Genomic DNA, 65801 nt, shown 5'->3' on the forward strand with positions numbered 1-65801 from the left:
ATCCGATTTTCACGAGGTTTGGCTTTTTGTTCATGGTTTGGGATCTAGATCAATTGTGCATAAAAATCTGGCAACTTTTTTTTTGGTCGAAATTCATGTGAAAATGGTACCTTCAAATATCTTATTTAGACATAGGTCGAAATTTCCCACCCCATAACTCAGTCAAATCTCATCCGATTTTCACGAGGTTTGGCTGTTTGTTCATGGTTTGGCATCTAGATCAATTGTGCATCAAAATCTGGCACCTTTTTTTTTGTTCGAAATTCATGTAAAAATGGTACACTCAAATATCCTATATAGACATGGGTCAGAATTTCCCAACCCCGTAACTTGGTCAAATATCATCCGATTTTCACGAGGCTTGGCTTTTTGTTCATGGCTTGGCATCTAGATCATTTGTGCATCAAAATCTGGCAACTTTTTTTTTGGTCGAAATTCATGTGAAAATGGTATTCTCAAATATCCTATATAGAAACAGGTCGAAATTTCCCACTCCCATAACCCGGTCAAAACTCAACCAATTTCCATATAGTTAGGATTTTTGTTCATGGTTTGGCATCTAGATCAATTGTGCATCAAAATCTGGCACCTTTTTTTTTTTCGAAATTCATGTAAAAATGGTACACTCAAATATCCTATATAGACATGGGTCAGAATTTCCCAACCCCGTAACTTGGTTAAATATCATCCGATTTTCACGAGGCTTGGCTTTTTGTTCATGGCTTGGCATCTAGATCATTTGTGCATCAAAATCTGGCAACTTTTTTTTTGGTCGAAATTCATGTGAAAATGGTACCTTCAAATATCTTATTTAGACATAGGTCGAAATTTCCCACCCCATAACTCAGTCAAATCTCATCCGATTTTCACGAGGTTTGGCTGTTTGTTCATGGTTTGGCATCTAGATCAATTGTGCATCAAAATCTGGCACCTTTTTTTTTGTTCGAAATTCATGTAAAAATGGTACACTCAAATATCCTATATAGACATGGGTCAGAATTTCCCAACCCCGTAACTTGGTCAAATATCATCCGATTTTCACGAGGCTTGGCTTTTTGTTCATGGCTTGGCATCTAGATAAATTTGGCATCCAAATCTGGCAACATTATTCTTGGTCAAAATTCATGTAAAAATGGTACCCTCAAATATCCTATATAGGCATAGGTCATATAGATACAATATATAAAATTATTATTATTTGTTATTATGATCCACGATTCAGACCAACGGCTGACTTCATAGTTGCAAAAAAATAAAACCTTAAGGAAAGCCCTGAACCCAAACACGGACTATTATCCCAGGATTTGCCAACATGCTATACATGCATAACCATATGAAGTATTTGTCATATGTGCATTTACTTTTAACGCTAATTGGTCTCTGGCAAAGCGTCGCGTTGACAACGAGACCTGCAGCTGACCAAGTGCCTGTTGGTCTCTGGCTTACGGCTGCCTTGGCGTATACGCAATATTTGCTTTGTGTTCCAACACTTTTCACTGTTTGTTTGCCTGTATCGTGCTCTGTGGGCCGGTTTGGGAGTCCATAAAATCCGGCTTAAGCCTCATGCTACCTGTGATATGTATGAAATTGTTGCTGCCACACACACACACACGCACGCACACCATGCAACATGGTGTACAAAAAAAAGTAGGTCGCACGCATTGGGCGAGGCTAAGAGAAAACTGGATAGCTTCAGCTGGTGCTTGTGGCTTTGCCGACGGCTTGTGCCGCTGGTAAACACTCAAATCCAATTAAATTTAATACGACTTACTTGGCTCCGTTGTGTGTGTGTGTGTGTGAGAGTTGTATGTGTGTGTGAGTCGTGTGTGTGTGTGTATGCAATTCGTTTGTCATTTGCTTTGCGCGCTTTCTGATTCTCTGATTCCCTGGTTTTTATTTTGTTTGTTTTAATTTTTCAGCATTGGTTTTTTTTCATTCTTTCTTTTTTTAATGTTATTACTGCTGCAGTGGCAGCCGCTTTCGTTTGGTTTACCTCGGGCTTGGCTTAATTAAAGCTTAATTTCTCAAATAACATTTGCCGCAACAAATGAGCTCAAACAAGCTAATTGAGTTTTGTGTGTGTGTGTATAACGGCACAAGTGTGTGCTAAAATCTCTTTGCCAGTGTTTGCTGTTCAATAAATCCGAATGGGAACGCTCTGCAATTAAAATGTATCTGTATCTTACGACTCTCAGCGCGAGGCATTTAATATATGCGACAATTTCCTTGCTATTGTGTGCGTCATGTGTCTCACACTATTTGCAGGCACTGTTATTTGTACGTGCAATGCAGAATTGTGTCATATGCAAAGCAAAACAAGTCTCTAGATGTCTCATTTATTGCTTACCCAGAACGAGTCTAGTCCTTTCGAACTATGGCGTTTAATTTCATTTGGAAAACTGGCGCAGACAACGGCAGGCAGTGCTGCCAACTCAGCTGTTTTATAGCTAAATGTAGCTGTTTTCAGGGGTTGTCAAAGGGGCACTGTTGGAATTTTAAACCGATTTGGCTAATTTTTGGCAACTAGCAAGGCTTTTTAATTATTTACAATATTTAATGAGATTCAGCTACTTTTTTTGAAGCAGCAGATGGAAACACTTAGTTCGAGTTGCAGCTAAGTTTATTACTCATTACATAGGGGTATTCCCTATGACAAAATCCTTAACCACAGTGGAGATATTGCTTAAGGCTAACGGGTTAATAGTTCGTAGCTTAAAATAAAATAAATTGTTAAATAATTACAACTATTATTATTGCTAGCAGTATAAGATTCGTGGACTAGAATTCTGATATATTCGCTGTATACTGCAAAACGATTACAAATTGTTTAAGTCAAAAGCTAACAAATAAGAAAACACTTTTGTGCTTAAATATATGCGAAACATAATGCTTTCAGCTGCCAATTAAGAAAATTGGCCACAGGCAGCGCTTGTTTTAATTAGCCAATTGTTGGCCTTAACACCTAACTACAAATACATCCGTACATGTAATAGATTGTAAATATTTGACACCAGGTTGGCGCCCAACCCACGCCCCACCGCAGAGTGTGCGCTATTGTTGTGGCCTTAATCCAACAACAATAGCAACAACAACAACAACAACAACAATTGCAACAACAAATACTCGACTCAATTTACAACTTTGGCTGGCGGTGAATCGTCAAGTTCAAGCCAGGGAAAACAGTTTGCCCGTCGTATACCCCTTTGGGCCGGCGGCGGGCTGTGCTGCGGAGTTGTTCAATTACTTTTTGCACGATTTGATTTTACATTTAACGATTTTTCGCACTTAATTAGAAGCGAGTGTCGATGTCAGTAGCAGCTCCGGCTGCTCTGCTGCTCTGCTGCCATGATTTGATTAAATGTGAAGATGAATTTTAATTAAAATCTTTGCGCAACAGCAACTTCCAAGTAACCACCCCACTTCATCCACTTCAGGGCCCACGGCTGTGGGTACAATTTTGACACTCGACTCGCTGGCCAAAGGGGTTCGGGTCTTAATAGAGCAATAAAGCCGCAAGTTCATGGCAAGGATAGCAGGTCCTTTGCGGGCTTAGTCATTGTGTCATGGCATTCGGCATTTAATTTATGCAAAATGAAAATTAAAGAGCGCCCGGCCGAAAAACTTTTCCGTAATGTTTGGCGCATATTTATGCAAATGACTGTCTAAATGAATTTTCGAAACTACTTACGAGTAATTTGCCAGCAGCCTCGGCTATCAATTTCAATTAAAGCCAAGAACTTTAAGCCATGTCGACAACTCACAGCACAGCCCCATCAAATACTTAGCAAATAATTTTGCATAATTTAACAGCAAATTGCAAACAATGCCGCTTTATCTTTTGTCAATGCAAATACAAAATACAGAGAGCGCCACAACTTTTACCAAAGTTTTCGAAAAACAAAAACAAAAAACCCAAAAAGCAAATGCCAAAATAAAAACATGGCCACACTCCAAAGTGTGCACACACACACACACACACACGCACACACACATTTGCTGGCAGTCACGTGCAGTACAAGATGCTTCAGTGGAGCGTATGACTGACTATAAGTTATCCTATAAAAAGAATATAATAAACTAATATGTATTACATAATTTTTATTTATTTATCTTATATTCGAATTTTTAATAGTTTTTCTGATATTCTAATATTTTGAATTGATTAAGTGTAGTTTAGCTAGTTAATAGCTAAAACTCCATTGAGTAACCAAATAATTAATCAAATTAATCGATTCATCGACTCCGCTCTAACTGTTTACCGTTACCCATACCAAATTTCCGCTTGCAGCTAGAGCTTAACATAGGGCTTTTCATCGACAACAAATCGTAGCCTATCATAACCAGACTATATTATAATAATATATATAACTATATTATAAATATTAATCGATTTATAGACACCTCTCTATCCTTTTTCCAAATCTAAAGCACTCTTTTCGATGACATAAAATGTATCGAACAACAAATTAATCGACTTATCGACTCCTCTCTATCAAAATACCGTTCAGCTTTAAAAATACATACAAAAAAATTTCACAGTTAAGTTTTAAGCTTTTAGCTTCTGCTGTCTCATATTTAACACACAGCTAACACACACTGCGCCTATTTTCGTTGCGGGGTATCAAAACTTTTCCGCACTGTGGCTTACCGGGGGCATGAAGGGGGATTGACTGTCGCGTCCAATGGGCCATTCAAAATTACGAGCCAACAGTTTCCGCAGTGTTTTTTGTCATTTCCATGCGCTCATTGTCAGTTTTAAGTAAGCAACTTTTTCTCTATTCTCGTTGTTGTTCCTGTTTGTCCTGTTGTTGGTCTCGTTGTTCTCGTTGTTGTTATTGCTTTTGCAGCAGCCGGCAAAAGTTGTTGACCAGAACTGCCTACAAATGCAGACAAATGTGGAAAAACGCATGAAATGCAATAAATTTTCAAATATATTTTGTGTGCGCGGCAGAAAAGCGGAAATTCTTTTTTATTATTTTACCCTTTGAAAGGATGTATGGAGTAGCTTTGTCGGTGTATTTGTCACATACCGACTATATTAATCAAGTTTCAAGCTCGATATATTTAAGGCTTTTATTTTTTCAATTCTTCTTTAACACGCTCTTCCGTAAACGTTCTTAGTCTTTTGTGAGACAATCATTTGTAGTTCTGCCTTATGTCCGAGTATTTAGTCTTATATTTATAGCTTCATAATCTTTTGAGATCCTCTGATTTATCAATTCTTCTTTATCCCGCTCTTTCGTAAACGTTTTTACTTAGTGGGAAAATCAAAAGAAGTTCTCCCTTCTAAGTCCGACTATATTTAATTTAAGGATGCATTTTAAAGAGTATAAAAGTTTCAATAGTCTTCCTAAGACCTGCATATAGTGTTGCTTCTTTAACGTAGACTAGTTTTCATTGTTTTGACTGGCAGAGTTTTTGTTTGGCGCAGTGCACAGCAAGTCAAAGCGATAAACTGATAAAGCTTCATTCTGCAAGCGATCAAAACCAAAAATGACCGCAGTCAAAGACAATATATAAATCAATTGTATATTACGCAAGGCGAGTGACAAATTTACGACATAAATTGGAAGCGAACAATAAAAAATAGATGTCGCAAACAAGACGCGTGACTTGCATCCTGCTACTCAATAAATAAAAACAATATAATCTAGCTAGATTATTAACTTAGATACTTGTACAGATAAAACAAATGCATTTATATCTTGAGAGAAAATACAAATTTTACTGCATAGCTAAAATTTGGGCATTTCCCAAGGCAGTCAAAGGAAAGTTCTTATCTTATCCCATAGACAACAGACGCTTAGCTGCATGAGTTATAGACAACGCCATATACCCATTAAAGGTTAACAACCAGGGTATGTTAGACTTTAAAGATAACTCCAATGGTGAACTACATAAATAATATTGGCCCTTATATTTGAACCCTTCCCTGCTGAATATAGAGCGAGTAGAGGGTATCTCATGGCCGGGCAATTGAACTAGATTGAGCTGATTCATGCAAGCTGCGTTTTATTTGTTAGTTAACAATGAACATTATATAGATTTCATTTAAAATTTTGTAAATAGTTGACTGTCATCTATCGTGTGTATTGTAAATTTTGAGAGATTTTCCAATGAATTTAGTCAAGCGCTTGACATACACAAGCCGAGCCATCACACTGATAAGACTGATAAGATTTTTCTGATCACCTTATTTTTGTATCAATCGCTGGCATTGCGCATACGTCAAGTGGTGCGCACACCGGCTACTATATAAAGAATACAGCTGAGGCCCAGCAATTTATTAGGCGCTTTGAGCCGGAACGGAACAGAGCCAAATACAACAACAATAACAAAATGTTTCTAAAAACTTGCCTGCTGCTGCTGCTCTGCGGCGTCGTCGCTCTGTCCGCCCATGACTACGAGGGGTGAGTGGGGATGGTAATTGTGGGTTGTCCATTGTGCGTCAGCTTATGTCCAGTTAATTTGCAATTTGCAGCTACAAGATTTATGACATCAAGGCGGGCAACAGTTTCAAGAAGGAGCTGCTGCTGCATATCGCCAAAAACACGGAGTATGACTTCTTCAATATGCCACGCGCCTTGGATGCTGCCACACGCGTCATGGTGCAGCCCAAGGATCAGGCGGGCTTTGAGCTGCTGCTGAACGGTTTCGCATTGGAGTACACGGTGGTGGAGGAGAACTTGGGCAGCACGCTGCAAAAGGCGCAGCTGGAGAACCAGAGCCAGCGCCTCGTGGCCCAGCGTAACGCGGTGCGCAGCATCAGCTTCACGGCGTTCCATCGTCATGCGGAGATCAATGCCTATCTGGATGAGCTGGCCAAGGCCTATCCCAGCCGTGTAACTGTGCAGGTTGCTGGCAAATCCTATGAGGACCGCGACTTGAAGACCATCACCATCTCCAACGGCGATGGCAAGAGCGGCAAGAATGTGATCTTCCTGGATGCGGGCATACATGCACGCGAGTGGATTGCGCCAGCGGGCGCACTCTATGTCATCTATCAGCTGGTGGAGAACTTTGCGTCCAATGCCGATCTGTTGAAGGACTACGATTGGGTCATTTTGCCCGTGGTCAATCCCGATGGCTATGAGCACACGCACACCAGCTCGCGCATGTGGCGCAAGACGCGCAAGCCGGCGGGCAGCTCCTGCTATGGCACCGATGCCAATCGCAACTTTGACTTCCACTGGGGTGAGGTGGGCGCCTCCACCTACTCCTGCGCCGATACCTTCAGGGGCACGACGGCCTTCTCCGAGCCCGAAACCCAAATCGTTCGCGACTTGATGCTCAGCTTTTCGGGCCGTGGCAAGTTCTATCTGACGCTGCACTCGTACGGCAACTACCTGCTCTATCCATGGGGCTGGACGTCGTGAGTAAACCAAGCAGTTGACTCAAATACCTGCTAATTGTTCCATTGATTGATTTTAGCGATTTGCCCAGTGACTGGCGTGCCCACGATGAGGTGGCCCAAGCGGGTGCCGCTGCCATCAAAGAATCCACCGGTACCAAATACACCGTCGGCAGCTCCACGAATGTGCTCTATGCCGCCGCCGGTGGCAGCGATGATTACGCATTTGGCGTGGGCAAATTCCCCGTCTCCATTACCATGGAACTGCCCGCTGGCGGCAGTGGCTTCGATCCCACCACTGCACAAATTCTGCCATATGTCAGCGAGACCTGGACTGGCATTCGTGCCATGGCCCAAAAGGTCATTGAAAAATATTAAAGCAAAAATAAAACAACGATATTTTATACAACAAATTAAATGTGTGTGTGTGTGTGTGTGTGTGTGTGTGTCTGGCGTTCCACTTCCGTTGCCGACGATAAGTGCCACCCATGGAGCGTAGCAGCATTCAGAGCGCAGCCCCAACAATGACACACTTGGCCAATTTGGCTCAAAGACCTGCTGTGTTGCATGCCAACACTTCAAGTTATCGCCGCCAATTAACTGGGCTCATAGACTCCACTCCCACAGTAGCTAAGTATTGCTCTAAGCACCTTGAAAACCGACTTTTCTATATAGTTGTAATCGCACAATTTATTTTGTTGAATCGTTTTCATTTGGGTTTTTTCAGCTACCTGGTTTTTGTCGGGAGTGACCGACTAGTAGTTGCCCTGTACCCAGTATCTAGCTAGCTTTTCAAACCTCTTGAAATTCCAGTTTCAATAATATAATGCAAGCCGTAAAGAAGAAATCCAGTGGAAAAAGGGAAAATTAATCTGTTTTCTTAGTTCTGTAAATCTAGAAATCGGTTAATTTAGCGACTAATTTTCCATATATTTTTACAATTGCCCACAAGTCTCTCTTGCTTCTCTCTCTTCTTCTCTCTCTTGTTTGAACCAGTGACTTTCCTTTTAACAGCTCTAACCACAAAGTCAGTTAGATAAAAAACTATAAAGAAATGTTTTTACAGTAAAAGCCCTAAAAACTTGATTAGATAAGTTGAATTCCAATCAAACAATAAACTCAAAAGTGGTTCAAGAACTTGGCATATTATTTGTGGACAAGAATTCAAATACTTCAATACTTGTTAGGTATTCCTTAGGTTTTCCAATTTATTATACATTAAAATATATGTATTTAATTGAGTGGATACTTTTCAATCACCTTACGGGCCATGGCCTCGATGCCCACCCAGGTTTCCTTAACAAGCCTATCAATATCTGAAGCAGGTGGATCAAAATAGTTGAGACCACCAGCTGGCAGCTCCATTGTAAATGATATGGGAAAGCCCGCATTGAATGCATAATCATCGCTAGCGCCGGCGGCTGCATACAACACGGTGGTGGAGCAGCCGACCTCGTAAACCGTGCCGGTTGCCTTCTCTATGGCATCACCACCAGCGCGTCCAACCTCATCCAGATCCTCCCAAGTGTCTGGCAGTTCGCTGCAATATTCAACATTTTAGTAAAGGCTAAAGTCAAAGGAGCTGTGGCCACCCACTCGATATAGCCCCAAGGGTAGAGGATATAGTTTCCGTAGGAGTGCACTGTCAGATACATTTTGCCACGATCCGCCAGACTGTGTATGAGATCACGCACCACAATTGCCTCCGGCTCAGAGAACGCCCTTGATCCCGCATAAGTCTCAGCGCAGGGATCCGAAGAAGCGCCAGTTTCATTCCAGTGAAAACCAAAATTCCGATTGGGATCGGTGCCGATGCACCCGGCGCTGCTCGGCTGCCGCGTTTTGCGCCACAAGCGCGTATCCGCCGACAGCTGTGTGTACTCATAGCCATCCGCATTGACCACGGGCAGAATGACCCAGTCGTAGTCCAGCAGCAGCTGGGCATGCGCCTCATAGTTGTTCACCAGCTCACCAATGGCATAGACGACGGCAGCTGGCGAGATCCATTCACGTGCATGGAAGCCACCATCCATGAGTATCACATTCTTATTGGCCCGCCCATCTCCATTGGTTATCCGTATGGTCTTCAGCCAGCGGCCCTCATAGCTTTTGCCCACCGTCTTGATGAACACACGACTCGGATGCTCCTGGGCGAGCTGCTCAATATATTGATTAATCTCTCCCTGGGTATAGTAGCGCTCGGTGCCCAGGCGTCCCTGGTAGGGATACCAATTGCGCAGCATGCGATTCGCTTCGAATTGGCGGCGCAGCGTTAGGCCCACATCATGATTAACAATCTTATAGCTCAGCGTGTGCCCGTTCAGCAATTCAATAAACTCCGGCTGCGCCTCAGGATGCACCATAATGTGGGCAGCTGCGCCATTGGCGGAGTACAGATCATAGTATGACTCATTCTTAACCAGCTCAGACAAGACCAAATCGACGGCAGCGCTGCGACTCTTTGTGGCCAGCTCATAGATCTTAAAGCTGTTGTTTGGTTAGTTAAGCACTCGAAACACCTTCCCCCTCCCAGCCAACCACCCACTCACCCATCATAGACGCCACCCTCAACGTGGCTGAGCGTTAGGCCGAGCCAACACACAGCGAACCACAATATTTTCATCTTTACACGTTGCCGACTCGAACAAAACTGGCTGTCTATCAAAATGATCAAGCTCACGAATTCTAATCAGAGCACGTTATCAGTTAAGAATTGCGTAAAAGTTTTAAAACCCACTCAAAGTAATCAATAAATTGGTTGTAAAAATTCGTCATAAAAATCGGCGATATGCGTTGATAGGTCATTTTGCAACTAGTCTAAACTCGAATTTGTCTGCATATATAAATGTTTTTCTTGATTGACTGACTGACTGACTGACTGACTGACTGGTTGACTGATTGGGGATCAATGCACAGCCAACCCGTAAGAGCTCAGAAGCTGAAATTTTACTGTGGTTACCTTAAACGAAGTTTTAGTAAACGCTAAGACAGGGTTTTGGGATATTCCATTCGCAAGTATGGAAAAACAATTAAAAACGATTGCATGAAAAATTTTCGTTTATCGCCCGATCGCCTTTACACTCATTTTCAATTATTTTTGTTCAAATTCATTTCAGAGGTGTTTCACACTCAAATATTTGGTGTAAATTTGCGAGCTTTAGATGGGATAGGGATGTTTTGACGAATGTCTATAAAGGATATTTGAGGGTCCCATTATAACTTGAATTTTGACTGTGTGGATGAGAAATTATGACCTCTGTCTATATACGATATTTCAGGGTACCAATTTTACATGAATTTTGTCCAAAAAAAATGTTTTCCAGATTTAAATGCCAAATATCTTGAGGCCAAACCAAAAGCAAAACGCCAAACCACCTGAAAATCTGATGAGAATTGAACGAGCTATGGAGGGAGGAAAATTTTCACCTACATAGGTCGAAATATCCCACTCTCATAACTCGGTCAAATCTCAACCGATTTTCATAAGGCTAGGCTTTTTCTTCATGGTTTGGCCTTTAGATCAATTTATCATCTAAATCTGAAAACATTATTCTCGGTCAAAATTCGTGTAAAAATGGTACCCTCAAATATTAGAGATAGGTCAAAATTTCCCACACCCATAACTCGGTCAAATCTCATCCGATTTTAACAGATAGTATAAAGTATAAAGAATAAGATATAAGATGTAAGGTATGAGGAATAAGATATTACAGTTTATGCCCATGAATGATTTGTCTTAAGAAATATTCTTATTTATATATAAATTATATGTGTATTATGTACTTACCCCAGTCCTCCTTTTGTGGCATGTGTATACTGTACTTACCCCACATCCCATCCATACGAATATTTTGTATATTTCCTTATTTCCATAGAAGGAAGCAGTATTGATCGAACTTATATATTGACGATAAATGCAGATATAATATTTGTATCCGTATCCAGTTCTGATTATACCTGTTATTGTTATTGTTATTTATATATATAAATGATCATATTTGCAATTTATATAAATAAAGATAGTAGATGTATGTTATATGGTATAATATCCCATGCCCAGGTCGAATTTGACAAATGATCATCTTTGTAATTAACACATACGTAGATGGTAGATGCAAGGTATAATAGCCCGCGCCCAGGTCTGATTTGATATATTCTTATTTATCGTTAATAATCATGTAATAATTCAGGTGTATTAAGGTTTAGTAGGCTATGCCCAGGTGTAAACATATATTCTTGTTTCTATATATAATATATATTTATATAAATGATATATGGATTATGAACTTACCCCGCTCCTATCCTCCTTTTTTGATATGTATTTTATTTACTTACCCAACATCCCATCCAAAAATATAGTTAGTAAATTCCCATATTTCCATAGGAGGAAGCAGTATTCTTCGAATTTATATATTGATGATAAATGCAGATATAATATTTGTGTCCGTATTCAGGTCTGCATACGTGCATACGTGCATACATGCATACATACATACATGCACACATGCATACATGCAAACATGCATACATTAATACATACTTACATGCACACATACATGCATACATGCATACATACATGCATACATGCATATGTATATAAAGAACACAGCTGAGGCCCAGCAATTTATTGGGCGCTTTGAGCCGGAACAGAACAGAGCCAAGTACATCAACAACAAAAATGTTTCTAAAAACTTGCCTGCTGCTGCTGCTCTGCGGCGTCATCGCTCTGTCCGCCCATGACTACGAGGGGTGAGTGGGGATGGTAATTGTGGGTTGCCCATTGTGCGTCAGCTTATGTCCAGTTAATTTGCAATTTGCAGCTACAAGATTTATGACATCAAGGCGGGCAACAGTTTCAAGAAGGAGCTGCTGCTGCATATCGCCAAAAATACGGAGTATGACTTCTTCAATATGCCACGCGCCTTGGATGCTGCCACACGCGTCATGGTGCAGCCCAAGGATCAGGCGGGCTTTGAGCTGCTGCTGAACGGTTTCGCATTGGAGTACACGGTGGTGGAGGAGAACTTGGGCAGCACGTTGCAAAAGGCGCAGCTGGAGAACCAGAGCCAGCGCCTCGTGGCCCAGCGTAACGCGGTGCGAAGCATCAGCTTCACGGCGTTCCATCGTCACGCGGAGATCAATGCCTATCTGGATGAGCTGGCCAAGGCCTATCCCAGCCGTGTAACTGTGCAGGTTGCTGGCAAATCCTATGAGGACCGCGACTTGAAGACCATCACCATCTCCAACGGCGATGGCAAGAGCGGCAAGAATGTGATCTTCCTGGATGCGGGCATACATGCACGCGAGTGGATTGCGCCAGCGGGCGCACTCTATGTCATCTATCAGCTGGTGGAGAACTTTGCGTCCAATGCCGATCTGTTGAAGGACTACGATTGGGTCATTTTGCCCGTGGTCAATCCCGATGGCTATGAGCACACGCACACCAGCTCGCGCATGTGGCGCAAGACGCGCAAGCCGACGGGCAGCTCCTGCTATGGCACCGATGCCAATCGCAACTTTGACTTCCACTGGGGTGAGGTGGGCGCCTCCACCGACTCCTGCGATGATATCTTCAGGGGCACGATAGCTTTCTCCGAGCCCGAAACGCAAATCCTGCGCGACTTGATGCTCGGCTTTTTGGGCCGTGGCATGTTCTATCTGACGCTGCACTCGTACGGCAAATACCTGCTCTATCCATGGGGCTGGACGTCGTGAGTAAACCCAGCAGTTGACTCAAACGCCTGCTATGCCTGCTAATTGTTCCATTGATTGATTTTAGCGATTTGCCCAGTGACTGGCGTGCCCACGATGAGGTGGCCCAAGCGGGTGCCGCTGCCATTAAGGAATCAACCGGCACCAAATACACTGTCGGCAGCTTCACGAATGTGCTCTATGCCGCCGCCGGTAGCAGCGATGATTACGCATTCGGTGTGGGCAGGTTCCCCGTCTCCATTACCATGGAACTGCCCGCTGGCGGCAGTGGCTTCGATCCCACCACTGCCCAAATTCTGCCATATGTCAGCGAGACCTGGACTGGCATTCGTGCCATGGCCCAAAAGGTCATTGAAAAATATTAAAGCAAAAATAAACAACAATATTTTATACACGAAACAACATGTGTGTGTGCATGTGTGTGAGTGTCTAGCGTCCCACTTCCGTTGCCCACGATAAGTGCCACCCATGGAGTATTCCTAGGGTTTTCCAATTTATTAAACATTAATTATGTAGGGCTTTAGTTGAGTGGATACTTTTCAATCCCCTTACGGGCCATGGCCTCGATGCCCACCCAGGTTTCCTTAACAAGCCTATCAATATCTGACGCAGGTGGATCAAAATAGTTGGCCCCACCGGCTGGCAGCTCCATAGTTAATGATATGGGAAATCTCGCATTGAATGCATAATCATCGCTAGCCATGCCCAGGTCGAATTTGACAAATGATCATCTTTGTAATTAACACATATGTAGATGGTAGGTGCAAAGTATAATAGCCCGTTTCCAGGTCTAATTTCATATATTCTTATTTATCGTTAATAATCATGTAATAATTCAGATGTACTAATGTTTAGTAGGCTATGCCCAGGTGTAATTTGGCTTTACATATATTCTTGTTTCTATATATAATAAATATTTATATAAATGATATATGGATTATGAACTTACCCCGCATCCTATCCTGCTTTTTTGATATGTATTTTATGTACTTACCCAACACTCCATCCACAAAAATAGTTAGTAAATTCCCATATTTTATATATTGATGATAGATGCAGATAGGCAGATAATATTTGTATCCATATCCAGGTCTGCATACGTGCATACATGCATACATGCATACATACATGCATAAATACATACATAAATGCTTACATGCATACATGCACACATGCATACATGCACACACGCATACATGCATATATGCACGCATGCATACAAGCGCACATGCATACATGCACACATGCATACAAACATGCATACATGATTACATGCACTAAATGCATACATACATGCATACATACATGCATACATACATACATACATGCATACATACATGCATACTTGCATACATACATGCATACATACATGCATACTTGCATACATACATGCATACATGCATACATACATGCATACATACATGCATGCATGCAACAAAAAAACAACAACAAAAAACACAAAAAAAAAAACAAAAAAACACAAAAAAAAAAAAAAAAAAATAATAACAAAAAAAACACCACCAAAAAAAACAACAAAAAAAAAGCACAAAAAAAAAGCACAAAAAATAAGCACTACACTACTAGCAAAGCATGAAAAACTGCAGAGCCTACTTGAATTCTTGAGAATCGAGGAGTAGAGCACTTGGTAGATAATCGTTTTATTTAAATTTGCCGCACAGCGACAAATAAGCTTGGTCTGCGCTTGGTATTAGAAAACCAACAAGCATACATACATACATACATAAATGCATACATACATGCATACATACACTAACACACTCACGCTCACACACACACACACACACACACACACACACATTCATACACACACACACACACATTCATACACACACACACACATATATAATACTTATATGCCTCAATAAAAAAGACTTGTTTAACATATAATTTATGAGTAATGCCATACCCTGCGTGGTATTGCGTATCCACGGACCAACAAATTGACCAACAACGTATTTGACCAACAATTTTTTTTAAAATTAAAAATAAGGTGGATCTGTGGATCACATTTGCCGGTATTGAATTTTAGCATCAGTAGGTAAACGCATTTTTATAAGAAATTACCAATGTGCATTATGACAACTTAAGTCAAACACTCGACTTGAGCTCTCTGTTTTATTTAATACTTTTCGATAACCTTTTCGGCCATTGCACGAATACCTATCCAGGTTTCAGTTACAAACTCATCGATCTTGCTGGCCGGTGGATCAAAGCCTGTTACGCCACCTCCACTCAATTCCATGGTGATCGATATATTGAAGCCGGCGTAAAAGGCATAGTCGTCGCTGGCCCCAGCGGCTATGTACAACACGTTGGTGGAGCTACCCACCTCGTATACCGTACCGGTTGCCTTCTCTATGGCATCTCCACCAGCACGTGCCACGTCATCGAGATCCTGCCAAGTTTCGGGCAAATCGCTGCAATGTAAATCAGCTAGATCAAGTGTATATAATAAAAGAAGGATATTTAGCTACGAACCTGGTCCAACCCCACGGGTAGAGCAAGTAATTGCCATAGGAATGGATGGTCAGGTACATAATGCCGCGATCCGCCAGCGAATGCATCAGATCGCGCACCACAATTGTCTCTGGCTCGGAGAAAGCGGTGGGACCAGCAAAGGTATCCGCGCAGGGATTCGATGAGGCCCCCTCCTCATTCCAATGGAAATCAAAATTGCGATTAGGATCGGCGCCATAACAGGTCTGGCCCAGATACTGATAGGGTTGACGAGTCTTGCGAAATATGCGAGCATAGGTGCCTGTCTGCGTGTGCTCATAGCCGTCCGCGTTAACCACTGGCAAAATGATCCAGTCGTAGTCCTGCAGCAGATCGGCATTCTTTTCGAACTGTTCCACCAATTGTTCAATGACATACAGCACAGCTGCCGGCGAGATCCATTCGCGCGCATGGAAACCGCCGTCCATGAAGATGACCTTCTTGTTGGCACGACCATCCCCATTGGTGATGGTAATGGTCTTCAGTTCGCGCTTCTCATATGACCAGCCGACAGTCTTGACGAGCACACGCGACGGGTAGCGAGCGGCCAGGTCATTAATATAGTTGGTGATCTCCTCATGTGAATAGTAGCGCTCCGTGCTGAGGCGACCCTTGCCCGAAATAGGGGCGAGGCGTCGTTGCAGCTGCCGCTGGGCAAACTCCGCTGCAATGGTTGAGCCCAGGTTGTCATTGAGCAGGCGATGACTCAATTGCTCTTCCGACAGCAACGCCTCGAAGCTGTCCAGCTGCTCAGGACTCACAATGACGCGTGAAGATTTACCCAACAAACGAGGTAAACTTAGGAAGTCGTAGCCCTGGAGGCTAAGCCTGTGCAGCAGCTCTCCCTGTGCAGCTGTGACAGGTGTCAGCTCATAGATGCGATAACTGCAAGCAACAGTTGCTCAGGACTTATTAGGTAAAGATCCTTCATTGACTCACCCCTCATAGTCTTGTTTGGCGGCCACCAGAGCCAAGCCCAACAGCAGTGTCAGCAAGCCCAAACGCGACATGTTTAAACGCAATCGCACTATAGTCACGCGTGCCTGAAATCCCGCACTTATATACCCCAATCATATCTAATCTGAACTCGTAATCGATCTATAAATTAGAAGCGTATCTACTGTAAAAACCGAAATCAAAGCTGTTGGACATTAAACTATCTTTATTTACGACTAGGTCTGGTAACGTCTTATCACCTCCATGGCCATGGCACGCACACCCACCCAGCTTTCGGTGACAATGCCTTCGATGTGCGAGACCCACGGATCGAAGCCAAGAAATCCGCCAGCTGGCAGTTCCATGGTTATGGCCACCGTTGCATTCGCAACGCCCACAGCATAATCTGTGGAATCACCAGAGGTAGGGTACATTAAATGATATCCGCTGCCGTAGCTATAAATGCCATTGGTAGCCTGTACGATCGCCATGGCGCCCGCATCCGCCACTTCCATCATATCAAAGTAATTTGAGGGGAAGGCACTGCGAAAGGCAAGGTAAAACAGATTTGTAATAGGGTATACTTGGACTAAGAACTTTCAAAATTAGCCTTGACTATTATTCTAACCTTGACATATATTTAAGGTAGAACATATATATCATTATTCCTCAGGCCAACTGAACCACAAGAATCCTGGCTCGATTCTCAGACTTTTACTTGGATGTAGGGCTGTCTTGGCCGCAGGATTTGTTAGCTAGTGGCATTTAGAAAAGTAAGCTTAACTTTAACCTAAACTCAAAATAAAAAAAAACATCATGGGAATACAACATTATATCTCGATGGTCTAGTTCGTGGTTCGAACCAGCGACTTCCTTTTATTTAATAGGTTGCTAATTTCAACTTGACTTTACTTTAATTCACTTAATACCACTTATTTACTGATTTAATTTGACTTATTGGAATTGTTTCGTTAAGGCATAAATCTTGGGCTTACCTTGTGTGACCCCATGGCAGCAAGAGGTAGTTACCATACGAGTGGAGCGAGAGGTAAAAGTCCAAGCGATCGCTGTAGTGCAGCAGCACATCGCGTACCACCTGCGATTCGGGCTGATCAAACGCGTGCGCGCCGCGATAAATCTCCTCAGCGGGATCAGCCGAGGAACCTCCATCGTGTCCCCACTCGTAGCCAAAATTGCGATTCAGATCGGTGCCAATGTTCTCCGGATCCCAGGTGGGTTTGCGCGTCTTGCGCCAGTAGCGCGAGTCTGTGTGAGTAAATTCATAGCCATCCGCATTGACAACTGGCATAATAACCCAGTCATAGTCCTGGAGCAGATCGGCATGCTCCACATGATTGTCCAACAGCTGCTGAACGATGTACAAGGCGAACGAGGGCGCAATCCACTCGCGTGCATGCATTGCGGCATCGATGAAGATCACCGGCTTATTCGGTCTTCCATCCCCATTGTTGATGGTCAGCAGCTTCAGAGCACGTCCCTCGTAGCTCCTCCCAAACTGCTTGAGCAGCGCACGCTGCGGATATCGCTGGGGCAAGCTCTCCAGATACTCATTGATCTCTGCATGCGTATAAAATCCACCCAAAACATCGATGAATGGCAACGTGGAGCGCGACTTGCTGCGCTCATTCTCGGCACGCTGTTCCCGCAGCAGCAAGGACAAATCATTCCACAGCAGCTGATGTTCTATCTGATGTGTCTTCAGCTGTTCCAGCAAACTGTTCACCTGGCTGGGCGCCACCAAGACACGCAGTCCGCTCTCATTGTAACTGCGCCGTGTGCCCAGAATGTCCCAATGGGGCTGCTCCCGGGCCAGCTGACGCAGCAGCTGCTGCTGATTGGCATCGTGTGGCTTCAGCTCAAACACCTTATAATCCTTGTAGTCCTGCCAGGCCAACAGGCCAGCGAGCTGCAGCAACAGCAGCACCAGCACCAATCTCAACGATGTCATTTGCGTCAAGTTCCGACCAAGACTTTGCCAAAAAATTTCGATACCTTTGCCATGGCAAGCGACTTATCACTTAATTGGAACTGCTGCCGACTTTTAGACTTGGGTTACGATACCAATAAGTCCATTTATCGTATGCACTAGACGCTTCTGTTTATGGCATAGGGTAAACACCATAAAATATCACCAATAAGTTCAGGGAGTAAGAACTACACGAAAGTGAACTAGTTCTCTGAATACATATGTAGATCTTCAGTGGGAAATACAATTTTTGATTCCGGTTTAACTTCGCTCTCTGCTGTCCGATCTTCATAAAACTTTGTGGAATTAAAATCGACATTTAAATTAATGCATAAACAAAATTTAGCTCTTAAAAACGTAAGTGAAAAATTGGAGAAGGCATTCAGAGAGGAAACTTGTCTTACACAAACAAATTTGATGTCTCTAGCTCTTCAGCACAGGCTTAAAATCGATATTTATCGATACCACTTAAGCGAAGCGTGCTATCGATAATTTGAAATAAATTTAGGCTGCGTGGACACGCAAAAGCCTATACCTCAAAATTGTATGTCTCTTAAAGTGTTTATGTTACAGATTTATCTGCTTTTACCTGCTACGCACATATTGCCCATTTAGACTGTGTACAGGGTATTGATAATTTTAGGTTACCGATAACGAACATCAAGCCGTGTATTTGTTATCTTTTATCTCACTTTCTCACTTTAATGCCTAACAACAATGACACTAATTAGTTAAATTAACAATTATAAATTCAATTGCTTAAATGCTAAGGACGGCAAAATACTTAATAGAGACTAACGTGCCGAATGAACTCGACGAAGCCGGCAAATGTCTCCTTGCAGACGTGTATGATATCGTACGAGGGCACATGGAATTCATCGCCGGGTAGCTCAACCGTGTAGGACAAGGGTATGCCCAGGCTGCCATAGGCAAAGTCATCCAGACTGCCAGAAGCCTCGTACAGTATGGAGGCGGAGGTGCCGATGGTGTACCGGGTGCCGCGATATTTGCCGATTTGGCTGGCGGCCCGCGATGCCACGGAGCGCAATGTGCCCACTGTGGGTGGCACTGTGTTTCTGCGAAATGGATGCGAAATGGGTGTTAAAATGTTTACAGTGCCAGCCAAAAATATTCGCATTTTAATTGCTTTTAGCAATTAATTGAAAAGTAAATTGAATTTCTTTTTGCCCCAAAGAGCCGAGAGCTCAGCTCCCGGCCGTACACACCTCGCATAGCCGTAGGGATAAAAAATGAATTTGCCGAATGAGTGCACATCCAGGCTGAGCTTCACACGCTGACGATTGAATTCCAGATAGCGAACCACCGCCGATGTTTCCGGCTCCGAATTTGGCGCCGTCCCCGAATAGACCTCCGAGCAGAGCTGTATGCGTTGATGGGGTTGAAATCGTGTTATACATTATATTTGGAGGTCAAAGTCAAAGTTACAAATGCCGCAACAGGTCGCTTACATTCTGGCTGGCGCCCTGATAGTTCCAGTGATTGGCAAAGTTACGATTGATGTCCACCCCGCTGCAGGAATGACCAGCAAACCGATGACGATTCTTGCGCCAGAAGCGATCCTAAGAGCCAGATAAATTAGAAACCAATTAAACACAATTCAACAATAGTAATTCCAAGATATCAGCAGGCAATCTATCAAGTTTCCATGGAATTAGATTAGTTATCGGATATTCCTTATCGCAATTAGAAAAATTTAACTCAAGAACTACTTCTAGCTCTATTTTCGTTTTTATTGCGAAAAAATCAAGTATTTAGTTATTGCAGCGAGTAACCCCGGACTTAAAAGTACGCTCATATTAGCTAAACTTGACCTAATCCAAATCTTATTTCGAGTTTAAACTTTTAAGTGCGAAAAAAAGTTTAACAAGTTTTTTGTTATAAAGTTAAGACCGTCTGTACTTAAATGATAATAAATAATTTTACCCTTGTAATAAAACTAATATAGTCTTAAGCTTACCCCAAATAAATATAATTCCAGCTTCAACTTAAAACAAGTTTATATAAATTCGGGCCTTGATATGAGTTTAATTTATTCTTAAATCAAGAACTTCCATACCCAAACAAGCAAGTGTGCTCTAGTAGTGAGTAACCGACTAGGAGATACCCTGAATTTAGTGCCGAGCTACAAACATTTTAGCTCTCTTTTATCACACATACACAATATATAAGGTTCCAAAATAGATATATTCCCAATCTGTATGTACTATATGAGAAAATATTCATCAAGTTTTGGGTATAAAGCACGTATAATCATCGAACTAGCTTAAAAAACCATGTTTCAAAATCGATATTATGAAAATTAAAGGAAATATTGAAAGAAACGATTAACTTGTTCTGTGGTATATGGGAATATATATTTCAAATCTCTAAGTTTTGTAGATTTCGAGATCGTTCACACAGACTAACAGACAGACGAACATGGGTAGATCGTCTGAGCTGCGCTTCCTGAACAAGATAATTTAAGTATAATGTATGATGTTGGAAATACTTCTTTCTGCCTGTTATACAATATACAATAATCTATCACTTACCGTTGTGTGCGTGTACTCATAGCCATCGGGATTAACGAGCGGCACAAGGAACACCTCGACATCGTTCAGTACCCGCTGGAAGGCGCGCAGATTGCTGAGCAGCTCGTAGGCCAAGTAGAGCACCGTCTGCGTTGTGATCCACTCCCTGCCATGGGCAGCTGCCTGAATGTAGGCGACACGGCGCGGACGAACACGCTGGTTCAGCGATATGGACAGGCCGGCAATGTGGCGACCCTCGTTGGAGCGACCCAGCGATTCGTAGCGACAGTACTGTGGATAACGCGCCGCCAATCCGCTCATGAAGTTGAGTATCTCATGATAGCGCGGATAATGCGAGAAGAAGCCGCGTGCCTGACGACGTTGCCGATTACGTGGACGCTCCGACTCGCAATCGCCCGGCTGGCATTCATCCAAATCCTCGGCATCCGCATATGTGCTATTTGCTTCCAGCGATGCCATCAGATCCATCAGCGGCTGAGTCTGATATTCAACGCCCAGCTGGGACAGGCGCGACTCGAACTGTGGCTTACGCTGCGGACCCACCGTCAGCACGGACATATTCCGGGTGAGCAGCCAGAAGTCCACATCGGTATCGTTCGTCTGCAGATCGACCATATAGCGAAAGGCGCTCTCATCGCCATGCTGCACCGTGTACTTGGTATAGCTGCAGGAAATTGTGTTCATAATATTCAAATAGAAAAATTAATAATAATAATATAAATAATAATAATCATATAGCAGTCATTGTTAGAAGACTAAGTCCTGATTGAGCTATTCATTAAGGTTATTTAGTAGAAAGGATCCTGGTTCTAATCCTAATTATATTAACAAGTAAGCCATATATTTTCTTGACTAACTTACAGGATGGCCTTAATCTCTGCTGACATAAAGGGTCTGAAAAACATTAAATTCAAAAAAGGAAATACGCTCTAGTGCCTGACTAGGAGATACTCTGCGTTCAGGGAAACCTAAGTACCAAACATCAAGTCTCTAACTCATATAATTCCCGAGATTTCTGCGAATAAACATATAGATGTGACTGCGGAACAAGAATATATAATTTAGAAGGTCGGAGAAGCCGACTTCAACCTCTAACATACATTTGCAACAAAACAGTATACCCTCTTTTAACCAGATGTACAGGGTATAGAGACTTCCTAACGTCACAGCTCTCATCATGACTTTGCTAAATGTTAAGTTTAACATAACTGTTTCCAAATGATCTCATAAGTTCTATAATAAAAGTTCTTGCTAAGATTATTAAACTTCTATTCAGGTATCACATTTGCAGCCAATTTAGACGCTCTCACAAACGAGTTTATGTAGAATATTTAATTTGTTCTTTTTGAAAATAATTAAGTTTAGGCTACATAAAAAACTCTTGAAATGTTTGCACGTTTTGAATCTTAGCCCATCAATGGGTAATCCCGATTACGTGCAACTAATTGTTGGAATAATAGATATCCAATTAAAAATTCGAAAAAACCCAATAAGATTGCTTCACACACACACACACACACACACACCCAAAGAGCTGTCTTGATCTAATTGGACAAGAAAATTAATTTGTGGCGCCCAAAAATGAGTTGTTGATTCACAAATTTATGCAGAATGCTCGTTCTAGTTGTCGTCGCCTGGCCAATTGGCGTTTTGCCACCTCGCCTGAATTTGTGGCCAATTTATCATTTCAGAAAATTCCACAACGCCAACAGACAAGATGAAGCAACAAGCTGGCTCACAAATATTGAAAATCTATGCATATTCATCATGTGCAGAAGGGGGTGGGGGGGGGGGGGGGGGGAGGGAGAGAGTGTAGCCAAGTAGCCAAACAGAAGACAAAGCTCCGGCTAATCACGTGTGGCAGTCGGCATACAATGAATAATATATAATTAAATTAAACGCCCGCCAACAATGTTTATCTCGCACAGAAACAGAAGGCAAAGAGCGGACACAAATGTTCAAAATGAAAAACAAAAGTGTTCAAGTTGGGGGTGACTGACGAGCAAATACCCCGTAAACAGTGTCGAGTATGTCGTCATAAGCAAAGGGAAGTTTCTCTTTATGTATAAAGTCTTCATTCTTTTTTACGCTTAGTCCGAGTCTCCGAGGTATACTTAACCTTAACAAAACCTGGTTTCAAAATCGATATTAATCGATATTAAGAGAAGTTATCGAAAGAAAATAGACTCATTCAACGTATAATATAGGAGAATACATATTTTAAATGATCTTATAATGTCCATGATATGTTTAAAAGCTCAGCTTTCAAAATCGAGATTTATAAATATTATGGATATAGGCGAAAATATTGAATAAAATACTCAACAGCATATATTTTAAATTGCAGATGTCAAGCTCTTATAATCTTCGAGATTTGCCCTAGTAAATAATAAGAGGGAATATTAAAACAAAAAAACAAATGAAGAAATTCGTTATAGCATATATTTGAAGTTTCAGATCTCTCGATCTTATGATACATTTTAAAATCGATATTTATCGATATTATGGAAATGGGAATAACAATAGATAATTCGTTCAGCGTATGATATACAAGAATATTCATAAATCGAATTACTAATGCCTCTTAGAGTCTTATAATCTTCGAGATATGCCTAAAAACCTTTTTTTTTAAATTGAAATTTTTAAATAATTGAAGAAATGGAAGAATGGAGATATCAAAGACCAAATATAAACAAATATATATGCCAAATTTTAAATGTCTGACAGATATAGAAGAATTCGTAGAGAGACGAGCAGGCATCTGATTGATCCCAATAACGAATATATGTATACACTTTATGGGTTTGACATGCACTTGCCTCAAAACCAATATACCCTGTTTTACCCATTTGCAATGGTTACAGGGTATATAAAATTAAGCACCCGCAGGCGGCCGCATAGGCCAACTAATTTTTCATTTTTACATAAAGAAACTGTTTACATGTGATTAGTTTGATTTTCATTTTAATTAAACGTGCTGTTGTTGTTGCTGTAATTTTCCTTAAATTATGGGCAAATGAAGCGCTATTGTTGGATGCAACCTTGTCAAAATCATATCTTTGCATATTAAGCATCCATTTTCAAGCATTCCAATTTTAAATGTTTTGTGTCGAAACAACAACAACAAAACTGAACACACAACAACGGAAGGAAGCAAACATTTTGCGTGCTAATTAAAAATCGAGTTGTGGTTTTGCGCTCGTTTTCAATATCATTTTGTATTTTTATTTTCATCACTTGAAGCGATCGCAGCCCCAGCACAGTTGCTCGCATCCATCACACATACGCCGCGTGCGCCCCCCTAAAAAAATAAATTGAATCTGCGGAGCAGCTGAGATATCTTTGGGCAAACATTTGCACTGCGATCGCTTGGCATTTGCATACGTCTTGCTGTGTCATCGGCGGATCGTCAATGGAGCTGCCTTCTGCCATGGGCGTGTGTTTTGTGTTTTTTTTTGGGTTTGTTTTTTATGCACGCCTGACTTGAGCAACATTCAGTCTAAGTGCTAATGTTAATGACAGCGTCTAATCACTGGCATTGACAGTCGCTTCTAATAACACGTTAATACATACACGTGTGTGTGTTTGTGTGTGTGTGTGTAGATATCTAGCCAAAAATTTGCCAGCCACTGAGACCTCTCTGAGACTCTTAAGACCTTTAGTCGCACATATATGAGAAACTTTACGCCTTGTAACAAAATGTATATATATCTTAAGATAAACCTTAAAATTTTTGAAAATTCCATTCAATGCGTTACACATTTCAGGGTAAAAATAACATATCCTCTGCAAATCGAACTTCTTAAAAAAAACTAACTTTTTAGGCTTACACACAAGCAATAGCCGGGGATTTGAACCCGCATTCTTCCTATTCAGCTCGGCTTATCTACCGAGTACTGCTAGAAAATTCTTACTTTCACATTCAACATCACATTTGCTTCGTTAAAAATGTCGTTAAACAATTCTTAATTGAAGATATCATTCCTTTCAGTTACAAGCCTACACTCAATATTCAAAGTTAAATGTTCCTTCATTGAAAAGTTAACGTTATTTAAAGCACAAAACTGAACTGAAATCACAGGTGAAAACATGTTTGGCAAACTAAAGGACTGGGGTTTCAAATTGTATCGTAATGCGCTGATCGTATCTATTTTGGCCATACCCTATCTAACATTCAAGTGCCAAATAGACAAGCTGTCCACATTTGATATTGGTCTTATGTACACCAGTGTTGCAATCGGTATAATCAGCTGTGTGGAATATGAGATGCAACGGCATTAGAGGGAGGGTCATCTTTGGAGCAGTTGGTAAGTGCGAATTACAAACAGACGAGGTTTTAAGCAGCTCTTCAAATCGGCTATAAACTGAAACGGTTCGTTTCGGGAATGACAATTTGAGTTTTATTGTGAACCGGAACGCGAACCGAACGGGAACCGGTTCAAAAATAAACGCAAATCCTGAATCAAACGGTTTTTAAAAAGGTTTTTGGTTTTTTTTGCAATATTTTAAAATCTTACCTAATTTCTTAAATAAAATAATGTCCACATATATTAATATGTATATATATAAAATTAAATTAATTCGTTTAAAATTGAAAAAAAAATGTGACCAGCTGAGTTTGGAAAAAAAAAGATAATTGAGCCGAACCAAAAGGCAAGGCATTGGTTCAGTTTTTTTTTTTTTGTATTTTAAGAGATGAGCACTTGGCTAATTATGAGGTAAAATCCTGAACTAATGGTAAAAAGAGCACCAACAAAATATTATTTTTAATATTTTAAAATTTTGAATAGGTTTGTAAAGTTACAAAATTGTGCATATATTAATATATAAAATTAAAATTATTGCTTTTAAAAAAAATAACCTGGTTAATGTATCTGAAAAGGTTCACAATCCGAACCCTAAGGCAAGGTTCAGGTTTTTCCTCTCTTTTTTTTTGGGATTTCAAGAGACGAGCACATGGCTAGTTAAAAGCTAAAATCCCAAACCAGTTTACCAACTAGCCGGCAATCGTTAAATATAAATTTTAATATCAAAAAAAAAAAAAAAGCCAAAAAGATAATAAATGACTGCTATAAGAGGGCCGACTGACAGATGTGCTTAAAATATTTATTTCAAAAAAAATTTAATATATATATATATATAATATGAAAATATATTTATAACTATTGTGTTAATTACCCTTCGTAGCCGGCCAGATTGCTGGAGCTGGTGCTGGAGCACGCCAAGCCGAGGAGACAGAGCAGCAAACTGCACACGATTTTATAGCACATTTTGCGCGCTTAACAATTGGCCACAGCTGCTCGTATTTGTTGTTGTTGATAAATTTGTTGTTTAGTATTTGATTGTTGTTGTTGTTGTTTTTTTGTAACAAATTATGTATTAAAATATGCAGCTGAGCGGTGAATGAAGCATGAATGCACTTGGTTGTTGTTTTTTTCCTTCAACACAATTATAATAAATATGTTTTATCTTTTTTAGTTGTCGGTTGCACTTGGAAAAACTGATGTAATAAAACCACAAGCCTAAGTTAACTTAAGCTGAGCGCCGCCCGATTCGTGTGTGTCTCATCTTCGTTTCGGCCAAAGACTGTCGAACGGCCTGAAGCGCGGCTCAGCAAGAAGACGTTGTTGCCACAGCCAACAAAAACCCGAAAAAAAAAACAAAATTTTGTTTCGTATCGGTTTTTTGTGAGAAAAGTGAGTGTCAAGGTCAGCCGTGTCCAGTTCAATCCAATGATATGTGGCCAGCTTCGCTGTGGACCAACGAACAAATACAAGACGATCTTTTTTTGGGCGATTGTAAACGCGTCACGAGACAAAATGCGGAAAGCGTTTTTTTCCAAAATGTTCGCGGCACGCGTCGAAGATTTTATCGAAATTTTATTTCGATTAGAATTCGCTTAGTTCTTGCCAATTAACTTTTGCATAATTTATGCCAGTTACCAAAAGTTAATGGGTTTTGTTTTTTATAAATATATTTTTCAAATGAAATTTAATGAATTTTTTATTTTCTTTAAGAGAATTGATGGAATTAGTTTTTTTATTTTTCGAAACTTGTTTTAAACAATTTGATCACTTTGTTATCCGCACACACACACACATAATTCCGTTTCAGTTGTTGTTGTTTTTGTTTTTTTTTTTTTTGGGTCTATTTCGGTTTTTGATCTTTAAGGGGTTTTGCATCCGCGTGTTGCGGGTCTTGAAGTGATTCTGAAGCCGTTACTTGTTTTTTACTGGTTTTTATAGAGGAACTTGAACTATGCGACTGTCCGTATGTCTGCGTGTGTGTGTGTGTATTTGTGTTATGCTTTGGGCCAACTTTGCGCTTTGTCTTCCTAATGTCACGGCCTGACATGGAGATACATAGCCATCGGCCAAATATCAGACTCCTGTTCTAATCACATCGAATTGAAAGTTTAACAAGATGCCACTGCTCAATTCTATTGGGCTAAATACGAGACTTGAACTATTTGGTTTTAATATGCCGTGCAAGGTCAATTAGTTAAGTTGGCCGGAAGCGATGCCCGCAAATACTTGTGGTCCATTACAGTTACCAAAAGAAGAAGCGCTTCGAAAGGCAAACTGATGAGCCCATTAAAAGTCCGTCGATTAAACGAGCCAAAAAAGCTGCGCGGTTCGAGTTCATTAAAACATAAAGTGGCTGATTGGTAGTCGGATTGGTCGGATAGATCTGTAAATAACCCAACGTCATGGCTAAACAGAAGCCATTCACAAATCATCGAGCGCAGCTCTTCGGATGATACCATTCTCTATGTCGCTCGTGATTTTTTTTATATTTATTTATTTTTTTTTAATATTTTCGTTTTGCTTTTGTGCGTAATTATGACACTTGTTTGTTGCTTTGGGCACTTCCGCTTCACCAACGATATTTTCATTGATCCGATCTCGCCATCATCAAAGATCAATAGCTATAACCGTAGCAGAACTTTACGTTTCCGGTGCACTAAAAGTACGTGTATTCGATCGCATTTGCATTTTTAATTTAACCATATGTTAAATTTAAAAGCTCGATCGCCTGCCTGGCTGGTTTTAAATTGACAACTAGTTTTTTGGGTTCTAAATCATTTTAGTCTGCTTAATGGGTTCTAGCTCAAAACTCAGGGCATTCAACTTTTTCAACTTGACCGCGTTGTCTGAATAGGCCAAAAAAACAAATCGCCCGACATGCACAATTATTACCTAACAATCACATTATCTTACAATACATACAGATCTATATCGCATATCATTCAAGGCATGCGCTAAACGGGTTTTTTTCTATACCCATTAAAATTTGATCAAATTAAATGTGCCACAACCGAATCCGTTTTAAAATAACTTTTCATAACTATAAACCTAACCAATATACATTAAATTTCTAGTTTAGGAGAATGTAAGGGTTAAATTTCAGCTTGAAGAACTGAAAGTTAATGAAGAGCATTTGCTCTGGATTTTAAAATTACAGCGTATCTGCTTGTCTAAGACCCTTGACAACTAGACTCCAGTTTGTTTTTATTTTGTATTTCTTTTGTTTTGGTCTTTGTCAACGCCCCAAAAATCATATAAAAGAGCCCTCCGGGGCATGAGACCAAGCTATACTCTGTGACCTTAACCATGAAAATAATCTTCAAACACTCGCACCAATGTTCGCCAGCTTCAATCTGTGAACAGACTGAGCTATCTGTGTTATGTTTACAACGATACGCGAGATATTTATACTATTGAGCTAGCTCATTCAATAAAGCCATGTCCGATATAATCTATCCGATTAACTTTCTGCATAAATTTTTAGATTTTCGGAGACCATTAAAACTAGGAATAGCAAAAATGTTGCAAGTAAAGTGCAATCGCCGGCTAATTAAATACCTTTTTTTCTCGAGAAGTGTTCTGAAAAGTATTTAAAGACAGCCTTTCTATGCGATTTTCATGTGCTGTTATAATAGTGTGGGCTTGGTCGCGCCCTATCACGCTATCCCCCTCTCTCTCTCTCACTCTCTTCGCATCTTTCACGCCCTATCTCACCACACTCTCTTTCTCTCTTTCTAACACGCTCACTCACTAGCTTTCCTCCCACACTCAGCTAACGCCTTTCTACTAGATTCTCATGAATCCAAGTTAGGCTTACATATGTTTGCTGCTTCTCTTTGACAAATTTTTCTGCATACTCCAGTTGCACCTCTCGGCCATTAAAAGGCACAGCATGCAAATCGATTATGGTCAAGAGCGGGCACTAATTGCGTCCAGTGTTCCCCAAGCATTGAGTCAGTTTCGCAGAATCCCTTGGAGGCACAACGTCGAGAATCGCAAGAAACAATGGTGAGTGTTATAAAACTAGAGAAGAGAACAAACCCAAAGCCCTGTTAACAATCTCGTGGACAGTTCTTGATGACGTCGCTGCAATTTCTGCTGCTGCTCTTATCGGCCAGTTTGCAAATGGAGGCATTCAGATATTACGACTATGACGACAACGAAGAAGTTAACTTTCGGTCCAATGCTCATGGTTACGGTCGTGCTGTCACAACAAGAACAGCATGTGAAAGTCATGGAGAGATTGCACGCTGGATCAACGAGCAGGTGGTGCGAAATGCGAAACTTACGAGCTTCAATCAGCACCTGGGCAAGCTATTGAATGCCTTGAATACGAAGCGTCCGGAGCAGATTGGAGACGAGCACTGCTGTTTCTATGAAAAGGACACCATGGAGAAGATATTGAAGGATATGACGAGCCTCTCGGCCAGCAGTGGCATTGGCGTGGGCAAGCCGCTGGAGTCGAGCGGCGACATAGGCAAGGATCTGGACAGCATCCTGGACAGAATGAAAATGCTGATCGGCAAGGACACGAAAACCTGTTGCGATCAGTTAACGGACAATCTTAAAGCCATGGAAGCCGATTTGGTTAAGCAATTGGATGAGCTTAGCCGCAAATTGAACGAACAGAACGAGGACAACACGAAGCAACGAGATGAGCTCAAGGACAAGCAAGCTGATCTGGAGAAGAAGCTAAAAGACATAGCGCAGCGCATCGAGCAACTGGAGCAGAACCAGAAGGACAACAAGGCGGAGGCGGAAAAGTGTTGCAAGGAGCTGAACTCCCGAGTCGATGACCTAAACCAACAGCTGGAGAAAGCACAAGCCGAGACCCAAAAGAAGGCCAACGAGCTGAAGAAAGAGCTCAAAGACTTGCAGGATAAACAAAAAGAGCAGCAGGATCAAATAAATAACATCAAAATGGAATCAGAGAAGCGCATTGGGAATATTAAATTGGTTAAGGAAAAATGCGATAAGACCAGTGAAATAAACAAAGTGGAAAGCAAATTACTTCAGGGCAACAGCACAGAAAACAATCCGCTGTTGAAAATAATCCGTTTGGAGAATGTGGTAAATGAACACAAGGAACATCTGGTGAAATTCGTAAAGGTGGCAACAAGCATTTCCCATTGCCGGCGATTCAATGACGAACTAAAACAAATGGAAGCCAAAGTTCAAGAGTTGGAACAACAAAAGACACCAGAAAAACAACCAGTAATGAATAATTGCCCGGGACTGGACGAATTGAAGGCGGAAGTTAAAAGGGCCAAGGCCTGCTGCAAGAACATGGACAAGCTGTCCCAAGATCTGGAGCAGCTGCAGCAAGATGTGGACAAAATGGGCGCCAATTACAGTGATCATATTGCCAAACTGGAAGCGGCTCTAAAGGATTTGCAGCAGCGCCTCAACGAGGCATTGGACAAGTTGAGCTCGGCTAGTTCCACGACTGTCAAGCCCACGACAGATGGTATTGATGCCCAAGCCGTTGATGCGCTCATAAAACAGCTGCAAGCCAAACTGGCGGCGACAAATGATTTGCTTTCGGTAATCCAAAAGAATCTCGATGATAACGATAACAAGCTGAACCAAATCAAGGACGATTTAATCAAAAAATACGACGAGTTGGACAAGCGGAATGCGGAACGGCAAAAGGAAGCGCAAGAGTTCAAAAATCAGGCCGAGCAACGTTTAAACGATCTGGAGAAATTGCTGCTCCGATTGAATAATAATAATAATCACAATGCTCCCGCCAAGCTAGATGGCAAAATTGTGCAGCGCCTGGAAGAGCTGGAAAAGCATCAAAAGAAACTGCGCAAGGATACGGACAAGATTTTGGAGCTGGAGCAACGAATTGCGGAGCTGGAGGCGCGGCTTAAGGACGCACTCGAGAACCTTCACGAAAACGATTCCGAACTAAACAAGTGTTTGAGCTCGTGCAAGGGTCTGGACAAACTAGACGATCTTATCGATCGCATCGAGGATTTGGAGAAGATTGCTGGCATTCCCCCAAAAGCCAGAAGCCCCACAAACCCGACAAGCCCGACAACACGTTGGACGACAACAAGGAGACCTCACGGTTCGAAAGGAAGCGTTGACAGTGCAATGCCCATATACGAGCCATTAAAATAATAATAATAATATGAAATTAATATTCCTTTCATAATTCTTTCATGAAAAACTCATTAATTCATGCGCCTTTCTATGCGATTTTCATGGGCTTAAATGATATGTTTTAAGCATATGTGAAACACCTTTGTTTATTCTTGGGATTATAATTTTGAATGATCGGAAAAAATATAGCTGGTGCATATAAAAATTTTCTGTCTATCAAATTATTTTAACTGCTCACATATAGGCAAAATCTTATCATATATCATATATGAAAAATGAGAAAGTAAAAAGATATATGTATAACCCAAACTTAAAATATGCTGCACACATATCTGCGAAACTGTAGAAAGTTAAGGTATTTCATCTTTTTTCTTACTTTAGTCTAGTTTACCATCTTTGCTTTAACAACTTTGTTTGAATGCCCCTTATTTTGGACGCGACTGTTCATGTTAACCGAGACTGTGGCAGTAGGTTAAATAAGACAGCATAAATTTGTAACTACCTGTCAAACTGACGACATAACTTTATACGCCATCCAACTATGCCAAAATGCATAAATATGCAGGCATAATAATTTCTATTTTCCCTGTACGAGTTCATGTCGTTCCATGTTGGGGCAGGTTTGGAGCAAGCCAAACTGACAATTTTCGTTTATGTTATTTTCGCATAATTGCTGGAATTTTGTTAATTTGCAGCCAGTTTTATTTCGTCATCAAATGCCCGAAAAAGCTGCCAGGCCCAAAAGGGACGAAACGACAACAGGGAACATTTAAGCTAGAATTTTTTATTTGGCGTTCCCAAAAAAAATAGAATAAAAAACTTTTAGCCCTTTTTATTTTTGCCAACATGCTAATGACATAATGTGCATACTTCAGAAACGCCCCCCCAACAGGACGAACTGACTGGCAGCCTGTCTGAGTCCTTGCGTGTCTCTGGCAAGTAGAACCAACAAAAAAGAAACCAAAGGGAATAATTTTTATTTATGACAGCATGTTCACGACTGACAGATAGCCTGCACTGAGCAATCCAGAAGGTTGCCTGGCAATAAAACCCATTTAAAAAACCTTTCTTCAATGCATTAAGGGTATACTTGAAATAAATCCCAAAAATATCCTTGAGCTTGTTTAACTATCTGAACAGCATCAAATATATTTCTAGTATTAAGTTGCATTTCCTGAATGTCTACATTTTACAGGGTATATTGACGTACCGATATTATGTAGCATAGACGTAAATATATGGCAGTCACTGTGTCAGGAAGTTGACTAAAAGACCGTTAAATGAAAATCAACACGAACCTTGTTTTCCATATAAATCAACTGGTTGCGTCCTGGGCGATGTTCCCGCAAATGCATTCGGATATTTGTATGTAAATACATATTTGTTTGTCGGTTTGTATATATATATACACATATCTGCGCCGATTGTTCCGATTGTTCCGACCCCGGACTTTTCACTTTTGCGTTGACATGACATTTGTCGGGCACCAAGTTACACTGTCCAACCAAAAACATATTTCATCTAAATAATTTGAATAAAATATATATAGAAGCTATATAGTTTAAAAAGCGAAGGATAACTGAATTGCTAATTGAAATAGAACTAACTGTCCGTTTTCAAACTCACCTGTTCCAAATTCAGTGAAAAGTTAACGCAAGTGAAATTGAACTGTTCCACATTCCACTGTTCCTATGAGTCTTTACTTCTTTCTGGAATCTAATAGCTTCTCGGTATGGAAATGATTTAAAAAAAAAAAATATGTAAAAAGAAAAGAATATATTTAAATGAACGCGAATTAAAGTAATAGGGGAATGGGTTGATATGTACTAATCTTATACTTTACCATTTCTCAAAACGAACTTGAATAATAAAAAGAGACATTTTAAATAAAATCCCAAGTAATTCCCATGATAATGACAGAATAAAGTCCATCTTTGATTTTGGTTTTGCACAATAGATACGATTCTAATTTATAGATCGCTTTCGAGTTCAGATAAGATATGATTGGGGTATATAAGTGCGGGACTTCGCGTTGCGTGTAACCATGTCGCGTTTGGGCTTGCTGACACTGCTGTTGTGCTTGGCTCTGGTAGCCGCCAAACAAGACTATGAGGGGTGAGTCGATCAAGGATCTTTAGCTGTTTAGTCCTGAGCAACTGTTGCTTGCAGTTATCGCATCTATGAGCTGACACCTACCACAGCTGCACAGGGAGAGCTGCTGCACAGGCTTAGTCTCCAGGGTTACGACTTCCTAAGTTTACCTCGATTGTTAGGTAAATCTTCACGCGTCATTGTGAGTCCTGAGCAGCTGGACAGCTTCGAGGCGTTGCTGTCGGAAGAGCAGTTGAGTCATCGCCTGCTCAATGACAACCTGGGCGCCACGATTGCAGCGGAGTTTGCCCAGCGGCAGCTTCAGCGACGCCTCGCCCCTATTTCGGGCAAGGGTCGCCTCAGCACGGAGCGCTACTATTCACATGAGGAGATCACCAACTATATTAATGACCTGGCCGCTCGCTACCCGTCGCGTGTGCTCGTCAAGACTGTCGGCTGGTCATATGAGAAGCGCGAACTGAAGACCATTACCATCACCAATGGGGATGGTCGTGCCAACAAGAAGGTCATCTTCATGGACGGCGGCTTCCATGCACGCGAATGGATCTCGCCAGCAGCTGTGCTGTATGTCATTGAACAATTGGTGGAACAGTTCGAAGAGAATGCCGATTTGCTGCAGGACTACGACTGGATCATTTTGCCAGTGGTTAACGCGGACGGCTATGAGCACACCCAGACAGGCACCTATGCTCGCATATTTCGCAAGACTCGTCAACCCTATCAGTATCTGGGCCAGACCTGTTATGGCGCCGATCCTAATCGCAATTTTGATTTCCATTGGAATGAGGAGGGTGCCTCATCGAATCCCTGCAGTGATACCTTTGCTGGACCCACCGCTTTCTCCGAGCCAGAGACAATTGTGGTGCGCGATCTGATGCATTCGCTGGCGAATCGCGGCATTATGTACCTGACCATCCATTCCTATGGCAATTACTTGCTCTACCCGTGGGGTTGGACCAGGTTTGTAGCTTAATTTCCTTCTGTTTTCTTATGCTTATGATTTAGCTGATTTACATTGCAGCGATTTGCCCGCAACTTGGCAGGATCTCGATGACGTGGCACGTGCTGGTGGAGATGCCATAGAGAAGGCAACCGGTACGGTATACGAGGTGGGTAGCACCACGAATGTGTTGTACATAGCCGCTGGCGTCAGTCACGACTATGCCTTCTACGCCGGCTTCAATATATCGATCACCATGGAATTGAGTGGAGGTGGCGTAACAGGCTTTGATCCGCCGGCCAGCAAGATCGATGAGTTTGTAACTGAAACCTGGATAGGAATTCGTGCAATGGCCGAAAAGGTTATTGAAAAGTATTAAATAAAAGGTTTTTAAACAGCACCCCTCTCTGCGAATCTCATGCTCACAAATTTTGATGTTTTAGTTAAATCTATCTTAAATCAATTTATGATATGTTCTCATATACCCAGCGCAGATCTAGCTTACATTTCCTGCGCTCAATAAATATGTATTTCACAATATTGCCCTCCTATGCGATTCTCATGAATTTAAATAAGTCTTACCAATTTTTACGCATACAGTTTTGGGGTAATTCCTGTGTAGCACAGTGTTATTTAGAGGCAATCTGCAAAATGAATTTTCTTGTCTAGAATGCTTTAAGGCCTGTTCCACGGGGCTACAAACTGCTCCGTTTCCGGGACGGCACGCCAATGTTTGGGAGGCTTTTGGTTCTGGCCGTACGCTTCCTTGTTTATTTGCATAGCACGTGCCTGCGCTTTTGGCCGACTCCCTCCAACAGCGGGATCCCAAGCAGTCAGTCTGACATTTAGCATATTTGCGTTTTGTGGCAGCGCCAGTTGCAGACCCCAGAACCAGAGCGGATATACAAATCCAATTCCGCATTACAAGCTGCCGTGCCCAACTTATTAAACGTTGTCGCTGTCCCAATTTACCAAATGCGAACTCCATGCACGCCTCCGCCTCCGCCCACGCCCACGCCCCCATCAAAGACCATAGATGATCCACTTTTCCATAATGCACACAATGTTGATAAAAACTCCGGCTGGCAAACGGTTTGGCTAGCACAATGGCAGCCAGGCCCAAGGGGCTCGCACGTATCGGGATTGTCGAGCAGCTGCTGCAGGTCGAGCGCCAGGTGAGATTCCCGAGGCATCCAAGCAGGCCTTGGCGCATTTGAAGTAGCTCCAGCAGGCGTACCATAAAAAAAAAACAATATAATAATATAAATTCATTTAGTATTCACTTTGCTGATTTGTTGTGTGGAAATAGATACAAAAATTTTTAGTGCCAATTCTTTACCGTTCTTAACTGTTTTTCTTGGTTAATTTTTCTATTGGTAATTTTTTAAAATTAATATGCAAACCACAAAACGCGCCAAGAAGTCAAAGGGGCGAGCTGCGCCCAAGTTGACCGCGATTACGGTGCCCGTGCAGGCGTCCCGCCGTATGGTCATACCACGTCCGGATGTGCTGCACACCTATTTGGAGTACAGCCAGATCAATCAGTATTTGGAGTATATTGTGCATCGGTATTCGAATTTCGTCAAGCTCTACACGCTGGGCATTACGCACGAGAAGCGCGAGGTGCGCGCCGTGGAAATCAATTGGATGAATGCCGACAATGTGGAGCTGTCGTCCGTGATGCGCATGCAGGCGGCCAAGCAGGCTGAGCTGCACAAGAGCAGCGGGGCCAAGGGTCCCATGGTGCTGCCGGGCGACAAGCATCGCAATATCATTTTCATAGAGGCGGGCACACATGCCCGCGAATGGATTACGGTCAGCACGAGTCTCAATTGCATTTACCAGCTAACGGAACGATATACACGGAACATCGAGGTGCTGCGCAATTTGCGCTTCATCATTGTGCCGCTGGTGAATCCCGATGGCTACGAATACTCACGCACCAAGGTGGGCAGACACAGCTGGCCGCGACTCTTACTAATCCCGCTTCTTTTATGCTCTCGCAGAATCACAATTGGCGCAAGAATCGGCGACCGCATAAGGCCTCCAAAATTGTGGGCACCGATTGCAATCGGAACTATGACATTTTCTGGGAGTGCGGACCCACGAAAACGAATCGCAACACGTACAAGGGTGAACGGCCCTTCTCCGAGCCGGAAACACGTGCCATGCGCAACATACTGGACTGCCTGGCGCCGAATTTGTTGTTCTTTCTGTCGCTGCACTCCTACGGCCAGAGCATCATGTATCCCTGGGGCTATTGTCGCGAGGCGCCGTATTATTGGCGCGAACTGCACACACTGGCCACCACCGGGCGGACCGCCATCAAGTCCTACAATGGACGCGAATATCGTACGGGCAGCATCAGCTGCCTGACCAAACGCACCATTGCCGGCTCCGTGGTGGACTATGTTTACGGTGTATTGAAGGCGCCAATGGCGCTGGTCATGGAGCTGCCGTCGCGTGAGCTGGGCTTCCAGCCGCCCGTCGAAATGATCAGTCAGATTGGACACGAGAGCTGGTTCGGCATACGTGAGATGTGCAAAAGTGCGTTCGATTTGCGGCAGCGCATTCGACGTGACGAGGAGCCCATGGCGCCCAAGCCGCCGGGTGCGGGCAATTCGGGCGGCGGCGACAGTCCCTCCAATGTCAGCAACAGTGAGGGTAAAAAGAAATCGCCGCAAAAGAAAAAGACCAAGAAGCGTTCCAAGCGTTCGTTGCTCACGCAACATGCCGAAATTCTGGAGCTGCAGAAGCGGCACCTGGGTCAGGCAACCGTTCCAACGCGACGGGCCACGACAGCGCCGCTGATAACACGTGATGGGCACGGCGATGGGCCATCCTAATTGACTGACTACCTAGCGACTAGGCGAAAATAGTGTGTGTGCGCGTGTGTGTGCGTAGTTACATATATGTATTAAAAGTATAGACAAACGTCCTGGGCTTGGTCCCAAAGTTTATTTCGCTTGGGCATTTTTATTCTGTATTTGTGTGTTGTGTGTGTTTCTCCGTATTTGGTTGCTCCATTTGGACTGGATTTTGTACATTCTAAATCAAATGAGGAATATGCGCAATCTTTCCGATTGTGTGTGTGTGTGTGTGTGTGTGATCTCTTAAATACTAGTACAACAGTGCCAAGCATTGAGGTATTCACTTGGTCTCAAGCGACGGCACACGCGGTGCTGCATACTTCTGACGCAGCTTCTCGTACACCTTGCGATCCTGTCAAGCAATAAAAATACGGAATTAATAGATGTACAGCTGGTGGCACAGGGAACAGCTTACCTGCTCGCTAACCGAGGGACGCAGCTGCTTGAGCGCCTCCTCGAAATGCTGTTTGCACACGCACAGTTCATCGACTTTGGTGTTGCCGTTGTTCAGCGATTGGCGCAGCGAAAACATCGAAGCCTGCTTCACCAGACCGGCCAAATCGGCGCCCGTGTAGCCATCGGTTTGTGCGGCCAGCTCCTCCAAATTGACATCATCAGCCAGCACCGGACGTTTGCCATCCTTTGGTTTGGTTGCAAACATTTCAGAATTAGTAAATTTTCTTAGCCAACGTTCGTTTCTCTCGCTACTCACCTTGGTGGTGGCTTTAAGTATGTCCACACGCTCCTGCTCCTGCGGCAAACCCACATACAATATAGTATCCAAGCGGCCCGGACGCAATATGGCCGGATCAATAATGTCCGGTCGATTGGTGGCCGCCAGTACATAGACACCTTTGCGCTCCTCAACGCCATCCATTTCGGTGAGCAGCTGATTGACAATACGCGTGCCGGAATTGTTGCCATCGCCGCCATCCGAGCGCTTGGGGCACAGCGAATCGAACTCATCAAAGAAGATGACGCAGGGCGCCGAGTTTCTGGCGCGTTGGAAGCAAGCGCGCACCGCACGCTCGCTCTCGCCCACATACTGCACATGGAAGATGCAAATTAGGAAGGAAGCTGACAATGGATTACACAGATTGCTTTACCATGTTCATCAATTCGGGTCCTTTGACGGATATAAAATTAATGCCCGCCTCGTTGGCAATGGCCTTGGCCAGCAAAGTTTTGCCGCAGCCGGGCGGGCCGCAGAGCAGCACACCCGATGGCGCCTCGAGGCCGAGGCGTGCCAGCATCTCCGGATACTTGACGGGCGCCAGCACAGCCAGCTTCAGCTCTTCGCGTATGTCATGCAAGGAGCCAATATCCTCCCAGGTGGTGTCCGGCACAGTGATGAAGCCTTCACGCTTGGCCGACGGCTGCATGACCTTAACGGCCGCCATAAAGTCATCCAATGTCAGACAGAAATGCGGATCGGAAAATTCCTCGGGCGGATTGTCCAGGAAATTCGTCAACTCGGCCAACGTGGGCTCGTAAAAATCATCAGCTTCGACGGGCGACTTAGCAATAGTTTCGGCTTTCTGCTTGGGCTCAGGTTCTGCTGCTTCTGCTGGAGCAGCATCCCCTTTGTCTTCTACGTCCATGGGAACAGCAGCTTCGCTCACATCATTTGCCTTTTCGCCATTTGTGGCTTCAGGCTTTTCGGCTTCCGAGCTTGGCTTATCCTCAATTTCCGAACTGGGCTTGTCGGCATCCGCGCTGGGTTTATCAACATCAGCTGTCTTCTTCTTTGCCTGCTCATCCGGCTTGGGATCGATGGGTTCATCGTCGTCCAGCGTGACAGTGGTCATGTTCAGTTCGCTGGCTGCGTGCAACTCCCGGAACTTCTTCATCGAACGCCGCTTGACGGCAATGGTGGCGGCACGCGAGACCAAGGCCAGCAGATCGGCGCCCACATAGCCGGGCGTCAGTTCGGCAATTTTATCGTAGTTGAGCTTGGGATCAACGGACAGACCCTCGCACTGAATGCGTAAGATCTCACGGCGCTCCTTGCGCGAAGGAATGTGTATGGCGATTTCATGATCAAAGCGTCCGATGCGCCGCAGACCCGGATCCAGTGTGTCCGGACGCGTTGTGGCCGCAATAACCACCACAGATTGGCCAAACTCGGTGGCCTTCAGCTGATCCAAACTGGTTATGAGCTGTGAAACAATGCGACGTTCCATATCCTTGGAGGCCCATTGACGATTGCCGGCAATGGCATCGATTTCATCAATAAAGAGCACGCACGGCGAATTATCAATGGCCTGATCGAAGACATCGCGTATACGCTCCTCGGACTCGCCAGAAATGCCGCCAATCAGCTCGGTGGCAGGCACCTCCAGCAGTGGCATTTTCAATTGCTAAAACGAGGAAAGTATTTGTTAATTAATATGCATTAATAATTATATTTCGCCCGCTACTTACGCCCGCAATAGCGCGTGCCAGATAGGTTTTGCCACAGCCCGGCGGTCCGTGGAGCAGAAGGCCACGTGAGGGCAGCAAACCGAGTTGGAAATAAAATTCGGGTGATTTGATATGTATGAGCATTTCGCACAGTTCTTTGAGTGTGCCATCCATGCCACCAATATCACGGAAACTCTCTGAGGTGCGTGCGATCTCCAGTTCCTTTTTGTATTTGCGCACACGCATCTGACCGCGATCGGAAAAGTCGCGCGAATGCTGCTGCTGATATTGTGAATGCTGCTGATGCTGTTGATAGCCATGCGGTGGTCCATGATGCGGCGGCTCTTTGCTGGGTCCAGCCTCAGAGTTGCCCTTGCCCAGGCTAGCCGTAACGGCCACAACTAAAAGACAGAGAGAATAAGGGGTTAATAAGGGACTAACCGACTGTGATCCTTTGCTACTCACACTTCTTGGGCGTCATTTGACCCGTTGCGGAATTAACGCCCGGCATGCCATCTTGACGGGAGGCTTCAAAGAGTTCAAAACGCGTATTTTTATCTATAAATGTGTCATAAGTGCGTTCAACTGTCGATTAACTTACATTTCTTGGCCTGTACGCCAGCCGGCGACTGGCCGGCGTCCAGCGGACGCTTCATCGCTTTAGCGGGCGCTATGACGAGGGCACCAGTTCCACCACCATTTGCCGGACTTATGGGCCCGTCATCGTTTTCATCCCCGCTAGAAATGTCAATTGGCTCGCTGCTCGTCGGCTTTGTGGATGGCGCTATGCGAACTGTTGTTGTATTGTTGTACAATCCCTGCATTAAGTTATTCATGATGCTATTATTGGGCGCGTCTGTTTCGTCAGATAGTTCGTCTTCGTCGTCGTCTGAGCTGCTCGCCTTATCCAAGTTATAGCTGTCGGAAACAATAGAAAATGCTGCGTAGCCGAGAAAGATAACAAATAGTGGAATATAGTAGATGTTAGGCACACGAGGCTAGACGAAAATGTGTTGCACATTTCATGAGAAGCTAGGGGCTAGCATTCCGGGCCGCAGTCTTGCGCTGGCCACATGCTGCATGTGGCATGCTTTGCCCTACCCCAAATATAATTGCAATGTGGCAAACGGCATTTGTTACATTGCCCTCTGCGTATGCGGGCATGTCATGCGCAGTCATTTTACTAATATTTACTTTTGGCTCTTACCTTGATGCACAAGTTGTCTGAATGGTCCAAATTTGCGACGAGAATATTCAGGATATTTGCGCATCAACTCTTTGGTCATCTGCTTCACATCCAAGTAGGTTTCGTCAATGTGCTCTTCCAAATACTGCCATTAAATGATAGTGCAAACAAGAAAAAAAACTTACAAATTGCAATCGTCTGTCAAAATCTAACCTTGCTTTTGTGTTATTTTTTTTTGCTTGCAATTGACTTGCCGGTTGCTTGTCGTAAATTAACTATTGACAGATAGCTGAATCTTTTAATAATTACCTGCTTAACACGATTAGTTATTAAATGGTCGTGCAGTAGTGGTTTGATTTTCTTCATATTCTGTGTGGGCAAATTAAGAACTGCCAAAATTCACACGAGAATTATTTCGCGTTAACCGCTAAAAATACGACGCCGACGCTTGGAAAGAAGAAGAAGTGGCAATCGCCAGTCGCGTTGCACGCCAATTATCGAATATCGCTGCAGTGTTCGTAATGAGTCAAACGTTAAATATTTAAAAATAATTTGTTTATCACTCGATAACTTATTAAAACAAATAGTTTATAGAATACACTTCCGTTTGCATTCAAAATGATTTAATGTATAAAAATACATTGAAAATGGGCTAACAAAATCAGCTGCTTAGTTCGACGATTAATTATCGGCTAGAATAGTATTAAAATACTACTATCGAGTAAACTATCGAACGTAAGCGAGTGCGCGGCATAATTTGAGTTCGAATAATTACTAAATGTCAACTAAGCACTTTTGCACTTCACATATGAAATTTTGATTTATTGAGTTTGTGCGTTCAACAGAAACTTTGTAACTTACGACTAAATAACTTAAAGTTGTTGTACATGCTTATAATTACATAATAATGCATTAAATAGTCTTCAATTATAAAACTAAACTGAGCGGAATGAGGATTATCATCAATTAGCTAAACAGTACATTTTTCATAGTACAATTCCATGCGATTGACTGATACGTTTATCCAGTTTGTTAACTAAAAGTTATTTATCTAAGAGAAGGAGGGCTTGCTGTGTGGAAGTTGAGACTACCCGAAAGGCACTACGAGTGGTATATACATATATGCATAGATATATACATATATATATATATGATAATACAGAAACAGGTGCTGTAAGGGGAAAAGTATTAGTATCAATTTTAAAAGTACAAATTATCAGTCGGTGTGTGTTCGAGTGTCTGAGTGTGTGTGTGTGTGTGTGTGTTTTTCTTTCTCCGCAATGTTTTGATTCATTCATGGAACGACGATAAACAAATAAGAATTGTGATGCAGCTGGAAGACTCAGAGCACTTTCTTCTCTGTGAACGAAGTTCTCAAATCGGTTGCAACAACTGTGGCGACTGTATCCTTTGTTGTCCGCTTAAACTGTTGCGGTGCCTGCGTGGAAGACTTGCGCAAATTGCTGCCCATCGGACGATTTTTGTTATCCGGCTCGGAGGTACGAAATATGTCCAATGTTGACCTCTCCGATTCCATTTGCCTGGCCAACCACATCCGATTGGCAATAAACACAGCTTCATCCTTGATACGAACGATCTGCTGCACAAATGAATCCATCAGCGTGCCAGGCGTATCAAATTCATTGGGTATAATGCCCTCCACAGAGCTCTCAAAGTAGCTAAACATGGGAAACCAAATGCGCGTGCGCGTCGAGTCGCTCTGCATGAGGGCCTAAAAGGATTAAATTCAGTTAGATAAGGGACTACATGAACTGTCCAAATACTTGCCCGATTGTTGGCCAGCGTGTGATAGTAGAGAAATAGTCGGGAGGTTATATAAAAGGCAACAAATACATCGATCGAGTAATGCTCATGGGCAGCCAGTATAAAGAAGATGCCGAACATGTTCAGCAGCCAGGTCAACGTGTGCAGGAAGTAAAGATTGCGCGGCGTATCTGCAATGCAACAAAGTCAAATTAAAAAAACTGCAATTAGATAAAAGAAGGAGGCGACTCTACTCACATTCCGTGATGAAAAAGTTGAGCAGCGTCAAGGCCACCGTATGACCACTGAACATATAATCGCCGCACGTGCGCACACCCTGTATGGACATGCCCAGGCCGCTCCAGATGCGATAGGCGCGCGTCATCCGTATTACCAGGGCGCCAAACACATCCACATTCGGATCGTCGATGGCAAAGTCCTTCTGGTTGCACTGCAAGTGTGTGCCCGGCACACTCAGCGATGTGATCAGCATGGTGACGCACCGGAGCAGGAACACGGTGCCGGCCAGTGCAAAGAAACGACGCAGCAGGACCATCCGATATTTGTGGAAGATTAGGACAATCAGCCAAATCGTGAACAATAGCGAACCGGTTATTTCGCACATATTGAAAGCCCAGGGTATGTGCGGCACATTGTCGAGGAATATATCCGGCAGTGGGGGATAACGTTTCATATCGGGCACACGCTCGTGCACGATCACCATCACAAACGATGTTATCCAAGTGACCATGAAAGAGTAGCCTGCAACGGGGCGCAATTGAGACGGGGCTGAGTAAGACATTCGGGCTAACATAAATAAACAAGTAATTGAGTCTCACAGCGCATTCAGCAGAAAAGCTAGCGATGCCTGGAACACTTGGTGGGACGAGACTGTATGCAATTTGAAGAAGGCACATAATATGAGACCACTAGTGTAAACTGTTATATCGAACAACAAATTATGCTAATGTAAACACACTTGGCTAAATCAGAAAAAATATATATAATTTTAAGGTAAAAAATTATACAAATTGGCGCTATTATTCAAAACTACCCAAAGGAAGTGTGCCTAGAACTGTGCATTTTTCTATTAAACAACAGATTAGTATATTTTAAAGTGTGCTAAAACCCTTTTAAAGAAACCATATATTCTGAAATATAAACAAATTCGATGACAAAGTGCTCATGCTCTTTGCCGAAGGCGTGTACGACTTTTTGAAAATCTGTGCACGCAAAGTTACACAAAAACGAATATAAAAAGAAAACAACAACAACAACAAATATACTAGCACATGCAGCAAACAAAACATAGAGAATGTAAGTGGGAGAGAGACATATGCATTTACATATGTATGCTTAACCTCCAAATCGAAATAACAGCAGAGCGCGCGTCACTGGCGTAATAAAACTGTAACTAAATTTATAATTAATGTGACGTACACACGCACACGCACACACACATAGACACATTCAATTGGAAAACTGATAAGGCAATTGGAATCCAATTAGATAAAGATATATGAATGAAATCAAGGTTATTTATAATTGGTCAAGCGACCGATTAGACCCACAAATTGACCAAGCCCATCTGCTCACCTAAACTGATTGCGGTCTTAAAATATTCGGGCGCCTCCAAAAGCTTGCTCTTCTCCTGCTGTGCATCGGCCATGTCCTGTGCTTCGGGACATGGACACGTCTCGAGGTTCACATTGGGCGTTATAAAAACGTTGCCAAGCGATGTCGGAGATCCCAAAGTACTGGAAATGCCCAGGACGAGGGGCGTCGAGGAGACGGCTGGGCCGCCATTCGAGAGCAACTTCTGCGCCGGCTGCTGCAGCTGCTGCTCCTGCCTCCACTGTAGCTGCATATTGTAAACCGTTAGCCAAAACTTTTTCATCTCGCCAAAGGTCAGCTTGTAGTTCAACTTGTAGCGCATATCGCGCACATCCTCCTCCGTCAGGGCGAGCAGCACCTGGCCGTCGATTGCCTCGATGCGCAAACATTCGAGCAGATCTTTGGAATGGGGCTCCACGGTGCCCATCCATTGCTGCACATCGTCCAGCTGCCAGTTGGCCAGACGCAGCAGATCGGGCGGCGATCTTTGTTTGCTCTGCGGGTTTTTGGCTTGTTGTCTTGGCTCCCAGAACGGGGCATCAGTTTGTGTCTCGGCAATAGTTACTTCTGGCTTCGCCGGCGAGGCCTGCACCGCCCGCTGAGTCACTGTGTCACAAGTTTCACATTCATCGTCGCACATTTTTGAAGCTTTCTTTTCTCTCTCACTTTTTTTGTTGTTGTATATTTCTTCTATTTTTTTTTTTTGTTAGAGATTTAACCGATTATTAATAAATTTTGATAGCTATTGTCTGGTCTGCGGATTGGTATAGCGGCTGCAGCATTTTAAGCGCAGGCCGTGCCGATTACGCTTTCGGTATACAGCGGCACATAATATTGAGTTTCAACATTTGTTGTTCAAAACACACACGTTCAATTTAGTTGCTCTCTAAATTCCAGCGACTGCTTGTTGTGTTTGTCTGTTTCTTATTGTGCCAGCTAACAGGCGCATGTTGCCTGTGGAGCGGCGCTGTTATGTGTGGAGTGCGGCCAAGTTCACGTGTGCGTTAATCCGCGCGCAGCCAACTTCACGCTGTCTGTAAACGTGACATGGCTTAACACTATGTAAACAGTCTTGTAACTTTGCGCCAACTTTGAATATAGCCAAAAATTATATACATTCAGCTTTTTTTGCATTTGATTTAAAACTTCCATTTGGTTTCCTCAATTCATCGCTTTTTTTTTTTATTTTAATATAAAAATGGCATTTCTTTACTAATATTAAGATTAAATTACTAATGTAAAGTATTTATGATCTCGGCAATTGAAAAATATATGTGTATATATCAAGTGAAAAGTATTTATAATGAACATGAAACGTCTTCTCAAGCGTGAATATATATATATATATATATGATAGCGTTCAATTTGACTTAAATCATAAATTTTCTGTTTTCTTGTTTTAAAGCAATTTCAAGATTGCAAACGAATTATTATTCTGGTGTTTTCATTACTTTGCAAAATGTACATCAAAGGAAGAAACAATTAACAAACGATCGAAGAAAAACAAATTCATATTGATTAAGATTTATAAACTTATTTCTCTTTTTTTATACAGATGCTATTCACTCACTTCAATTGTGTTTAGGAAAATGATTATGCAAAAATAAACTATGAAAAAGTTATTTCATGAGTAGTTCATTTCTTTTAGTTTCGTCATCCCTCATCATTGCTATTTTGAAATACAATATAGTTTTGATACCTTTTACAATTATACCTTATATGCTATGTACCTAACATATATACTTTATTTTTTACCAATTTTTTTTATTGTTTTTCTTTTTTGCTTTATATATACGAAGCTACTGTTGAGGTTTCATTGAATTGTGTGTGTGTGTTATTCTGCTTTTTTCCTTATAGATGTGTTTTTTTTGCACCTTTTGCAGTGTTTGTTTTTTTTATATATTAGCTTTCTGTGTAGTATTGTTCATACGTCCTATATAGATATTTGTCATTTTTATTTAGAATTTTCGTTATGTGAAAACGTAAATGTAACAAGTTTGTTTTCTTTTGTTTTGTTTTGTTTGTTTGTTGTTTGCTTTGCGCTTAAGCCGTAAAGTATTTCTTCCCTTTTGTTGCTTTTTCAATACATTTTTTTTTTATATATGTAATTCTAGTTTTAAACTATAACTCTTTTATATTTCAAAATATATAATAAACACAATGCAGTTTTTTTTTTTTTTTTGTTTTTTAAATGAGGGCTTCTATGTTGTTGTTTTTTTTTCTTTTAGCATTTGCTGTTGCGGTTGGAACCACCGTCACATAAGATCGTAGTGCATTTCATAGTGAGAATTTAGGCTGCCTTACGACAAATCTGAAAGGATAGACGATTAAAAGAAATACATTTTCCAATTTTGGCCAGAGATTTTTCGACTTACAGCTGGGCGCTGCCTCGTAACGACGCTGTATCTGATCGTATGTGAATTTCACGAAGGCATCATATTGCTCGGCCAATTTGTTGGTCAGCACCGATTCGTAGCGTTCGCGTAGCTGATCCTCGCGCTCCTTGATCATGCCCTCGCATATTAGCTGCACCTGTTTGAATGTGAACAAGGCCTTCTCGCCATGGTGGCGCATCATCAGATGGCTCGGTGGGCTGTCCGGGCGATGCGGACTCTCCGGTCCCATTTCGGAACCGCTCGACTCCGAGTCCTGCATTCGTTCCAATGCGGCCGATGTAATGGGCAATTGCTTACGCTTGTGCAGTCTTTTGATTTCATTGCACAAATTCTCAGCCATTTTATCTGCAAAACAAAAGCGAGCGCGTCAGATGACAGGTGCCGGGGCAGGTATATTGATGGGGATACGGCTTACCTGGCGACATCTTGGCCAATGTAGACTCCAGGAATGGACTGGGCTCATTGCTGTCTTTGGCATAGCGATTGCAAGGCGTCGTCGAGCTGGTGTTGGCGGCATCATTGCTGCCACTGCGTGAGGGCGAGCTGCTGCCCGATTGCCCGAAAGGATTGCAGCGGCGACGTTTCGTTGGGCGCTGGTTGAGCGACTCCCAGTCCAAGGCGCGTTTAAGTGTTGCACATGCCATATTTATGATAAATGTGCTCCGTTAACTTGCTCTAAATATAATAATATATCTTTATATATTTGATTGCTTGGTTCTTAAATTTCTATATCTATTTTATTTTATTTATTTTTGCTTATTATTGCCACACAGTTTGATGGAAGCGTTCGCTGTGAATGAAAAAAAAAATATGGAGAACAATCAGTTGTAGAAACTAGAGAAGCGGCCAACTGAGACTAAATGAAATTCAGAAATCTGAAACTGGTTTCAAGGAAAACAGGATTCACCTGACACACACACACACACAGGCACAGGCACACACTCGCACAGAATAAAAGAAAATGGTGCAGCGATTTATGGCTTGGCAGCAGCTGCCTGCTTGGCCGACGGATAGGGCATTAAAAAGAAACCGAAGCAGCGATGCCCAATTAAAGGGAGTGTTCACCACAAGCCAACAACAACAACTTTCCAACACTACTACAACAAGAACAACAACAATACTTGCATAGCAATGCACACGCAAGGAAGAGACCAGGCAAAGGCAAAGAAAACTACAAGCGAGGCGAGTCAACCACCAAACACGCGCACACACACACACACACGCACACGCATGCATAGGCACAAGCACACTACAAAACTACAACAATAAAACCGCGTATGCGTATCCTTCGAGCTGTACCAGCTGTTTTTACACAGTAACGCTGTCTCACTAATGCACACACACACACACACACACACACGCACATGCTGCTAATGAACCCAAATTACATTTGTATGGGTATGCATGTGTAGCTTGCGCGTTTGTGTTCTGTCGTCATTTACAGTATTTAAAAGATTTTTAATAATGAATTATTAGTGCTTTTTTACGTGACGAACGCCATGCGAAAAGCAAATATAAAAAAAAAAGATTCGTTTCAAAGAAAATAAAATGACAGCAGCTTATACGCTGAATGGTTGTCTCGCTCTCTCGCACAAACACACACACTTGCAGCTGTGAGTTGGAATTTTGATTTCGTGAAATTTTTAAAAATGGTCGCAACGCATATCATTATCAGAGCTCTTAGGATTTCATTAAAGAAAAAAATGACAAGCTGCGACATTCTTGCTCACAATTGCACTTACATTGATTGATGTTTGCTTCCGCTTTAATTTCTGCACCACTTCACACGCGTTTTATTTATTTTTTTTGTACATACGCACGAACGTTTCAGATTCAGTTGAATTGTAAAACTAATTGTATTGCTATTGCTTATTGGGTTGAGCAGTATTTCAAAGGCCACTGAAATGCACTATGCTGTTGTTTGTAAGTTGTTACAAAGTATTTGATTTGTGAAATTTCTGTCTTTTTGCGATGTAATTTTCAGTTTTTTGTCGGACTCTTACGAAAAATGGACGACCGATGCATGCGTGACGACGATTCGTGAACAGAGAGGAGAGTTTAGCGATGGGAATACGACAATTTCCACGCCGTTATCACAGATGCAGCCCTGTTATCGACGCTACGAATTATCGATTAACTGGACTTGCTAAGTTTCGTATGCAGCTTTATTAAATGTATTGCTTGCTAAGCAAATTTCGGATTTAAAATTTTATTTTAAAATTATTTCATCTCACAAAATCAAAATCTTGTTATATGTGCTTAGGTATTTATTTAACAATAAAAGTTCAATGCGCATCATTGTGCATCATGCGATGATCATGCAAGTATATAACAAATAATTTTTTTTTGTCAAATATCGAATTCCCACTAAGTAAGTTTCTCAAGTTAAGCAGTTAGTATTTTTTGTCTTAAATATTCGTATTTTTACCCCGCCTCAATTAGGTCACACTGGATCGAACGACTAAAGTAGGCATAAAAGGCAGAGCTCGAAGTGAATTTGTGCGATTTATATTATTAAAATTTTTACACTTTTATAGTACACATTTTGTATACGCTTTCCCAGCCAATTTACAGCGTATCTCAACGATTAGCCCAGTGCGTGCATATTTTTAAACAACATTACGTATCGCGGTAGGGGCCAAGAACAGACACAGCAAAAAGCAGAGCAAAGAAAGAAAGTTCTAAAAATATTTTTATCGTCGTGAAAGTCGAATATTTTATTTCGCGCAACCAATAAAGCTTTAAATTAAAGACCAACGACGCATAATTAATTGCAAAAATGGTATTGAAAGTGTACGTCAGCGGCATGTCCGGCAACAAGGAGGTGAGTGTTGCACTTTCGGTGTGGGCGGGGCAGCTGAAAAGCACACACATAATGACAAATGCACGTACATGTATGTATGCGTGTGCGTGTCTGATTGAATTGTAGGAGTCAGTGTAATGTTAATGGAATGCTTGCTAAGTTAGCGAAACAGATATAAGGAAATACCAAATTGCATATTCTATTTTATGCACTACATTCCTTTTGTTTGTTTTTGCGCTTGAATGTGCGTGTGTTTGTGAACGATGATGTAGTACGTACAGTCGAAACGTCATCTCTTTAGCGTTTGGCCTCTCCCAACAAAACAGAACAGCAAGTGGGTATTATGATTGGCATACGCATGTGTGTATGTGTTTGTGTGTGTGCGAGCGTTTTGATGGTGGTGGCAAGAAGCAGCGCAACGACCGCAAACATTTCCATATAAGCTTATTGTTTGTCTGTGTAAAAGATTTCATTGATCACAGTTTTTCGTATGCGTGGGTACGTGTTTGTAAGTGTGTTTGTCTGCATGATTCATTTGTGTGACACTCTTCTTTTTCCCTCTCTTTGTTTGATTCGCATTGCCAATAAGAACTTAAACAACGGTCATTGTGCAAAAGCAACAACGGCAACGCTTGATGAAGGGGGGTGGGGGGAAGAGGAAAGCTTAAATGCGATTTATGTTCCGTTGTTTATTGTTGTAGACTTTTCAGACTGTCAGCGTCTAAAATAGAGTATGTACACATTGTTGTATGTGTGAGTTTTTGTAGGCAATAACAAAAAACAACAACAGTTTATCAAGAATTAATTACAAGCATGCACTGATAAGTGCTGGAAGTGCGAGTGAGAGATAAATTGTGTGTGTGTGTTCGTGTTTAGGCTTGCCGGCATTTGAAAACCAGGGATGGGCCAACTAATCAAATTAACAGCTAAACTTAATACTGTTATGATCGATTTTAGGTGAAAAAACGCCAACAGCGCGTTTTGATGATCCTGGACAGCAAGAGCATTCAGTATGATACCGTTGACATCACAGAGCCCGGCAAGGAGGGCGAAAAGGAGATGATGCAAAACAAATCGACTAGCAATGGCGGCACAGTCAGCGATCCAGATCCCAGGCATCCATTGCCGCCGCAGATCTTCAACGATGAGGAATATTGCGGCGACTACGATGCCTTCGATATGGCCAACGAGATTGATACTCTGGAGGTGTTCCTCAAGCTGGCGCCAGCTGATACAACGGCCGTGAGCAGTGCTCAAATCGAACTGAAGCAGGAGAACGGCGTTGCCAAGGATGGTGAGAAGGCTGAAGAGGAGAAAAAAGCTCCAGCGGAAGGTGAAGCCGAAGCTGAAGCTGAAGCTGGCGCAGCCGAGGAAACGGGCGAGGAGAAGGCAGAGGTTTGAGAGCTTTGAGCAATTTGTACTTTTCTGTTTACTGTTATGACGCGACAACAACAACAATAAGCCTGCACAGAAGCAACCACAATGACAACAACAATAACATTAACATTAACAGCAACTTCTACTAATGAGACGCAATTCAAGTTCGACGCCAGCCATGTTAACAGTAGCAATAACAGCAAAATGTACTCTAACAGCATTTCGGCAATTGGGCGCAATATAACGGTTTGTTCGAGCTTCTGTATTACCACGACTGCGGTTCTTTAAGTTAAGCTACTATATTTATATATAAAGCGTATATATATATATGTATTTATGACATGCATACTACACACTAATTTTATGAAGTGATTGTGTTCACGCTGCGGTAAAAATTACAACTTTTAATCAAAATGCATATTTATTTATAATAATACACTCACACACTTTTGTATGTATGGTAACATCATTTGTATTGATAACATTTTGTTGAAAAACACACACACTCGAGAAAATTTCATATTAATTTAATACTAAATTGAATAGAGTGTATTTAACTAAAATCTGTACGATTTGTGCGGCTGAGTTATGTTAATGCGAAAACATAAAAATCCGCTGAATATATAAGTACATATTTAATAAAAACGAAATATATTTGTATTTACTAAAAACAACAAAAGCTTTTATAACACACACTAAACACAACGCAACAGCACAAGCCGCGCCTCGAAAGCTGTTGTTTAACAGCGCATGTAAGATAACAGCGATCCATTTTGTAAATTGTAATGTTAACATATTGCGCTCGTCAATTTTCAAAGCAAAAGGAAGAAGATAGCGAGCAAACGAGTGAAGATAAGGATAAAGAAGCTAAAGAGGGCGATGATGCAGACAAAAAAGATGAGAATAGTGAAGAAAAGGTAAAACCTAAATGTTGTGTAATGCATGCTCGAATGTTAACATTAGACCTCTAAATGCGATCGAGAAGCTAATCAGGCACGTTACAGCTGTAAAGTTAAAGCTGATTTGAATAGTATTTGCGAATTTTGACCGATTTTGTATATACATTTACCCATTTTTACCATCCCTTGCCATACCCTACAACAAAAATACTCACTGAAATGCACCACATCCGCACTTTAAACACCAATCCCCACAACAGACTGAAACCGCAGCCGCAGAAGGTAACGGAGAATCAGAATCCGAAGAAAAGAAAGCGGAATCCACAGGTAATGTAAAGGTTGCGATCCTTTGGGACACTAATTCTAACTTTCCCCCAATGCTGAGACAGACAAAACAGATGATGAGAAAGAGAATGATGCAAAGGAATCGGATGAGAAAGAGGGTGAAGGTAAGGAAACGAAAGAAACTGCGGAGAATCCGGGAGACGAGTCAAAGGAAAAGTCCAAAGAAGAGAAGTCTGAAGATGCCGAAGACGAAACGAAGGAGAAAACGAAAGATCTTGAAGAGAGTAAGAATGACAAAACTGAAGATAAGACAGAAGAAGTAGACGAAGAAACTGAAGAAAAAGTAGAGGATAAAAAAGAAACTGAAGAAAAATCAACCGCCGATTCTAATGCAGAGGAAGAGAAGCCGGAAGATTCCTCAGCTGAAAAGAAACCAAAAGACTCCTCAGCGGAAGAAGAGAAAGAAAAAGTCGAAAAGGTTGCTGCTGCGGAAGAACCGAAAGAAACTTCAGAAAGCGCAACAGCCGAAGAGGTGGAAGAATCAGAGGAAGAGGAAGAAGAGGTGGAAGAACCAGGCAAGGAAAAAACGGAAGATGATGTAAAATCCGCCGAAGAAACTGAAGCAAAAAGTAAAACTGATGATTCTACAACAGAAGAGGAGCCGCAAGATGTCGAAGAAGAAAAGAAAGATAAAGTAGAAGAATCACAAGACAGTTCCGATGACAAGGAAGAAGTTTCTAAAGATATTACAGACGACAAAGTTGAGGAAGAATCAAAAGAAAAAACAGAAGAGAAAGTCGAGGAAGAATCTGAAGCAGATACAGAAGTAGAAAAAGTAGAAGAAGAAACGAAGGAAGATAAAGTAGAAGAAGCTACGGAAGATAAAGTAGAAAAAATTACGGAAGATAAAGTAGAAGAAGCTACGGAAGATAAAGAGGAAAAAGCTACAGAGGATAAAGTAGAACAAGAATCTGAAGAAAAAACAGAAGAAACTGCGGAAAAGAAAGAAATTAAAGATGACGAAGCAAAAACACCCTCTGACGAAGAAGAGAACAAAGAAGAGTAACTATAAAAAGAAATGGAGGTTATAAACCGACGAACCACAACCTACGAACGAAATGAACCACAACACAATGAACCAAACCCGCACACACACATAAAAAAAACCGCCTCGCACACATGTAGACCACCGCTTAGAGAGCACTCACACACATACATACACGCACACATTAGCAAATAGTGAACATGTATTGTAAATAAGAAAAAAAAAACAAAAGCAAAACCAAAGAAACTACTAATAATAAAAATCTCTGGTGGAGGGTAAAGAAAATGCGCGCAAAGCAAACAGAATTTACACGAATTTATAACTTTCTCCCACAGCTAAAAGCAACATTAACAACAGCAGCCGCTCCGGTTCCAGTTCCGGTTCCGGTTCCAACCGTTAGCCCCGAATCGAACTCGACTTCGGCTCAGCTTTTGGACAGCGAACGCGAAGCAGCTGCGCAGTAGAAAGAGGAAGAAGGAAAAGTACCGTAATCTCAACTCCTTATCTTGTTTTTATTTTGAAAATTGTTTTTTTTTTTTGTTTTGTTTTCTCTTTATATTCTATGTTTCACTTATTGACGCATTGTGTCAATTTCTGTTTTTCTTTTGTATCCAAATAATTAAATATACAGTACATTTATAATTACGTTTAGTACAGAGACATTAAAATGAAGTTTTTTTTTACTTATTTATTTACGCTCTAGTTTCGGGCTCTTTATCCATGTTCGTTTGTTTTTTTTTGTTTTTTTAATTACAAAAACTAGTTAAAAAGAATATGCGAATAATTTTCGCAACGCAAATTGATTTACTAATTAAAAAGAAAAGGGGGCAAAACAAAATCAAAAACTCAGGAGATTAAAAGACGATTGTTTTGTTTGGAGGGGGGAAATTCGCTCAATGTCATGAGAATCTCTCACTCTCGCGCTCGCTCTCTTTTACTCTCTCTCTATCCTCTCTCTATCTCTCTCTTGTCTAATCGCTATCCTCCTCGTCGGATGTGTCGGTTGTGTAATCGCTTAGGTTCTCCTGCTGATCATTGTGCTCCGGCTCCGACTCGCTGAGATCCCATTGGGGATGATCTGTCGGTGGTGCGGGCGCCTTTTGCACGTCCAGCTTCAGCTCCTGCTGCTGGTCCATGCCCAGATACGAATCTGTAAAATGAAAAGCAACAACATCTATTAGTGGAATCCGCTTGGATTTATAGCCGGGCGGACTCACCGGATCGCAGGCAGACCGTAAAGGTGTAGACGCCGGGCCAACGCGGCGCCGTAAACTTAAGCTGTATCTCCTCCTTCTCGACGAGATTTGTGACATGGTAGGGCGCCGTAAGCAAAGTGCGCGACTTGCGATCGCATATGTATGTCCACCAGTACTCCTGCTTCTCCTCCGGAAAGAACGGACAGTGCACCGTGTGCGACATGCGCGATTTGCCCTCGAGGCGTTCGCGCTTGTTTAGCTTTGCCTGCAGGCGTTCCCATTCCTCGTCGTCGTCATCGTCCAGCGAGGAATTGTTTTTGTTTTGCTTATCCTCATCCTCGGAACCGGAGCCGGCGGCAGACTCCACATCGCTGTGCTGCTCGCCGGCATCCGAATCGGCATCGGAATTGGCTGCCGTTTGCTCATCCGTTGTGGTTGTCGTCGCCACGGTGGCTGGCACAGCTGCCGGCTTGGGCTGCGTCTTCTTCTTCTGATTGTTGGCCGGCTTCTTGCCGCCCTTGCCCTTGCCGCCCTTGCGCGGCTTGGCCCAGGCGGAGGCCTTCTTAACGGGCACCGCAGCGGCGGCGGCGGCGGCTGCGGCTGCTTCATCATCATCGCCCGCCGCTGCCTCCTCGTTGGCCTCGTCCTTGATGCCCTGCTTCTCGGGCACCTTCGTATCGCCGAACAAGGTCCTCATGTCCTTGCGCTCCAGGGTCACGGTTACCGTTACGATTGCACCAGCCGTAACCACATTCGTGTTCTCATCGTCGATCACCTCGCAGCGTATGGAGAAGTCAATCAGCGGCATCTTGCCCAGGACACGCATTATATTCTCATACTCAAAGTCTGTCAAGTTCTTGAGCAGCATGCGGCTCTCCTCCGGCTTCAGCTGGGCGAACTGTTGCAAGTTCTTTACATGCCGCTTCTTGTTCATGAAGTACAAATGATCCTCAGTCAGATGGGGCAGCTGCAGCAGCGGCGACTTGAACTCCCACAGGCCCTGTATAATTATGGGCGACATTTTCATGCAGTTCTCGATCGTCTCAATGCTGGGCAGGCGGGGCACACGGCGCGCGTAGGCCATCATGACCAGCTGATGGACACAGCTGACCATCTCCTGCACCAGATACGGACACTTCTTCACAATAAACTGACGATCGCGCTCCAGCGTCTCCGGATTAAGTGGAATGCGTGAGAGATGGGCGTGCAGAATGGCGCGCGCCTTAATGGAATACATGCGGCAGAGCGGATGCTCCTTGCACTTTTCGTTGAGATTGGGTAGCTGCCGAATAAGCTGTGCGGGAAATTGAATTAAGAAATGTTAAATATGTTTAAGGATTTAACAGTGCTGTTAGTTTACAGCTGTTAACATGAAGTGTACATAGGCTGTGCAGGGAATTGAAATAATAGAGAAATGCTCTGCTAGCACGCTGTTAGGTTACAGCTGTTATCATGAAGTGTACATTTCTGTTAACTTTATGCATTAACAGGATTTTAGATACGTACCGCTGGAACCTCGTCGTTGTCCGACTGGCGCTCCACCACCTGCGAATTGTGGCGCTTATCGAACTCCAGACTGGCCGCCAGCACCATCAAGGCGCGTTTGAGCAGCATATGAGGTGTCTTGTGTATAAAATAGAAGTACATTTGTGTGGTGTCCAGGAGGACCTTGTCGCCGCTGAAGCGTATAGAGCGATACCACCAGACGCCCACAGCGGAGGGCATGGCCACCATAAAGACCAGTCCATAGAGACCCAGGACCCAGACGCTGTTCTCCTTCTCGACAATCCACGAGGGCAACGCAATGCCGAAAGACATGGCACCGGGGCCATCGGGATTGCCGTATTTTTCATAGTTCTCCTTGGCCACATCGTCGGTGAGCGCCTGATACGCTTTGCTCAGCATCATGAAGGACTTCTCATCGCCCGTCTCCTTATCGGGATGGAGTACCTTGGACAGCTTGTAGTAGGCCTTCTTGATCTCCGCCTGCGTTGCTGTCGGCGGCACATTCAGTATCTCGAACGGATCAAAGCTCGCCATCTCGTAGTCGAACTGAGAGACGCGATAGGTGAGGAACAGAAGCAGCGCCCAGCCGAGCACAATCGCCAGCTTGATGGCCAGCGATTTGAGTGTGCGATAAGGCTCCGCATTGGCCAAAATGATCTTCTTCTTCAAGCAATCTGGACATTGGCATTCATCCTTCTGCTTGCCGAGATCTGTGCGAAAAGAGAGCAGAGATTAGAATCGCTTGCGGTGAGAGAGAGGGAGGGAGAGAGAAATATCGCGAGAGCCCTGCATGTGATTGTCTCTCTTTTAGGTGTATGCATGTGTGTGTGTGTGCGTGTGTTCCATTTGTGAAGTGAGCTGGCTTAAGGTGTTGTTGTTGTTGTTGCAGCAGTCACAGCTTTCACCAACACTGTTGAGCGCCCGATTGACAGCACTGTTAGAATAACTTAATGGAACGTGTCCATTTGCAACACATGTTTGTATTTGGGAAAAACACACACAGACACGCAACACATATACTTAAAGAGAGAGCTGCAGTCTGATTACAATCGGCGACACTAACCTTCTTTCTTTTTACGTGGCCAATAGTAAATCGTTGTTGGTATCAATACCAAAGCTAAAAACGATAACACGAAGTAATAAAACGTGCCGCCGCTCTCATCATATTGAAATTTTTGACCCGCCATTTGAAAAGTAGTTGTTGCTGCCGCAGCGCCGACCCCCTAATTATTTACAAAAGCAGCGTTGGTTTGGGTTTTGGTGTGGTCTTTTTTTCCAAATCGGCTGGGCCCCCAGCTGATGTTTGGCACCCTGGCAGCTCGTAACTGCGCGCGTTTCTAATGTTTTGTCAAATATGCTGGATCCCAACGTTGACGAAGTCTTCAGCTAGTCCCAATTATAATACACAGCGGTCAATTGCACCATTAAATGCCGCGAGTTTAAAAACTTATGTATTTACAGCCGTCGTCAAATGACACGTCTGTACAGTGTGACCAAGCTAGATTGTATTGGTAATACAGCAAGCAGTAGGACCGTTCAGAAAAAATGTAGCATAAATTCCAGGTAAATGTGCGCGCCTTAGGAGTTAAGTTGAGTAAAATAGTTTGTTTTACTTGAAGTTTAAAGTATATTAATTTCTGCAAGCCATCCGCAATGTTTTCTTGTTTAATTTTCGCTGGAAATTTATAGTTTTAAGATATAACGAAATTTCGACGAAATCTGCATTAAAACCGTCTCTTAAACACATAGTCAAAAGTTTAATTTCATATTGTAATGCTCGTATTATACGTTTAGTAATCAGTTTTTGTTTTTATTTTTGGCAGCTAATTTAAAAGGTGTTGTTAATTAGGTATTTTCGCAGTATGGTCACACATTTTATTTATATCGAATAAGATATCGATATATCTACTGTATAACTTGGGGATATCGATACACCGTCAAATTTTTGGCCACCCCAAGAATCTGATTATCACCGCTAACAGAATAGTGAGCGCGTTGAACGCGCAATGAGAAAAATTTGTTCGCTGTCCAGAAAATTTGATTTTTTAATACAAGTGGCTGATTTTAATAGTTTTATAAACAAAACGGTGCATGTATAACAGATGGTGTGAGATTTTCAAGCGTCATTGAAAAAGGACAGCAGAAGCGAACGCAATAAAAATATAAGAAAAGAAAAGCAAGGTGCCAAAGAAGAAAACCAGTTATGTATTCCGAGTTGGTGTATTTCCTTTTTGCTGGGCGAAAAATAAACATTTTTATGGCAAAAAAATGTTAAATGAAAGTGTTGTGTGCGCGTGTTTTAACGCTTTTTAATTATATGGGCACAGCAATAGCAAGTGAAAAGTGACAATAAAAGGCCAGTTTATTACCAGACAAGGTTACACTTTCCATGACAACTTCCAAAACCAGAGACGGACCCCCTCCAGTTTAGTTAAAACAACCAAAAGCCGATTTCAAGCGAATTTCTTGCGAAAAAAAAACCAAAAGTAAGTACAAGCCAAGTATACATACTTACAACTGCATGTGCATACTTACCGTAAAAAATGTGTGTATATATATGTAGCTGTATGTGTATGTGTGGGTTTTTGGCGTCGTCAAAGAGGCGGCCGCCGCCTCTGCGTCTGTGTTTATATGTGTGGATGTGTGCATAGGCAGGTAGAAGAGCTAGATAAATAAGACTCTCAAGGGCAGCTAAGAAATTATACGTGTGATTTGTTCTTGTGCGAAAAAACAAAAACAAAAAAAAAACAAAATAGTGTGGCGCATCTGCCATCTCGCTCCCTCTTGCTGGCTATCCTGGGGCAGGTGGTTAAGTTATTTGCTTTGCCAAATTATTTTTGATGTTGCTAATTTTGGATGTCCGTGGCCTAATGCTATGCTAATTTTAATTGTTTATATTGGTCGCTCATCCCTTTGTTTATTGCGTATTTTATGTAATTGCCGAATTGAAATCTGCGTTAAGAGTGAAAAATCGATAAATCAGCGCCGCTGCAGCTGTTGGGTGATGCGTGGGCCGTGGAGCCCACAGCGTAATTGGGGTAGGAATCGCATACACATGCACATGCATACACACACAAAGTTGTGATTGTATGAGTGTGAGCCGCATATAAAACAAATAAGCGGCTTAATGTAAAAACGCCAACGATGCCCAACGTATTTTTGGCGGCTGCAGCAAAACCTCTCTCTCACACACACACACACATTTATGGACGCATGCAACATTTCGTGCATTTCCCTTATGCACTTGTGTGCAAATAAATGCACTTGTGTGCAAATAAGAAAAATCAATAGAGCTGTAAAATAAAGAGCCGAAAGCAAGAGTCAGCCTAACTGTTAAATGTGTACACATGTTATTAACCCAATTTCAATATGGCAGACAGATGTAGCGGCATTAGAGAGCAGAACAGACTGAGCCCAAGAGCGAGTGAGAGTGAGAGAGAGCAATGACTAGTGAATAAATAAAAAACGCAAAAAAAAACAAGCTGCAAAACAACAACTAAGATTTTGGTGAATAGTATAAACAATTTTGTGACTCATGCGACGTTTTAGCCACATTTCAAATTAAGTGACTTCAAATGTGCAAAGATTAAACAGTTTTTCAACTGTTTTTTTTTCACACGCTGCGTGAATGACACAACCGATTAGCCAGCCCATTGGAATTAAGCGTGGGCCTTAGCAGCTGGCCAAAAGTCAAGTGGCTTTTGCATGCGTCAGCGTAGAAATGCATTCTTATCGCCGTTAAATAGAAATGTACAGCAGCAATTAAAGAGTTTTCCGATTGCCTAGCTTTCAGCCGAAATAACGGCAACAACCGTTTAATTTTCGCTTATGATATCATATTTGTTGATTGTTTCAATTAAAGTGCTGGCCCACAGAATATTTCTACAGAAAGCATGTGTGAAAAATGGTGCTATTTATATCTATATTGAACTTATCTCTTTTTATTTTACCGTTTTCTGCCGAATTTCCGGCAATCGATCAGCGGGGCAGCCGCATTTATATCGCATGCAATATTTTCTGTTGCGACATCGTTTACGGGCGGCGCTTATCACGCAGACAAAACTTATGCTTAAAGTGTCAGACGCATTTATTTGCTTATCGCCATACAACGACGAACATGCAAAAGGAGGAGGCATTGTCATTATCTGTGATTTAGAGATGAGCAATTTTTCGATATGCAGCCTGTGAGTCATTGCTATTGTGAAGCCAACTGAGTAATTATATAATTAAAGGCTATTTAGCAACTAACCAACAACAAACAGTTGTCCATTAATCGCACTCACGGTCCCATCACAAAATGCTGACCTAGAATTGTTGTCCACTATCTCGCTCTCTTCTTCTTTAGCTCTCGCTCGCACAATGTCGTTCACTTATTTAATTGTCACGTCCATTGTAAACTGCGCTTCTGTGGCTGCCAAAGAAATGACGCCATATTGCGTGCCACACTCTCCACAAGCTTGCCATGTGTGTGTGTGTGCGTATGTGAATGGATTGCCAAAGGGCAAGTGCGCTAACAGCTGACATTTGACAAAAGAAAATAACAGTCATAAGTTAAACATATGTTTTTACCGTTAGGTTGACACCCATATCTCCATATACATTTGTGTGCATGTATATGTATGCTCAAATAACTGCGCCAACAACAAATGCAAAACATATTTTTTCAATTTGTTTAATCAGTATAAAATATGCATATTGAGTTGAAGAATTTTAAGATTACGTCGACCTAAACAGATGTGTGGGTGTGTATTGTATACAAACATGAATATGAGCATTGTATATGTACACAATATATCGATATGTGTGTGTGTGTATGTATGTATGCATGTTGTGTATACAATGTAGTATTTACTGTCATATCAGTGTAATTTTAAGCTTTTGGACTAGCTGTCAGGTTTTGTTTTTGCATTTGACTTGCCGTCAAAGAACTTGCGCCAAGCACAAGTAAAACGGGCTTTACTTTGATCTCCTAATGAATTTATGAGAGGCAGCGAGAGAGCGCCAAATGGGGAGAGTTCGATTAGTTTTTGTCTGTGTTTGTTCGTCTTCGAACTGTTTGTTGTTTTTGTTTGCTTTTTGTTTGTTTGTGTGAAAGTGAGTGTAAATGCGGTTTGGACATACGTTGCAGCCGCTCTGTTTTGCTGTTGATTTAATTTTTGTTTTTTTCTGTTTTGTCTTATCAGCATTCTCTTCTCTTTTCTTTTCCTTTCGAATTCCGTCGCGGCTGCCCATTGCTTAGGTCATTTAAAATACTTTTCCATACAAACAAAAATTGTTACCACTTGCGACAGCTATTTGATTATTTCAATTTATTTATATTTATTGGCTGCTTGCTTCATGCAACGAATTCGCTTTGCAACTAAATTGTTTACCCTTTCGCGTAGCTAATTAATTATTTTTAATTAGTTTATCACTCTGGGATATCGATGTCTGCGCACATTTAAAACTTAATTAGTTAAATGGCACACATTGCAAATTAATTTGAAAATGGTTGTACACGCTGCAAATGATACACTTCTCTCTCTCACTGTCTCTCCCTCTCTATCTCTCTCACACATACACACACACACACGCGCCTTAATTGTTTTCAGATTAGTTTCAGCTGGGTGTGGCCCACGCGGCGGGTGTGAACAATTAGACAGCGGTAAGCAGCAGAATGCCTGATCTGGGCAGTGTGGCCGCTTGGCAAAAGTGTCACGCAGCCTGGGCACACCTGGACTCGACTCAGCGCTCATCACGTACCGACACATCGCCAACTGATGCTAATCAGCTAAAAATTGCGCTATTTTTGGGCACGCTTTGTGCGTGGAATGCGTAGGTTACGCTTTATATGGCCATGATTTATGTTTGGCACATATATTCTTCTTTCTCTATTTGCCTAATTTGTGCAAGCTGTAAATATTTGGGCGCTAATATGCGTGGGTCTCTCCCTTTTGTCCTTGACTGTGGTCAGTTTATCATCGTGTCGAGACATGCGTATTCCCATTCCCATTCCCAATTGAACTCAATTGAGAATGCTTTATTATGCAAGATCGTAAAAAGTGACAGGGGGAATAGCTCATCAATCATTTCTATCGGCAATTTGGAGCACATAAATCAAGCGAGAAAAACCAATTATACCAATCAAAATACAACAAAGTTTATATTTTTAATAACAGTAACATATACATATGTACATGCATATTTTAAATATCAATTTATGTACATTAAGTATGATTTATGCGGCTACAAAAAAGGCATATCAATAGACGATGCAATCGCCAAGAACAACAACAACAACAATAGCTGCAAATAACCTTCAGCAACTTTAAATTTTGCGCAATGCCAAAATCAGCGAATTTGACGAAAATCAATTTTCAATTTGCATGTGATTTCCTTTGAAGTGTTTCTCGCGTGCAAATTTATGCAAATTCAACAAAAAGTTTTGATGCTGAATAAGGTGCTTTACGGTGGGTCGCCGCGGGCAGGTGTTTACGCAATGCAGAAAATAAAAACAATGAAGAATCGCAAAATTACACTTCAACTATTTTTTTCGCCTGCACGAATTTGTGAAGCGCGTTGAAAGCAAAGAACTAAAACATGACGCAGCTACTATATTCTTTAGGGGGAGGGGGGGGGGGGGGAAGGCAGAGAGAGAGACAAAGAGTGAGCTGAACTAAGTACTTTGCTGGTGAATTAATAGGAACAGTTCAATTAAATGTAGCTCTTCAGCCTTTATATTTTTAAAGAGGGGGAGGGGGGAAGAGAGAGAGAGAGAGACGAAGAGAGCGTAACCAAATCGTTTGCTTGTGAATTAATAGGAACAGTTCAATTAACTGTAGCTCTTCAGCCCAGTACCTTTTGGCCTGGCATCAAGAGTCGCCATTCGCTGCGATTGCTGCTGCATTGTTGATTAACATTCCATTTTTAATATAAATATGCAAATAAATAATGAATAACGCTAATACCACCTGCTGACTAAGCGTCATTTGATATACAGCAAGTATACATGTTGTTTATAAATCACAATAACATCACACAGCGGCTTATAATGGCAATATACTCAAAAAAAAAAAAAAATGGTGTCGCCCATCAAAAAAAAAAGGTCACTCAATTAATCCATTTGTGGCGGCGGCACGACGATGACTCTTTGGTCATTTACCTATAGGTACCGGTGCACCCTCCTCCCGCCAACCTGAACGAATCAAGATTAATTGTTTATGGCTAAATTTTCGCTTGTTCTTTGGTGTTTTTGTTGTTGCTGGCTCCGTGGGGCGTGTGCTGGCATTGGCCCGGCCTACCGACGGCGGGTATTAAGTTTTCTTTTTCTGTGCCACTTTGCATATGATTCACGCGAATTTTCTTGCCTCATTTCCTTTTTGCATGTGTTCTGTTTCGCCTAACGGTTACCCATCTCGCTCGCTCGCTCGTGACTTTCTTTCCTGCTCGCTTGCTCCCCCTCCCCCTTATAATATCTGTCTAAGTTTTGGCAAATTGAACGTGGAAATTTGTCAACTTGTTTTGATACGTGTCAGTCTGTCGCGTCGCACATCATTTTGATTGTACAATTGTGCGGCTTACAACATAATTTGCTAAATGTGATTAGCAAATTATATGGACATGGAGGCGGCTTTTTGGAGTCGGCCGCTCGCTTTCAATTCAACGCTTCGTTTAACTGAGCCAAATTGAAAGCTTGCCAGCCGCAATAACAGCGAATTAAAAAGTCTACAACTAGTAGGCAATAAAAATTGGACAGTGAGACGACGCTCTCGAGTTCGTTAACCTCTCTTCTTCTATGTTTTATTTACGTACATATGTGTGTGTGTACGTGGCTTATGCTCTGTGAGCTTTGCCTTGGGCTGCTGTTCTCTTCTCTCTGGTTGTCTTTTGGGCGTCCATAGAACTGTCGTTGATGTCGTCATTGTGTGGGCGTATGCGCTTATTCTTTGTGCTGCCTTTTTTGTGTACTTGGCGCATTTGTTTAATTGTTGTCATGTAATTATTCATTTGTTGTAATTTGCCTAGCGTGTGGGTTGCTGTGACTGTCAATATGTAAAAAGTGGGCTTAGCGCAGCCAACTTCATGCAATTATCGTATTAATAATAATCGATGTGTGTATGCATACATATTTATCGATGCACACGCTCCATCACATACACACACGCTCATTATGGCGACTTTCGTTTGTGCATAGAAATAAAAAGAAACCTGGGCAAATCATTTGAAAAGCATATCAAACAACATTTGCGCAATTATAATAAATGTAGTCGCATTGTTTTGCGCAATACAAGTTTATTAACATTTTGCACATTTGCCTAGCAACAACTGAGCAAATAATACACAAAAAACAACAACGGTAACGACGGCAGACTCAGACGACCAGACAACCGCAAGAGTTGGTTAGCATTAGCTGTTGGATTTATGTATGTATGAACGTATGTACGTAACGGTACCTGAGCATTCAGTGTTGAATAATGGTGGCGCATAAAAAGGCAAAGATTAACAAATGAGCAAACAACGTTCGTTTTTATTTTGTTTTTCATATGCAAATGCGACTGCCACGCCCACTGTCAGTTAAAACTCGAAATTATTGCACGCTTCCTTCTGAGCATCAGCGCTAACAAAGTGCAATATTCTTTGCATAATCAACTTAAACCCTACCCTGCAAGCTGTTGTAGAATATGAGGATTCTGTCACATACAATTGCGAAACTTTATTATACCCGTTATTTTAAACCCATTTACAGGGCAGCAGAGCATAATAAAGCCCGACCCGACCCCAGCTCACAGAATAGAAAGAGAGCAACGCTTAATGAGCTTTACTTTTGCCTCTGTGGCTTATCTGCGCACTTTGCATCTAAGGTGCTGCATACACTAACATTTACACACACACACAAAAAAAGCGGAACAAAAGCAAACGCCATAACTTTAATCATAAACAATGGAAATTTACAATACATATGGAAAGTTAGAGCCAACGAACGGTCTGGAGCGGGTAGAGGGTCGATTGCCGGCCTATCTATCGAATGTGCTTAAAACGCGCTGCCAAACACTGCTCTATGCTCTCGCAGAAGCCACAACAACAACAGCAGCAGCTAGAGGAATATTTCGAAAAACTGTTGTATGTACAACAACAACAGCTTTTTCAGCGTAAAGTTTTGTTGCTATGTTTGTGTGTATAACTGCCACTGCGCTCTAATAATTATTTATAATAATTACTTTTTTTGTGGCCTGCTGTTTAAACAGTAAATTATTTTTTTACCCTAAAAGCAACGGGTATGTGAGTTTTTTGTAGGTTTAACTTAAATATAAATTACGTAGACAAAGCTAACATAAACGCCAAACTAGCAGATCTTTTTAAAAATCTATATATTTCGTGTATTATTATATATTTTGTTGAACTACGTTTATTTTGCTTTAAAGGGTATTTACATAGTCGAACCTTGTTTCAGTTTTTTTTACAATTTCGCTTTGTATTGACGCTGTCCAAATTCGTGTTTTATACAGCACTCAATATTTTGGCTATCTATCTCTGTCTGTCTCGCTCGCTCCCTCGCTCTTGTGTATTGCTTTTAATTAATCTTTTGCTTTGGCTTCTTTTTTGTGCTTTGTCAAAAGCTGCGAAAGCGATCACAATCGTGAGCTGACCTTGAACATTGTCCAACACAGACATGCACACACGCACACACACACATGCATACATAGGGGAGAGCAGAGTTATTTGATAGACATTTACTGCATTTTGATCGAAGCAAAAAAATTGCATTCGCAATACACGCACGACGCACTTTTCATGCCTGAATGTAGACCAAATATTTTTCTTGGCACGCACAGTCAAGAGGAGCTGGACGTCAGCGTCTGCCTTTCTTGCCATGGCGCACTCATCTCATTTGTCGTCAAACCTGACATTAAAATTTTAATGCAGCCCCAGTCAAGCAGCAGCCGCAGCGCCGC

At 42.1% G+C, this 65801-nt stretch overlaps 14 protein-coding genes and 1 long non-coding RNA gene across 17 annotated transcripts; 7 read left to right on the plus strand and 8 right to left on the minus strand.

Moving 5' to 3' along the window:
• Positions 1–6252: 6252 nt before the first annotated feature.
• LOC135429473 (carboxypeptidase B1-like) lies at positions 6253–7769 on the plus strand. The gene is made up of 3 exons (XM_064683776.1): positions 6253–6410; positions 6482–7372; positions 7432–7769. The coding sequence occupies exons 1-3, from the start codon at positions 6340–6342 to the stop codon at positions 7727–7729; spliced, it is 1260 nt and encodes a 419-aa protein (XP_064539846.1). The 5' UTR covers positions 6253–6339; the 3' UTR covers positions 7730–7769.
• Positions 7770–8531: 762 nt separating this feature from the next.
• LOC135429468 (carboxypeptidase B1) lies at positions 8532–10019 on the minus strand. Its single transcript, XM_064683770.1, has 3 exons — positions 9901–10019; positions 8948–9838; positions 8532–8891 (listed from the first exon to the last, which is right to left on the minus strand). Exons 1-3 carry the CDS (start codon positions 9972–9974, stop codon positions 8585–8587), a joined length of 1272 nt encoding a protein of 423 aa, XP_064539840.1. The 5' UTR covers positions 9975–10019; the 3' UTR covers positions 8532–8584.
• A 1974-nt stretch (positions 10020–11993) lies between these two features.
• Positions 11994–13992, plus strand: LOC135429469 (carboxypeptidase B1). Its single transcript, XM_064683772.1, has 3 exons — positions 11994–12100; positions 12172–13062; positions 13131–13992. Exons 1-3 carry the CDS (start codon positions 12030–12032, stop codon positions 13426–13428), a joined length of 1260 nt encoding a protein of 419 aa, XP_064539842.1. The 5' UTR covers positions 11994–12029; the 3' UTR covers positions 13429–13992.
• Positions 13993–15153: 1161 nt separating this feature from the next.
• Positions 15154–16629, minus strand: LOC135429467 (carboxypeptidase B1). The gene is made up of 3 exons (XM_064683769.1): positions 16520–16629; positions 15563–16465; positions 15154–15501 (listed from the first exon to the last, which is right to left on the minus strand). Exons 1-3 carry the CDS (start codon positions 16588–16590, stop codon positions 15204–15206), a joined length of 1272 nt encoding a protein of 423 aa, XP_064539839.1. The 5' UTR covers positions 16591–16629; the 3' UTR covers positions 15154–15203.
• Positions 16630–16736: 107 nt separating this feature from the next.
• On the minus strand, positions 16737–18513 carry LOC135429456 (carboxypeptidase B1). The gene is made up of 2 exons (XM_064683759.1): positions 17512–18513; positions 16737–17059 (listed from the first exon to the last, which is right to left on the minus strand). The coding sequence occupies exons 1-2, from the start codon at positions 18483–18485 to the stop codon at positions 16753–16755; spliced, it is 1281 nt and encodes a 426-aa protein (XP_064539829.1). The 5' UTR covers positions 18486–18513; the 3' UTR covers positions 16737–16752.
• Positions 18514–19196: 683 nt separating this feature from the next.
• LOC135429457 (carboxypeptidase B) lies at positions 19197–26325 on the minus strand. The gene is made up of 5 exons (XM_064683760.1): positions 26234–26325; positions 21056–21719; positions 19973–20083; positions 19730–19884; positions 19197–19579 (listed from the first exon to the last, which is right to left on the minus strand). The coding sequence occupies exons 1-5, from the start codon at positions 26323–26325 to the stop codon at positions 19288–19290; spliced, it is 1314 nt and encodes a 437-aa protein (XP_064539830.1). The 3' UTR covers positions 19197–19287.
• On the plus strand, positions 24986–26470 carry LOC135429458 (uncharacterized). Its single transcript, XR_010436423.1, has 2 exons — positions 24986–25362; positions 26243–26470. It is a non-coding gene; the product is annotated as an uncharacterized LOC135429458 (long non-coding RNA).
• Positions 26471–29187: 2717 nt separating this feature from the next.
• LOC135429484 (putative leucine-rich repeat-containing protein DDB_G0290503) lies at positions 29188–31653 on the plus strand. The gene is made up of 2 exons (XM_064683789.1): positions 29188–29370; positions 29434–31653. Exons 1-2 carry the CDS (start codon positions 29368–29370, stop codon positions 31489–31491), a joined length of 2061 nt encoding a protein of 686 aa, XP_064539859.1. The 5' UTR covers positions 29188–29367; the 3' UTR covers positions 31492–31653.
• Positions 31654–33511: 1858 nt separating this feature from the next.
• On the plus strand, positions 33512–34910 carry LOC135429502 (carboxypeptidase B1-like). Its single transcript, XM_064683822.1, has 3 exons — positions 33512–33588; positions 33643–34545; positions 34607–34910. Exons 1-3 carry the CDS (start codon positions 33518–33520, stop codon positions 34902–34904), a joined length of 1272 nt encoding a protein of 423 aa, XP_064539892.1. The 5' UTR covers positions 33512–33517; the 3' UTR covers positions 34905–34910.
• An 894-nt stretch (positions 34911–35804) lies between these two features.
• On the plus strand, positions 35805–37485 carry LOC135429501 (carboxypeptidase B1). The gene is made up of 2 exons (XM_064683821.1): positions 35805–36472; positions 36532–37485. Exons 1-2 carry the CDS (start codon positions 35921–35923, stop codon positions 37369–37371), a joined length of 1392 nt encoding a protein of 463 aa, XP_064539891.1. The 5' UTR covers positions 35805–35920; the 3' UTR covers positions 37372–37485.
• On the minus strand, positions 37462–41451 carry smid (nuclear valosin-containing protein-like smid). The gene is made up of 9 exons (XM_064683819.1): positions 41294–41451; positions 41006–41129; positions 40400–40738; positions 40264–40326; positions 39820–40199; positions 38502–39755; positions 38108–38440; positions 37811–38035; positions 37462–37747 (listed from the first exon to the last, which is right to left on the minus strand). The coding sequence occupies exons 1-9, from the start codon at positions 41348–41350 to the stop codon at positions 37676–37678; spliced, it is 2847 nt and encodes a 948-aa protein (XP_064539889.1). The 5' UTR covers positions 41351–41451; the 3' UTR covers positions 37462–37675.
• Positions 41452–42107: 656 nt separating this feature from the next.
• On the minus strand, positions 42108–45002 carry SMSr (Sphingomyelin synthase related). Its single transcript, XM_064683820.1, has 4 exons — positions 44345–45002; positions 43007–43510; positions 42773–42939; positions 42108–42716 (listed from the first exon to the last, which is right to left on the minus strand). The coding sequence occupies exons 1-4, from the start codon at positions 45000–45002 to the stop codon at positions 42327–42329; spliced, it is 1719 nt and encodes a 572-aa protein (XP_064539890.1). The 3' UTR covers positions 42108–42326.
• On the minus strand, positions 45002–48814 carry akirin. Of its 2 annotated transcripts, none has more exons than XM_064683824.1 (4): positions 48501–48814; positions 47174–47433; positions 46738–47103; positions 45002–46673 (listed from the first exon to the last, which is right to left on the minus strand). In XM_064683824.1, exons 2-4 carry the CDS (start codon positions 47400–47402, stop codon positions 46663–46665), a joined length of 606 nt encoding a protein of 201 aa, XP_064539894.1. In that variant the 5' UTR covers positions 47403–47433; positions 48501–48814; the 3' UTR covers positions 45002–46662. The 2 variants fall into 2 exon arrangements, with proteins under 2 accessions (XP_064539894.1, XP_064539893.1); XM_064683823.1 differs by having other exon boundaries at positions 47174–47548.
• A 383-nt stretch (positions 48815–49197) lies between these two features.
• Positions 49198–53634, plus strand: Sh3beta. Of its 2 annotated transcripts, XR_010436419.1 has the most exons (4): positions 49202–49582; positions 50519–51855; positions 52098–52164; positions 52227–52536. XR_010436419.1 is itself a non-coding variant. In XM_064683716.1 (3 exons), the coding sequence occupies exons 1-3, from the start codon at positions 49538–49540 to the stop codon at positions 53629–53631; spliced, it is 612 nt and encodes a 203-aa protein (XP_064539786.1). In that variant the 5' UTR covers positions 49198–49537; the 3' UTR covers positions 53632–53634. The 2 variants fall into 2 exon arrangements, 1 of the variants encoding a protein (XP_064539786.1); XM_064683716.1 differs by lacking the exons at positions 52098–52164; positions 52227–52536 and adding an exon at positions 53503–53634 and having other exon boundaries at positions 49198–49582; positions 50519–50956.
• A 26-nt stretch (positions 53635–53660) lies between these two features.
• Positions 53661–57537, minus strand: Sec63 (translocation protein Sec63). Its single transcript, XM_064683715.1, has 4 exons — positions 56933–57537; positions 55870–56579; positions 54385–55657; positions 53661–54317 (listed from the first exon to the last, which is right to left on the minus strand). The coding sequence occupies exons 1-4, from the start codon at positions 57054–57056 to the stop codon at positions 54139–54141; spliced, it is 2286 nt and encodes a 761-aa protein (XP_064539785.1). The 5' UTR covers positions 57057–57537; the 3' UTR covers positions 53661–54138.
• Positions 57538–65801: the final 8264 nt, after the last annotated feature.

This window comes from Drosophila montana, unplaced genomic scaffold, assembly GCF_035044405.1.
Source record: "Drosophila montana isolate Dmon_TW-CO22-7 unplaced genomic scaffold, ASM3504440v1 contig_2667_1, whole genome shotgun sequence".
NCBI classification, from domain to species: Eukaryota; Metazoa; Arthropoda; class Insecta; order Diptera; family Drosophilidae; genus Drosophila; species Drosophila montana.

What these genes read in the sequence shown, in the direction of transcription:
- LOC135429473 (XM_064683776.1), top strand. Translation starts at nt 6,340, where the DNA reads ATGTTTCTAAAAACTTGCCTGCTGCTGCTGCTCTGCGGCGTCGTCGCT. An exon ending in TCCGCCCATGACTACGAGGG is followed by an intron (nt 6,411 to 6,481) that starts GTGAGTGGGGAT and finishes TGCAATTTGCAG; the next exon opens with CTACAAGATTTATGACATCA. An exon ending in TATCCATGGGGCTGGACGTC is followed by an intron (nt 7,373 to 7,431) that starts GTGAGTAAACCA and finishes GATTGATTTTAG; the next exon opens with CGATTTGCCCAGTGACTGGC.
- LOC135429468 (XM_064683770.1), bottom strand. Translation starts at nt 9,974, where the DNA reads ATGAAAATATTGTGGTTCGCTGTGTGTTGGCTCGGCCTAACGCTCAGC. An exon ending in GAGGGTGGCGTCTATGATGG is followed by an intron (nt 9,839 to 9,900) that starts GTGAGTGGGTGG and finishes ACCAAACAACAG; the next exon opens with CTTTAAGATCTATGAGCTGG. An exon ending in TACCCTTGGGGCTATATCGA is followed by an intron (nt 8,892 to 8,947) that starts GTGGGTGGCCAC and finishes TGAATATTGCAG; the next exon opens with CGAACTGCCAGACACTTGGG.
- LOC135429469 (XM_064683772.1), top strand. Translation starts at nt 12,030, where the DNA reads ATGTTTCTAAAAACTTGCCTGCTGCTGCTGCTCTGCGGCGTCATCGCT. An exon ending in TCCGCCCATGACTACGAGGG is followed by an intron (nt 12,101 to 12,171) that starts GTGAGTGGGGAT and finishes TGCAATTTGCAG; the next exon opens with CTACAAGATTTATGACATCA. An exon ending in TATCCATGGGGCTGGACGTC is followed by an intron (nt 13,063 to 13,130) that starts GTGAGTAAACCC and finishes GATTGATTTTAG; the next exon opens with CGATTTGCCCAGTGACTGGC.
- LOC135429467 (XM_064683769.1), bottom strand. Translation starts at nt 16,590, where the DNA reads ATGTCGCGTTTGGGCTTGCTGACACTGCTGTTGGGCTTGGCTCTGGTG. An exon ending in GCCAAACAAGACTATGAGGG is followed by an intron (nt 16,466 to 16,519) that starts GTGAGTCAATGA and finishes TGTTGCTTGCAG; the next exon opens with TTATCGCATCTATGAGCTGA. An exon ending in TACCCGTGGGGTTGGACCAG is followed by an intron (nt 15,502 to 15,562) that starts GTTCGTAGCTAA and finishes TTTACATTGCAG; the next exon opens with CGATTTGCCCGAAACTTGGC.
- LOC135429456 (XM_064683759.1), bottom strand. Translation starts at nt 18,485, where the DNA reads ATGACATCGTTGAGATTGGTGCTGGTGCTGCTGTTGCTGCAGCTCGCT. An exon ending in CTGCCATGGGGTCACACAAG is followed by an intron (nt 17,060 to 17,511) that starts GTAAGCCCAAGA and finishes TGCCTTTCGCAG; the next exon opens with TGCCTTCCCCTCAAATTACT.
- LOC135429457 (XM_064683760.1), bottom strand. Translation starts at nt 26,325, where the DNA reads ATGTGCTATAAAATCGTGTGCAGTTTGCTGCTCTGTCTCCTCGGCTTG. An exon ending in ATCAGGGCGCCAGCCAGAAT is followed by an intron (nt 19,885 to 19,972) that starts GTAAGCGACCTG and finishes CAACGCATACAG; the next exon opens with CTCTGCTCGGAGGTCTATTC. An exon ending in TATCCCTACGGCTATGCGAG is followed by an intron (nt 19,580 to 19,729) that starts GTGTGTACGGCC and finishes TCCATTTCGCAG; the next exon opens with AAACACAGTGCCACCCACAG.
- LOC135429502 (XM_064683822.1), top strand. Translation starts at nt 33,518, where the DNA reads ATGTCGCGTTTGGGCTTGCTGACACTGCTGTTGTGCTTGGCTCTGGTA. An exon ending in GCCAAACAAGACTATGAGGG is followed by an intron (nt 33,589 to 33,642) that starts GTGAGTCGATCA and finishes TGTTGCTTGCAG; the next exon opens with TTATCGCATCTATGAGCTGA. An exon ending in TACCCGTGGGGTTGGACCAG is followed by an intron (nt 34,546 to 34,606) that starts GTTTGTAGCTTA and finishes TTTACATTGCAG; the next exon opens with CGATTTGCCCGCAACTTGGC.
- LOC135429501 (XM_064683821.1), top strand. Translation starts at nt 35,921, where the DNA reads ATGCAAACCACAAAACGCGCCAAGAAGTCAAAGGGGCGAGCTGCGCCC. An exon ending in ACGAATACTCACGCACCAAG is followed by an intron (nt 36,473 to 36,531) that starts GTGGGCAGACAC and finishes ATGCTCTCGCAG; the next exon opens with AATCACAATTGGCGCAAGAA.
- smid (XM_064683819.1), bottom strand. Translation starts at nt 41,350, where the DNA reads ATGAAGAAAATCAAACCACTACTGCACGACCATTTAATAACTAATCGT. An exon ending in TGGCGTACAGGCCAAGAAAT is followed by an intron (nt 40,327 to 40,399) that starts GTAAGTTAATCG and finishes AACTCTTTGAAG; the next exon opens with CCTCCCGTCAAGATGGCATG. An exon ending in TGGCACGCGCTATTGCGGGC is followed by an intron (nt 39,756 to 39,819) that starts GTAAGTAGCGGG and finishes TCCTCGTTTTAG; the next exon opens with CAATTGAAAATGCCACTGCT.
- SMSr (XM_064683820.1), bottom strand. Translation starts at nt 45,002, where the DNA reads ATGTGCGACGATGAATGTGAAACTTGTGACACAGTGACTCAGCGGGCG. An exon ending in TAAGACCGCAATCAGTTTAG is followed by an intron (nt 43,511 to 44,344) that starts GTGAGCAGATGG and finishes GCCCCGTTGCAG; the next exon opens with GCTACTCTTTCATGGTCACT. An exon ending in CAACTTTTTCATCACGGAAT is followed by an intron (nt 42,940 to 43,006) that starts GTGAGTAGAGTC and finishes GTTGCATTGCAG; the next exon opens with ATACGCCGCGCAATCTTTAC.
- akirin (XM_064683824.1), bottom strand. Translation starts at nt 47,402, where the DNA reads ATGGCATGTGCAACACTTAAACGCGCCTTGGACTGGGAGTCGCTCAAC. An exon ending in ATTGGCCAAGATGTCGCCAG is followed by an intron (nt 47,104 to 47,173) that starts GTAAGCCGTATC and finishes TTTGTTTTGCAG; the next exon opens with ATAAAATGGCTGAGAATTTG.
- Sh3beta (XM_064683716.1), top strand. Translation starts at nt 49,538, where the DNA reads ATGGTATTGAAAGTGTACGTCAGCGGCATGTCCGGCAACAAGGAG. An exon ending in GCATGTCCGGCAACAAGGAG is followed by an intron (nt 49,583 to 50,518) that starts GTGAGTGTTGCA and finishes GATCGATTTTAG; the next exon opens with GTGAAAAAACGCCAACAGCG. An exon ending in CGGGCGAGGAGAAGGCAGAG is followed by an intron (nt 50,957 to 53,502) that starts GTTTGAGAGCTT and finishes TTTCTCCCACAG; the next exon opens with CTAAAAGCAACATTAACAAC.
- Sec63 (XM_064683715.1), bottom strand. Translation starts at nt 57,056, where the DNA reads ATGGCGGGTCAAAAATTTCAATATGATGAGAGCGGCGGCACGTTTTAT. An exon ending in GCCACGTAAAAAGAAAGAAG is followed by an intron (nt 56,580 to 56,932) that starts GTTAGTGTCGCC and finishes CTTTTCGCACAG; the next exon opens with ATCTCGGCAAGCAGAAGGAT. An exon ending in ACAACGACGAGGTTCCAGCG is followed by an intron (nt 55,658 to 55,869) that starts GTACGTATCTAA and finishes TTTCCCGCACAG; the next exon opens with CTTATTCGGCAGCTACCCAA.